This window comes from Quercus suber, unplaced genomic scaffold (genome assembly GCF_002906115.3).
Source record: "Quercus suber isolate HL8 unplaced genomic scaffold, Cork oak 2.0 scaffold_797, whole genome shotgun sequence".
Classification (NCBI taxonomy): Eukaryota; Viridiplantae; Streptophyta; class Magnoliopsida; order Fagales; family Fagaceae; genus Quercus; species Quercus suber.
The window spans coordinates 126,501-198,589 of NW_027070232.1; the positions used below are offsets into that span (position 1 = coordinate 126,501).

Consider the following 72,089-nt stretch of genomic DNA (forward strand, 5'->3'; position numbering starts at 1 on the left):
CATTGAAGGAGGGAGCTCAAGCTGTATCTCAGAGGCCTTACAGGTATCCCTATTATCAAAAAAATGAAATTGAGAATATTGTTAAGGAGTTGTTGGCAGTGGGGTTTATTAGAAATAGTAACAGTCCCTTTGCTTCACCTGTTCTTCTGGTGAGGAAGGCTGATGGCTCTTGGAGGATGTGTATTGATTATAGAGCCTTGAATCAGGAGACCATTAAAGATAAGTATCCCATACCTGTCATTGATGAATTATTAGATGAACTATTTGGTGCCACTGTGTTTTCTAAGCTGGATTTGAGATCCGGGTACCACTAGATTAGGATGAAGGAAGAAGATATTCCAAAGACAGCCTTTAGAACTCATGAGGGTCACTATGAATTTCTAGTAATGCCATTTGGGTTAACCAATGCACCTTCAACTTTTCAGTCACTTATGAATTCAGTTTTCAAACCTTACTTAAGGAAATTTGTCTTGGTATTTTTTGATGACATACTTGTGTATAGTAAGGATTTGGCTGCTCATGTTGGTCATCTTCAAGTGGTGCTGGAAACCTTGCTGCATCATCAATTGTATGCCAAACAATCAAAGTGTGTGTTTGCTTGTAAGGAGGTAGAATATTTGGGACACTTAATTTCTGGTGAAGGGGTGAAAACTGACCCAAGGAAAACTGCTGCTATGCAGCAGTGGCCCATTCCTCAAGATGTGAAAGCCTTGAGAGGGTTTTTGGGGTTGACTGGATACTATAGGAAGTTTGTCAAAGGGTATGGTTTAATTGCAGCCCCTTTGACTGCCCTATTAAGGAAAGATTCATTTATATGGACTCCTGCAGCCTCACATGCATTTCAATTGCTCAAAGACACTATGTCCAGTCCACCTGTGCTAGCTTTACCTGACTTCAGCAAACCATTTGTTGTGGAATGCGATGCTTTTAGGTTAGGAGTTGGTGCTGTCTTGATGCAAAACCAAAGGCCCATTGCTTTTCACAGTCAAGCTTTGAAGGGCAAGGCACTTGCTCTTTCCACTTATGAAAAGGAGTTGTTAGCTTTAGTAGTAGCTGTGAAGAAGTGGAGGCCTTACCTGCTGGGAAGTCCTTTTGTAATCAAAACAGACCATCAAAGTTTGAAGTACTTGCTGGAACAGAAGATTGGTACCCCTGCTCAGCAAAAGTGGATTACCAAATTACTTGGGTATGCCTTTATAGTAGAGTATAAGCATGGTAAAGAAAACTTAGTTGCTGATGCCCTTTCCAGAATAGACTCTACTGAGAATAGTGATACTGATTGCAGTGGAGTTGGAACTTTATGCATCATCTCCTTCCCTACTCCTAGTTGGCTGGATGATCTCAAAGCTAGTTATGTCACTGATCCTGTCATTCAGTCAACAATTCAGGCCATCAAATCAGGGCAGAATGTTCCAGTGGGATTCACCCTTTGTAATGATTTGCTGTTTTATAAGGGTAGACTATACTTGGGGAGTTCAAACCAGTCCTTGAAGACTCTTGTCTTGCAGCAGGTACATAATAGTCCTTTAGGAGGTCATTTTGGATATTTGAAGTCTTTCCATAGACTTAAAAAGGACTTCTACTGGTCTGGAATGGGAAAAGAGTTGAAAACTTTGGTTAGGGAATGTGATGTATGTCAGAGATTGAAGAGTGAGACCTGTTTTCCTGCTGGATTGTTACAGCCCTTGGTCATTCCAGATAGGCCTTGGCTTGACATTAGTATGGATTTCGTAGAGGGGCTGCCTAAATCTCAACAGAAGTTAGTGGTATTGGTGGTTGTGGACAGATTCACCAAATATGTTCACTTTATTCCATTGTCTCACTCTTATACTGCTGCTAAGGTGGCTCAGTTGTTCATGCAATTCATTTTCAAGCTACATGGACTGCCCTCCACCATTGTAAGTGACAGGGACCCAGTATTTACCTCTAAGTTCTGGTCTGAATTAATGAAATTGCAAGGTATTAGTTTAGCTATGTCCTCTTCTTACCACCCTCAAACAGATGGCCAAACTGAAGTTGTGAACAAAAGCTTGGAACATTACTTGAGGGCCTTTGCTGCTGACAGACCTCAAGCTTGGGTGGATTGGCTTCCCTTGGCAGAGTTCTGGTTCAACACTAATTTTCATTCCTCTCTTAAGCTGACTCCATTTGAAGCTTTGTATGGATATCCTCCTCCTAAGTTTGTAGACTATGTTCCAGGAACTACAAGAGTTGCTGCTGTTGATTCAATATTGCAGGATAGGCAGCAACTGTTTTCATTACTCAAGCACAATCTGGTGGCTGCACAAGAAAGAATGAAGTGGTTTGCTGATAAGAAGAGGGTGGATAGGTCCTTTGCTGTGGGAGATTGGGTGTATCTTAGACTGCAACCTTACAAGCAGTCCTCAATTCAGTCCAAGAAGTTTGGCAAGTTAGCTCCTCGATTTTATGGTCCCTACCAGGTTGTGCAGAAAGTAGGAGAAGTTTCCTATAAGCTTGATTTGCCTGATGGTTCTCAAATCCATCCAGTGTTCCATGTCTCCAATCTCAAAGCTAAATTGGGTGCTTTGGTGGTTCCTAGGCCTACTTTACCTGCTGTGAATATGGATCAGGTTCCTACTCCTGAGCCAGTGGCTGTTTTGGCATCCAGGTCACATCAGCTGAGGAGTAGACTCATCACTCAGGTGCTAGTGCAGTGGCAAGATGAAAGCAAGGATGATGCTATTTGGGAGAATCTTTTTGGGTTACAACAGAAATTTCCTCACCTTGTGGGCAAGGTGTTTTGAAGGGGAGGAGATTGTTAGAATGTGTATCCATGCTAGTGTGTATCACTACTAGTAGGAGTATACCAATAAAGGATTGTGTGGGGTATTGGTAGTTATGTGTACATGACTATATGAGATGCTGCATGGGAAGGCTGGTGAGATGCTAATGAAGCACGCAGGATGAGCTAATGAGCTGGGCAGAGCTGATGAGCTGGGCAGCAGGAGGTGCAGGCATCAAGTAGTGTTGAGTGTTATTGCTTAGTTGGTACAAATGCTGAGCTAGCACTAGTAATGGTACCAAATAAGAAGTTAGTTACTTACGGTTAGTTGGTTAGAGTAGTGACAGCTGATTGACAGCTGGATGGCCGTTAGGCAGTTAGAAGCAGGACTTGGAGAGTGTATTAAAAGGGCTAGGCAGAGAGGAGTTCCATAGACTTGATTCATAATTACAATTCTTACATTCTCTTTGCAAATTCTCTCTAATTCTTCTCTAAATTCATAATCCATTCTCTTTCTCTGTTTCTTGAAATTGATTTCCCTTGAAATCAACTATCCAGCAATTCTGTTCCTAACATCTTCCCTTCCAATCTTGGATCGGTTACAATGAGGTGGTTCAACAGCCTGAAAGCGAACTCTATCAATTCCTTCAAAGAGCTCACTTAAGCATTTGGTTCACTTTTTGTCACATGCCGAAGAGTGGCCAGGCCCTTGTCTTCTCTGCTATCCTTAAGCATGCAGGAGGGTGAGACCCTGAAGGCGTATTCAGATAGGTACTGGGAGATGTTTAATGATATGGAGGGCAACTTTGATGCAATGGCCCTCGACACGTTCAAGCTCGACCTCCCTACTGACCATGGTTTAAGGACGTCCTTATCTGGTAAACTCGTTACTAACATGCGTCAACTTATGGACCATATTGAAAAATATAAAAGAGTTAAAGAAGATCAACAACAAGGGAATGGTAAAGACAAGGTTATCCCCCAGGAGAGGAGGGATTTCAGGTCGGACCGTTACAATAACAACAAACCACGGAGAGATTTCGCTGGGCAATCAGGATCAACAAATCTTCAAGCAGTTAACACTGTATTCAAAGAACCAATGCACCAGGTTTTGGAAAACGTTAAGAATGAACCATTCTTCAAGTGGCCAAACAAGATGGTTGGGAATCCTGAAAGGTGTAACCATAATCTCTATTGCCAATACCACCAAGATTATGGGCATACCACAGAAGATTGCAGAAGTCTGTGGGATCATTTGGACCAACTGGTCTGCGAAGGTAAATTGAGACACCTCTTGCATCACTCCAGCGGTCGAGGAGGTCAGATGAATTCTAAGCCCTAGAGGAATGATTCTTCGAAGCCTCCATTGGGAACTATCAACGTCATCTTCGCCGCACCGAGAAGAACAGGAGCCTGGCCGTCCAAGGTTATGTCAGTAGCCCGGTTACCAGCAAGGGACTTTGGCCAAGATCCAAAGAGAGCTAGACCGGATATCCAACTGGTTTTAGGCTTTTCGGACGAAGACAACATTGGAACCATCCAACCCCATGATGACGCTCTGGTAGTTACCCTCAAAATTGGAGGATATAATGTGAAGAGGGTAATGGTGGACCAGGGGGCTGAACCTAAAACCTGATGACTTAACACCATACAGTTCTCCCCTAGTTAGCTTCGAGGGAAGAATCATCACCCCGAAGGGCCAAATACGGTTACCTATACAGACTGGCTCGGAAGTAGTGGAGGTAGATTTTATTGTTGTAGATGTGTATTCCCCTTATACGGCAATTATAGCCAGACCTTAGCTACATATGCTAGGGGCTGTTTCCTCTACTTTGCATCAAAAAGTTAAATATCCATCCGAATGGCAAGTTTGTGAAATCTGGAGAGATCAATCCTTGGCCAGACAATGCTTGGTGGCTACCATCCAACACAAGCCCAAAATTGAGTCCTCAGCCAGGGCCGAGAGAGATTTATAGTAGTTAAAAAGTCGGGTATCGCCCGACAAAGATCTAGATGAAAGCGTTAGATGTGAGGATATAATAAAAGTTCTAATTTGAGACAATCCCAAAAAGTTCTTTCAAGTCGAATCTCAGATGCCTCTACCAAAAAAAGGAAGAGCTAATAGAGTTCCTTAAGAGAAATCTTTACGTATTTGCCTGGAATGCTTACGAAGCCCTAGGAGTGGATCCGGAATTCATTTGCCATCATCTGAAAGTCAATCCACTGATTATCCCTAAGAAGCAGCCTCCTCGGCACCCATCTAAGGAACATGCAGATGCAGTGAAAGAAGAGGTAATGAAGCTCAAACAAGATGGAGCTATTAAAGAAGTTTTTTATCTCGAGTGGTTAGCAAATATTGTGGTGGTGAAGAAGAAGAGCAGGAGGTGGCGAGTTTGTGTAGATTTCACCGACTTAAATAAGGCTTGTCCTAAGGGTATTCCCTATGCCGAAAATTGATCAATTAGTAGATGCCACTGTTGACCATCCTTGGATGAGTTTCTTGGATGCTTTCCAAGGCTACCACCAAATACCGTTAACCCCAAATGATCAGGAGAAGACTGTTTTTGTTACCCCTATTAGTAACTACCATTATAAAGTGATGTCATTTGGTCTGAAAAATGCAGGCTCTACTTACCAAAGAATGATGATGAGGATGTTTGAGTCACAGCTGGGTAAAAGTATCAAAGTTTATATATATGATATGGTGGTGAAAAGCAAAGTCATTTCCGAGCATGTGAAGGACCTTGACAACACTTTTGAAGTCCTAAGAAGGCACAAGCTACGTCTGAACGCTTCCAAATGCTCATTCGGTGTAGGGTCAGGCAAGTTCTTGGGGTACATGGTGACACACAGGGGAATTGAGGTTAACCCCAATCAGATAAAGGCTATCCAAAATCTACAGTCTCCTCGGAAGTTGCCTCATTACTTCCAAGCACATGCGGTCGTTGTGCTTATGCAACTCCCGCTTAAAACCATACTTCGAAGTGCCGACTACACGGGAATAATAGCCAAGTGGGGAATTATCCTGGGGGCTTTCGATATCAAATACATGCCTCGCACTTCAGTCAAGGGCCAGATCCTTGCAGATCTAGTGGCCGAGTTCATGGAACCTAGTTTAGAAGAAGTAACAGCAGAGAAGGACATGGATGAAAAATCGGTTGGCATGATTTCTCAACAAGGCCCCTCCCATTGGGAAGTGTATGTGGATGGCGTAGCGAACCAGAAAGGTTCTGGAGTGGGGCTAGTGCTGATATCCCCCGAAAGAATCATCATTGAAAAGTCGTTAAGGCTGGATTTCTCGGTAACAAATAACGAGGCGGAGTATGAAGCCCTACTGATGGGAATGGCTATGGTCCAAAGAATGGGAGGAAAGGCAATGGAGTTGTTCTCAGACTCAAGGTTAGTCGTGCGTCAAGTACAAGGTGAGTTTGAGGTGAAGGATGAGAGAATGCAGGGATACTTGAGTCGAGTTAAATGTCTACAATCGGAGTTTGAATTTTTCAGTTTGCTGCACATCCCTAGAAGTGGTAACGCACATGTTGACTCTCTGGCCACACTCGCTACCTCTTCGGCACAAAATTTTCTGAGAGTTATCCTCGTCGAGGACTTGCATAGGCCTACCAAGGCAAGAAGAGATGTAGTCCAAGTTCACCAAGTCAGGACCGGGCTCTGCTAGATGGATCCTATAATTAAATTCTTGAAAGAAGATATTTTACCTGAAGAAAAGGGGGAAGTTGACAAAATTCGGAGGAAGGCAACCAGATTCTGGCTATCCGAGGACCAGAAACTATACAAATGCTCCTATTCAGGACTGCACCTGTTATGCATGCATCCTGAAGCGGCTGAGTCGCTACTAGAGGAATTGCATGAAGGAATCTGTGGGAGCCACATTAGAGATAGGTCTTTAGCTCACTGAGCCGTTACTCAAGGTTATTGGTGGTCGAACTTGCAAAAAGAAGCCCATGAATATGTTAAGAAGTGCGATCAATGTCAACGATTCATGCCGAACATACACTAACCAGGTGGAGTCCTCAACCCACTATCTAGTCCATGGCCATTTGCTCAATAGGGCTTAGATATAGTGGGTCCATTCCCAAAAGCCACAGGAAACAAGAAGTACCTTCTAGTTGGCACAGACTATTTCACCAAATGAGTTGAAGCTGAACCTCTAGCCAACATCCGAGACGTAGATGTGCATAAATTTGTCTGGAAGAATATTATCACTCGTTTTGAAGTTCCTCATACTCTTATCTCGGACAATGGCCTACAGTTTGACAGCAAAGCATTCCGGAATTATTATAGCGAACTGGGGATCACAGATAGATACTCCATCCCCGCCTATCCCCAAGGGAATGGGCAAGCAGAAGCGGTTAACAAAATCATAGTTAATGGATTAAAGAAAAGACTAGACGATACGAAGGGCAAGTGGGTGGAAGAATTGCCACACATACTTTGAGCTTATAGAACTACACCTCGCAGATCTACTGGAGAGAACCTCTTCTCGATGACCTATAGGGCTGAAGCTGTCATCCCTCTGGAGACTAGGTTCCCAACTCTGAAAACCAGCTCGTTCAGTCCGACTGGCAACAATGAGCTGCTAGAAAAGAGTTTGGATTTGATTGAGGAAAGAAGAGAAAATGCAATGGTTTGATTAGCACATTACCAACAAAAGCTCAGGCAAGGTTATGATGCTAACGTAAAGCTAAGGCCTCTAGAGTCTGGTGATTTGGTACTCAAGAAAGTTGTAGGCACTGCAAAAAACCCAACTTGGGGGAAGTTAGGACCTAATTGGGAATTGCCATATCGTATCACTTTAGGGGCTGGCATTGGGACGTATTTCCTAGAAGACCTAGATAGTCATGTGATAACACGCCCTTGGAATGTAAATAACCTCAAAAGGTACTATTATTAATTGAATCTTCTCTTCAATCACCATGCCAATTCATCATCTAAACGGTTCTATAAGTGTTTAAACTTAAATCCAATCATTCCTGTAGTCCTCGGACCAGATGATTTGGGTTAGTTAACACTCATTTACGGTTCTCTAAGTGTTTAAACTTAAATCCAATCATGCCTGTAGTCCTCGGACCAGATGATTTGGGTTAGTTAACACTCCTTCACAGTTCTCTAAGTGTTTAAACTTAAATCCAATCATGCCTGTAATTCTCGGACCAGGTGATTTGGGTTAGTTAACACTCATTTACAGTTCTCTAAGTATTTAAACTTAAATCCAATCATGCCTGTAGTCCTCGGACCAGATGATTTGGGTTAGTTAACACTCCTTCACAGTTCTCTAAGTGTTTAAACTTAAATCCAATCATGCCTGTAATCCTCGGACCAGATGATTTGGGTTAGTTAACACTCCTTCACGATTCTCTAAGGGTTTAAACTTAAATCCAATCATGCCTATAGTCCTCAGACCAGATGATTTGGGTTAGTTGACACTCCTTTGCATGCCTATAGTCCTCAGACCAGATAATATGGGTTAGTCAGCACCTCCGTATAGTTATTATTATTAAAGTTTAACTCTGAAATGAGTCACACCTGAAATTCTCGAATGTATTTAAATTAACTCTAACTTATGATAGGCCTTCTTAGTAATTTTTTATTCAAAACCAAGGAGTAATAACATTCTCTGTGCATGTTTGAAAAGACCTGTGAAGCTTTCATATCACTCGTTGGATTCATTGCTTATTAGTAGTTCTTATAAAAACTGTTCTTTTCAGTACCAATTTTGGTTGTGTACATCGTCAGCATGATATGGTGGTTAAGCCTACCTACATTACCATAATTACAAAGTACAGTTTTTTGCAGCAATAATAAGTCATAAGATATAAAACGAAGACACCAGAAATAAAAGGGAAACTGTTTCATTGATCAAAAGAAAATAGTTTACAATCCCTTACATAAAAGAAAAACTAATACAAGTACAAAACAGAAAACACCTAAATATCTAAGTCTTCGTTTGAGGGACTAAAGGGTCGGCAGCCTGATTGGACTGAGTTGCAGCAGCTTCTGGGGCTTGGTCCTTAGATTTTGAAGAGGTTTTCTTTTTTCCCAAGCCCTCGCCCTTATCCTTGGGTGCCTCAGCTGGCTTGCTCTGATCACTAGGCTGACTAGACTCCTTGGAAGCCTCGAGGTTGATTGGAGGAACTTGGCTGACCAAGGATTGCTCTGAAGCCTCTTGGAATTGTGTTGGAGGAGGGGGATCAGACCCTGGGAGCTCTCGGATATTAGGATCGTAATATATGCTCTTAGGCAGTCTTAGGTTTGAATTCGCAGGGACCCTAGCAGCGTCTAGTGCCTTTCCTCACGTTATATCACAGTAGTCTCGGCCGACCGAGGCAAACTGCTCAGTGAGGCTTTTTTAGGTCTCTTCCACCCCCAGCTAATATGTTGCTTTTCTTTCAGTCTCGATTGCCTCCTTAGCCAGCTGAGCATTCTTCTGAGCTAGCTTGGCAGTCTCCCTGGCTTTTTGAAGTTCAGCTTGAAGTTCCTCCACAAGTGCTTTCTCAGTTGCCAAATTGATCTCAGTCATATTCAGCAGCTTGTGTTGGTCTTCAGCCTGCTTCTCAGCATTCTGCAGGCCCGCATTAAGACTATTCCGCTGATTAGTCACCTCTTTGAGCTGCTCAGACAGTTGAAAATAGTCTTCCTTCAAACTACCCAAAGACTTCTTTGCCTCGGATCGAGAATGGGCCTCTGCTTGAGCTTCAATATATGTCTTTTTGTTCCACTCTTCAACCACAAAAACTTGCTGGGTAATCTGCATAGTAGAGTGAAAGAGTCAGCATAAAACAAACAAAAAATCAACATCAAAGAGTCAGCATAAAACAAACAAAAAATCAACATCCCAAACTGAAGAGCTGGATTAACTCACTTACCATAGCCAAATCCCTTTTTAGGGACAAGAAGAGTTCATATTGGCTGAAGCACCTATATGAATCCATATCTCGGGGGAGGAGCAATGGTTGCTCCAAGGCATCAGCAACGACTCCTGCTCTCCCCCAATCATAGTTTCTGAGGGAAGTATCCCAAGGAATAGGAGCACCGTCCAATTCCAACTTAGGAGACCATGTGCGTGGCCCTCGGCACACATCAGCAACATGAGGGTCATCTCGACTCTCAGTAGATGAGGCCCTCTTGCTCCGGTGGTCTTTCGCCACCTTCTGTTGCTTGGTCCCTTTTGGTGGCACCACCTCATTTTCTTCAGTTTTAAGGAGGGGCCTCTTCTTCTTCAAATCTGGCAAGGGCTTTAAGCCGGGATCAGGAACTTGAGGTGGTGGTGGAGGCAAACTCACCACGGGTTGGGAAGTGCCAGTCCCTTTTGGCTCGGCCTTCTTGCCTCTGTTCTTCATTAGAGCCTTCAAGTTTAACATGTCTTCTTCTTCCGAAGAGTCTTCTAGAAGAGTAGTTATCAAAATGGGAGGATGGACACTGGATTGCCTATCAACTTCCTCCTCGGAGTCTGAGGCTGGTATCACTTGAACCCCTCCTAAAGCTTCTCCTTCGAATTTAAATTTGTCTATTTGTTCCTCTAGTGAAGAGGACGAGGAGCCAACCCTTTCGCCTATAACCACCAGTTCAAGGGGAACTTGCTGAACTGGCTGAACAAGCAATGGCACACCCTGTGGATTCGGGTGTGGTACAGGTTCAAGGTCGTACGACACTAAGAAACCACGCTGAGCAACGTCTATTCGCCAATGCCAATAGTCACCTTGTGTGATGGCATTATCGACCGGCTGAATATCGGTTGATTTTGGTGTGTAACCGAGGATGAAAGGAACGGACCGAAGCTGTCCGTCTTCACTCACAAAAATCTCCGAGCATAGTAAATAATTAAGCGCGGTTGTGTTGGTGAGGCTAAGCCGGGGAGAAATGTGATCCTTATCTGTTAACATCGCCAAAAAAAAAAAAAAAAAAAAAAAAAAAAAAAAAAAAAAAAAAAAAAAAAAAAAAAAAAAAAAAAAAAAAAAAAAAAAAAAAAAAAAAAAAAAACCTTCGTCCGAAAACTGGAAAATAATGATATAAAAGAGAAGACATATTATAAAGAATGAAGATCCTAAATCTACTGTTAGAGATCCTAAGTCTAGAAAGTCACACCTGGCTCTCCTGGCTGGGTCAGGCAGTGAAGACCGTCATGTCACGCGCCCGAGATGATCAAATAGTCCTCTTTCATCACTTTATTTGACTTGGAAAGGCAAGAGAGGAGTCTAACAGTGTCAGACCGAGATTTAAGGTAATATCCCGCTCCCTTCTGGCTATGACACTCGTACATATGTACCACATCAAGCCAGGTCAGTCCTAATCCTAGTAAAGGTTTAGGGCATCAATGGCTCCTAGGATCCTAAAGGTATTGGGCGCGCACTGCTCGGGGGAAAGTCTATGATTGCGAAGCTAGTTCATGATGATAGAACCCATTGGAAGAGTCATTCCCCCTTTAATAAAGGCTATCATGGGGATTATGACTTCCCCCTCTCTTCAGTCAGTTAATATCCGTTCTAGAGGGAAATACCTCAGATTTACCCCCTGCGGTATACCATAGGTCTGCTTAAATTCTTCTATCAAGGCAGGACTATCGACGAGGTATTGAAATCTACCCATTTTTAAGAAAGACTCAAAGCAATAACTGGGAGATAAGGTTTTGAAGGCAGAGAACACTGGCAGAGAAGAGAGTGATGAATTTAAAGATGTCAAAACTTACACAGACTAAACTGAAGGATGGTCTCTAAATTCGCAGAAGGACTTTTTGTGGACTATGGAAAGTACTAAGACAGATGATTGGAGGAGACTGGAAGATTTGAGTGCTTGAGTTCGCTGGATAGTTTGAGGGTTCGTAAGGTAAAGAGGAAATAACCTCCTCTGAGGGTTTATATACGGGGACAGGTGAAAGGGTATAATTCATCCCGCCCAAGTCCCGAGGAAGAACCACATCCATTAGATCAATAGCCCACTGTTGGATACAAAAGACAAAACACCGCCTGGAGTAATAAATACAGCGCTTTAGGAATACGGAAACAACAGCGGCAATGATGAAGCGCTTGCATCTATGCCTACACACGTGCAAGTTTAGATATTTGTGTGATTTTTTCAAGCTTTTACTGCGTGACAGGTCAAAATCCTATTTTTTCTCCTCGGATGCGAGGGAAAAATTAAAATTTTGAGGGGCTATTGTGGGGGGGAAAAGCCCAACTTTACGTAGTAGGCTTAGGGCCCTATTTGAAGGTTATTGTGTGTCCGAAGAGAAGGAACCGGTTAAGATGGAGTCCGTCTGGAAGAAAGGTACCTGGAAATGAAGGAGGAGTACAATCCGAAGAGGTCACCAATGGTCCGAAGAGGTCTTACTCCTCGGATACGAATAGACTTGATTAATTAAACGTGTGGAAGGTCCGAATGATCTTCCTAGCAACCCCAATTATAAAGATAAGCTCTGGGTATGTTTGGAGACGATAAGAATGAAGAAATATCTAAAGGAAAAGCTGCTAACACCGTATTAAATGCACTGCAGCAACTTTTATGGCCGTATTTATGTGGAGAAGACCCCTGAATAGTGTAACCTCAGCTACCACCACTCACAAAGAGCTAAAGAAGATACATGATGTGACATATACTCAAGTAGGTACACAGATGAAGAATAAGTGGACGATGGGGATGATGGGGAAGGATGCTATATAAAGGAGAAAAAAGGAAGATAGAGAAGGGAAGAAAGGCTTGAATATAGCTCTAAGAACTATAATCACTATTCGATTTATCATAAGCTTCTTCGGACCTCAATTCATTTCGTCTTTGCTTATATATTTATGCTGGTTTATACTTGGAGGTTGTAATCAATCGTTGTTAATTCCATAATCAACCTAGCCCTATCATCCACGCTTTACAAATCTATTATTTTGGGCTTGGGCCACAAATCCTAACCCCACACCTACATTTTGGGCTATTTTTTCTATTTTGCTCTCTACTTTTTTGGAATCATATGTTGGTCCCTGAAAATTTAAAATTGCTATCATTTTGGTCCATACCGTCCTCTTAATAATGGAAAAATCCTATGTGACAAATAAAATGTTCAACAGGCACATTAGATGCTCATGTGACCAATAAAGTAATAATAAAAAATTTATTTTTCATTTAAAAAAAAAAAAAAAGCTACGTCAGTATTTAAACTAAGAGAAATGCTATGTCCATAACAATTTTACAACATTTTCACAACATTGCTTACCTGTTACTACCAAGTCACAAAACACAATTTAAATAATCTGACTAGGAAAAGTAAACAAAAAGAATAAAATGAGAATTGAAAACAAAATAAAAAGATTAAGAAAACAAAACAAACAATCAAATGAAATTCAAAACAACAGCATATTTCGGTAAGGAGGGAAAGAAGGGGTTTTGTAGAAGGAAGAATCTTGCTCTCACACACTGTAGGCAGAGGTGGAGGCGGAGACGGAGATGAAGGTAGAGGGTAGAGGTAGAGGCAGAGACGCTCACTTCTTCTCCCCGTCGTTGCACAGCGTCGCTTCTCTATCTTCCTCAAAATGGTGAGACTCACATATCTTTACCTTTCTCATATTTTGTTTCTTATTGGAAATACTGAGTTGTGATTGTAATTTTGTTGTTTCTTGCTCTGTAACATTTCATTCTCGTTGAAAGAAAGCTGGACTTCTCTACATTCACAACAAAAAATAATAATAAGTGGACTTCTCTATTTATTTATTTTCCACATAAAAATGTCATTAAAATTTTTTGCTCTATAAATGATGCTCGCAAAGTGTTTGATACAATGTCTGAAATGTTAGGACATATGTGGTTCACTTGTTAAGAACATATGTCATTCATGTAATTGACTAATCCTTTGACAAAATGCACATTAGTTATAATTGGGTAGTTCTAGGTGTTTTTAATACTTCAAAAAACAAGGTTTTAAGATCAAGTGTTGAAGTCATCAAGTCTGTCTAAGAAACAAGCTGAGAAGTACAAAATCATTAAAGCTCGACAGCTGTATCTATCGAGCTTAAGAGAGCTGTTCAGCCTCGTGTGCTCAACACCTACTCAACAGCTGCTCGACACCTCCTATCTATCGAGGTTTAAGAAAAACAGATTTTTCTGTTCTGTTTTCTTGGGATTTGTGTTTCTGTGTTTGGGCCTTCTTTTCTCATAACTCTAGACATATAAAAGGATTGTTTTAAGGGCCGTCAAAGAGCACACAAGTTGCACAAGCATTGAGCAAAGTCTGTTCAAGCAAATTGTGACCAGAGACCAAATTTCGGCCTAGTTTATTATTCTTGAAAAAGTTACTATGTATGTGCACCTTTGGGTTTTGTGACCAAGCATCTTCTTGATTTTCATCGTTGGGATGAACTGAAGAATTTTGCAGCCAACAATCTTCTCTAGTTGGTGATTGAAGTCGCGTACTGGGATATGCGCATTGGTTAGTCACGTACTTGGGAGCCGTGCATCAAAAAGGGAAATTGTCACTATAGAACAAGTCCAATTGGGTATTGGGGTAAGGGTTCAACTGTAGTTTGGTATAAGGTATTAAAATTCCTTTACTTGTAACCACTTGTTGTGATAATAGTGGAATTTCGGGAGTGGTGACCTGAAAATCACCCGGTGGGGTTTTTGCCGTTAGGTCTTCCCCATTCGTAAACAAATCACCGTGTTATTTATTTTCCGCTGCATAATTAGTTTATTGGTGATTTTTTTGTACTATCACACTTTTGCATGTTAATTAACTTAAGTAATTTACGTTGCTAAATTAATTGGTTAATTTATCATAAGGGGTCAATTCGTTTTTGGCCTATCAAGTAGTATCAGAGCAGGCACACTCTGATTAGATTTAATCTTTGCTGTATTGATCCATTGACCCCTGTTGTCATGGCTGTAATCGGCTTGAGGAGATCTTTGTTTTCAAATACATCTTGTTTTTCTAATCTCTATTTGTTTGAGTGTTTTAGAAAATACAAGTCTAAAAGTTATTGGAATTCTCTTATAATGACTATTGGAAAAGATCTTAGTTTGACCAAGAAGAAATTAGACTGTCTCAAAATGAAAATGTGTAAAGGAGTTAGTCTGAGAAGAGTAAAAATTAAAGGCTTAGCTTGTAAAAGGCAGATGAGAGAGAGTACCGTTCCCAATGATCTGTCATCTAAGCACGAAGTATGTTTTATGATGAAGTCTGGATTTAAAGTTATGGACACATGTTTGTGATACCTTAACAGCGGTTGCTCAAGACATATAACTGGAGACCGATCTCTCTTCAAGGTTTTCGAGTCTAAGAAAGGTGGCAATGTCACTTTTGGTGATGGGAGCAAGTCACAAATTAAAAGGAAATGAATCATCTCTCTACTTGGACTGCCGGACATTGCAAATGCTCTTTATGTAAAAGGTCTAAAGGTGAACCTATTGAGCATAAGTCAGATATGCGATCAAGACTTCATGGTATTATTCTCAAAGGGAAGGTACCTTGTCATGGATGAGTCTAGAAAGAAACTCATTAGTGGTGTTCGCACTTTAGACAACTGTTATGGATTGGTTCCTGATGCTGATATTGTGTGCAATAGCATTCGTTTGCCAAATGATGATCTATGGCATCAACGAATGGGACATGCTAGTTACAAATATCTTTCTATTGTATCTAAGCATGAATCAATCTTAGGGATACCAAAGTTTAGTAGAATGAGCAATGTGGTGTGTGGACCATGTCAGCTTGGGAAACAAACAAAAGCTAAGCATCCAGGCACTCAGACATCAGCTACATCTAGGCCATTGGAGCTTTTGCATTTGCATCTTATGGGTCCAACTAGAACTGAGTCTCTTGGTGGTAAGAGATACATCATGGTTGTGGTAGACGACTTTACTAGGTACACTTGGGTCATTCTCCTACGATCCAAGTTTGATGCTCCTAAGCACATTGAGGGTTTATGCACAAGACTGCAGAATGAAAAGAGCTTAAAGATTGATCGAATTCGAAGTGACCATGGTAAAGAATTTGAGAACTCATAAATGGAGTCCTTTTGCACAAGATCAGGTATATCTCAACAATTCTCTGCTCCTATTACTCCTCAGTAGAATGGTGTGGTAGAAAGAAAGAATAGGGTTATTCAAGAGATGGCCTAAGCCATGTTGCATAAGAAAGATGTGGATAGAAATTTGTGGGGAGAAGTCGTTAACACTGCATGTCATACGGTTAATAGGGTGTACTTCAGACCCGGCACCAAAAAGACTCCTTATGAGTTATGGAAAGGAAGGAAGCCGAATGTGAAGTATTTTAGAAATTTTGGAAGTACTTCTTTCATCCTTAAGGATAGAGAGAATATGGAAAAGTTTGACTCCCGGAGAGATGAAGGTATATTTCTAGGTTACTCCTCCATAAGCAAGACTTATTGGGTATATAACAAAAGAACTATGAAGGTAATGGAGACAGTAAATGTTGCTATTAATGAATCTTCAGATTCCAATTCTGAGAAAGGCATTGAGGAACTCCCCAAAGGAATTCTTCCTCTTGAGCCTAAGGAAGTTCAAGACATTGTTGAACAAGAACCTGCATCTCCAAGTACTCCCAGTACTCCCAGTGTTGTGGAAGACTCTGTAGATATACCCACTTCACTAGATTCTGAATCTTATGAAGAGAAAGGACCTTTCTCCAGGATTAAATTAAATCATCCTCTAGAAGTTATTGTGGGAAACATGAATGAACTCACATTAAAGAAATGTACAGTTGATAAATGTGTTGCTAACTTTGTGTCTTCTTCTTGTTATTTGTCACAGGTTGAACCCACAAAAGTTGAGGAAGCACTACAAGATGAAAGTTGGGTCAAAGCAATGCATGATGAACTTCTCCAGTTTCAAAGAAATGATGTCTGGACTCTAGTACCTAGACCGGAGAGTGAGCACATCATCGATACAAAGTGGATATTCCACAATAAGACTGATGAAGAAGGCAATGTGATCTGCAACAAGGCTCGGCTTGTAGCTCAAGGATACTCACAAATGGAAGGAGTAGACTATGATGAAACATTTGCCCCAGTTGCCCATATGGAGTCCATTAGAATTCTCCTTGCCCTAGCATGTCATCTGAAGTTCAAACTTTATCAGATGGATGTGAAGACTGCTTTCTTGAATGGGCTGCTTAAAGAGGATGTTTATCAATTTTTAAATATTAATAAAACTAAAATTATTTCCACCCTATAAAACTAAAATTATTTCTAACCTATCTCCACCGTAAATCCTACTTCTTTTAAATTTAATTCCACTAGCCCACATCTTCTAAATTTATTTCTAACTTAAAGCCTAAACCCAAGCCTTCTAAACTAAAAACCCTTTGAAAATCACAATTACAACCTCTAGATTTCCTTCCCTTTTGTTTCTCATGCGTTCTTTCCCCTTCCCAACCTTCTAACGACAGATTTCTCACACAAACTGTGCGACCTCCCCTTCCCAACATTTTAACCGCAAACTCCTTGCGCAAAATGTGCTTTCCCTTCCCCCCCCCCCCACCCCTCCCTTCTAATGGCAACCTCTCTGTCTTCCGTACCTTTCCTCACAGTATATGAATACTAACAAAAGTTGGATGCTTCAGTTCAGGTATCTCTAAATCTTAATCTGTTTTTTGCTCTATTCTTTTTGCATGATTGCTTGATGTTGTTTATTCCCTTCATACATTTTGTTACTACCTACTACCTCTTGAGTGTTGTGATGCGACTCAGATTAGTTCATGTAGTCTATGCAAAATAAGGCAATTTTCTATCTATTTATTACAATTCCAAATATTTATGTTAGTGTAGATTAATACCCAAGGTCATTCGATTAAAGTTTTCAATATTGTGGCAAATCTCCTCTATGTATGTATTTCAATTTAAACAAATTGTATCAAATATCAGTGTCATTGTTGATTGGTACCGAAGGTAATTCGATTGGAGTTTTGAATATTGTAGCAGCTTTGCTTTGTGGTTGTGGGATGAGAAATCTATGTACCCAAGGTCATTTGATTAAAGTTTTCAATATTGTAGCAGATCTCCTTTGTGATAGTGTGATGAGAAATCTATGTATGTTTTCCAATTTTTAAAAATTGTATAAAATATCTATGTTATTGTCGATTGATACCGAAGGTAATTCAACTGGAGTTTTGCATATTGTAGTAGCTTTCCTTTGTTGTGGGATGAGAAATCTATGTACCCAAGGTCATTTGATTAAAGTTTTCAATATTGTAGCAGATCTCCTTTGTGATAGTGTGATGAGAAATCTATGTATGTTTTCCAATTTTTAAAAATTGTATAAAATATCTATGTTATTGTCGATTGATACCGAAGGTAATTCAACTGGAGTTTTGCATATTGTAGTAGCTTTCCTTTGTGATTGTGAGATTAGAGTTTTGACTTTGTTGTTTGTCTCCACTTCTATCAAGTGTTCTGTGTTAGTGTAGATTGTTACCTACAGTAATTGGATTAAATTTTTTTACTTTGTTGTTTGACTCCACTTCTATCAAATGTTCTATCAGCCCTATGTAGCTATATGTCTCCAGCGAAGTCCCTCAAACGCTGCCTTGAGCAGTAAACTGTCTATTTTAGTCATTTTTAGCCTTGAGATGTATCCCAAATTATTTATTAAGCTGTTTGGAAAATTCTTTGGATCTTTTGTGATATTTGTTTCTAATGGAAACGTCTTAAACTACTGTAGATGCGATATTTTCCTCAAATTGAGAAGTTGTAATTAGTTGTAGACTTTTTTTAAATCTATGCCTCTTATGTCATGTGACTACTATTTAAGCACAATGAGCTACGGGGGAAAAAAATCAACTTTGAGATCAGTATCTAGCACATTTTTTAGCAACCGTATCGATGCCTTAGAACATGGTTAATTAATTATTTCCTGAATGTAGCCTTATATATCTCATTAAGTTTAGTAATTTAGTTGATTCTCAAAAAAAAAGTTCAGTAATTTAGTCTTCTTGTGAGGTCCATTCTATGAAAAAAATGCTACCAAAGGCCAAGCTTCAAAACATGGTTATATACATAATACATTTCAAATTACAAAAAAATACATTTCAAATTACAAAAAAAACAAAACTGGTATTGCTTTGGGTTTTTTGTCTATTGATCTCAATCAAAGGGATGGTGTTAACTGCAATTATAGCAATTGGAAAATCAATTGTGGAGCAATAAGAATAGATCTTTTTTGTTCATATTTATTATTATTTATTTAAAAAGACTTGCAATGACTTAATTAGAGTCCTCTAAAGTTTTTAGCATGACTCTAACTTGAAATTTATTAAATCCTATCTATCTATTTTGAAGAACATTAAATTTTAGTAGGTTTGGAAGACGGTTAATCAGCTCTGGAATGATTACAAGGCCAAGTAAGGCAACTAAGTAAGGGCTATGGTTAAGAGCCTGCCGAATTATAATGAATAAATTATAGTTATATCCTTTGTACTCCAATGACTACTTTTAATAACATTATGTAATAAACAAATTTGCAAGTACATATGCAAGATATAAATCTATATTTAGGCTCATTTCTTACCTTATATTAAGTAGTAAAAAAAATCTAGCCTTAAATAGTATGGTGTAATTTAGGATTCCGGTATTTACAGCTTAAGGCATCATTGCCGGAACTTTCCGCATCTAATTCCAAGACCAAAACCTCCTATCATCATGAATCCTACAATATATTGATCATACATATATAATGCAGCTTCAGTAGTAATACATTGAAAAATATTCAAAATAATAACACTATCATAAAAAATAAATAAATAAAAGAAAAAAATTATTACACGCAACACACGAGCCAGCGACTAATTATACTAAATATAAAGCCACTCCATTAAGGTAAATCAATCTATAATAAGATTATAAAGAATGATAAATATTCATACTCATATCCAACTTATAATGAATGCCAAATACATAGGAAGAACGAATTAAAAAATTAAAATTAAAAATTAAAAATAAATAAAAATAAAAGAAGAAGAGCGAAATGCATCTTACCTGCTCATCACTGATCACTTGCTTGTTCCTTAGTACCTACACTGTTGGCTTTGTCGGGTAAAACTATACTTTCTACATAAGAATCAACAAAAGTTTATTGATATCACCAAATGCCAAGATCCTTAGAGAGCATGAGAGAAAATAAAATGCAGTCAACGTAACAATACATTTAAGCATACCTACATTATTAGGATAAAAATGTTCAAGTTATGCTAAGGAAAGATAACAAAAAAAGTTCAAGAAGAGGATTATAGACAAGTCATTTTCAGTTATTACAAAAAATTATTAAAAATCCAAGGAGAACATGAACAATATTTAGTATGCACGTGAAAACATGAAGTTAAAAGGGGTCATCAGTATGTTACCAAGAAAGAAAGAGTCGAGTACGTATTTATTTTTTTATAAGTAAAAAGCTCTCTTTTCACTTTCACAAATTCTTTGACTCATCAACTTCGCTAGCTGCCTAGGGTTTTATAGACGATCCAACATGCTGGGTCCACTTGCTCAATTAACTTAATATTAGGATCATACAACATCCCAAAAAAATTAGGAAAGATTAATGATTTTGATACTTTTTCAGGTAACTTTTTTTTTTTATAAGTAATAAAGATTCATTGATATCAAAAAGAGAAAAACACCCAAGTACACAGGTAGTATACAGGGGAGATTAAATCAAAAACGAACATTACAAAAATCAAGAAAATCCAAAATAAAAGAAAAAGGATGGTTTCTCCACACAGAGAACCAATCAAGTAAGGTTCTAAAAAAAAGAAGCTTGAGGTCAGGCATGGAACGCTCCTTGTCTTCAAAACACCTACTATTTCTCTCCTTCCAAATACACTATATCAAACAATGAGGAACAACCATCCATAAATCTCCATTACGATGGTGACCAAAACGACCTTGCCAGTAAGCCCAAAGCCCAACAACAGAGAATGGCATAACCCAACAAACTCCAAATAACCCAAAAACCATATCCCATAACTCCAAAGCAACCGGGCAATGAAGGAAAAGATGGTCAATAGTTTCACTATTACACTTGCACATGTAACACCAATCCAAAATGCAAACCTTTCTTTTCCTTAAGTTGTCAATTGTCAGGCAATTCCCCAATGCTACGGTCCAAACAAAGAAAGCCACTCTAGAGGGAATCTTCTGCTTCCAAATGCTTTTCCAAGGGAAAAACTACTCACTATGGCCAACTAGAAAATGGTAGTAAGTACTAACCGTGAACCCCTTACTCTTACAAGGCAGCCAACATCTCTTGTCCTCCCCGTTCCCTCTTACAGGAGTGCAATAAATGGAATTGATGAAGCTCCTGAAAGCTTCCAATTCACGGTTATGCACCTCCCTACAAAATTGGAAATCCCAATGGAGGACTCCATTGGTGAACCTCATTAGATCCGCCACACTTGCCTCTTTGGTACGACAAATCCTATATAAATCAGGATAGTGGTCTGCGAGGGGAGAAGATCCACACCAACGATCTAGCCAAAACTGCACTTTTGAACCATCTCCAATTTCATACATAATAAACCGAGATAAAGAGTGCCACCCTCTTCTAATATTTTTCCACAAACTAACTCCATAAAGACCAGAGAAAGAGCTAGAACACCAACCACCCCAATCACAGCCATACTTCACCTCTATCACTTGACGCCAAAGAGCATCCCTTTCTTACCCAAATCTCCATAACCACTACCCTAATAAAGCTACATTGAAGGTTCTCAAGTTCCTAATCCCCAACCCACCTGAAGAAAGCGGAGTACACACAGAAGACCAATTAACCAGATGAAATTTGGGCTCGTCTCTTAGGCCACCCCACAGAAAGTCCCGCTGAAGTCTAGCAATTCGATTGGCCACAGAAGCAGGAATAGGGAATAAAGAAAGAAAATAAGTAGGAAGATTAGAGAGAGTGCTTTTAATTAAAGTGACTCTACCTCCCTTGGATAAATATAATTTTTTCCAACCTACTAATTTTCTTTCCATCTTCTCTAGAATTGGATTCCAAATAGACTTGTCCTTAAATTTTGCCCCCAAAGGAAGACCCAAATACTTCATTGGAAGGGACCCTTGCTTGCAGCCTAAGACAGCCACCAAAAGATCCATGTTATGAACTACCCCCACAACTACTAGTTCAGACTTACCCAAATTTACCTTCAGACCAGACACAGCCTCAAACCAAATGAACACCAAACGAAGAATCAGAATTTGATCAATATTAGCATCACAAAAAATCAAAGTATCATCAGCGAAAAGAAGACAGGAAATCATCAAAGATCTCCAAAGGAGGCACCTACACAAAAACCTGACAAACAACCTTCATGGACAGCCTTATCCAACATTCTACCGGCGGCTTTCATAACCAACACAAATAACAAGGGGGACAAAGGATCACCTTGCCGTAACCCCCTAGAACTTCCAAAAAACCCATGGGGAGTACCATTAATAAGGATAGAAAAACGAACCGTTGATATACAAAAAGAAATCCATTGCCTCCACTTATTAGAAAAACCACAACGCTCAAGCAAGTTAGAAAGAAAACCCCAGTTCACATGATCAAAGGCTTTTTCAATATCCAATTTACATAACAACCCTGGCTGACCAGACTTCAATCTACTATCAAGACATTCATTAGCAATAAGAACAGAGACAAGAATCTGCCTATTTAGAACAAAGGCGTTCTGGGGAGCTGAGATAATCTCTCCTAAAACCATGCGAAGACGAGTAGCCAAAACTTTAGCAAGAATTTTAGAAACTCCCCTAACAAGGCTGATAGGCCGAAAGTCTTTTACCTCCACAACAGTAGCATTTTTGGAATGAGAGCAATGAAGGTTGCATTCAAGCTTTTTTCAAACTGACCTGTAACATGGAAATAGTAGAACACGGCCATGATGTCTGATTTGAGAATCCCCCAACAGGTTTGAAAGAAAGCCATCGAAAAACCGTCAGGCCCAGGAGATTTGTCCCTATTAAACTCCTTGATGACTTCAAAAATCTTAGTTTCCTCAAAAGGTCTCTCTAACCAATCCATATTATCCTCTAAAATCCTTGGAAAATCCAATATATCCTAGAAAGGATGCTGCTCTTGCTGCTCAGAGTAAAGGTTCATATAGAATTGAACAATATGGTCAGAAATCCTATCCTGGTTAGAAGACAAAGCCCCATCAATCATAAGGTTTTCAATACAATTATTTTTTCAAGTAACTTATCGATGCTATTAGTAGCTTCCTAAAACCTTCACAGAGAGGGAGAGAGAGAGAGAGAGAGAGAGAGAGAGGGTTTAAGGTAGACATGGCAAACAAGCAAGTCGGGTCGGGTCAATAGGGTTGTAGGTCAAAAACTTGTCATTTAAGCGGGATAAAAACAAGTTTGGGTTAATCGGGTTGCAAATCGAGTTTAGTTGACCAGTATTTTTCACATGATTTTTTTTGTTTTTAACATGTATTTGCCATTAAAATCGTGCAACAAATCACTTGATGTAAAATGCCTTACTTTGAATTCACCACTTATATCAAGAATGAACTCAGTTAAACTTATTAATACTTGTTCAATAATTTTAAAATTATACAAATCTCAACATTGCTAACTAAAATAAAATAACACAAAGATAAGTAAAACAAATACACAAGTTTTATTTATACACAATATCAACATTCCAAAATATAAAAACAAAATTACAAATAACTTATTGGATAACTCATTTAAAAAAGAATAAAAAAATATAAAAAATTTACAATCTTGAAATTTAATTTTATAATTAATTATCAAGTGTGGTTGGTACTCTATTTCTGTAAGGTCCGTTTTTGTAGCCCAAAAGATATGGGTTCCTAGGCCCAACGAACCCAGAACAATGAATTTGTAAAGAGTGGATCGAAGGTTTAGGCGCTCGCCGGCCTTCACCAAGCAAGAACTACTTTTCTTTCATTGAAAGATACTAAGACCAATTTACAACTGTGGGATGCTCCTCGGCCCGTGGCCGAGGGGATTTTTCCTTCTTTTTTTCTCCCCCTTTACACTTTGTTTCCCTTCCTTATATATCTCTCACTCTCTCCCTCACTTCTTCCTTCTGTTGATCATCTATTGGCTTCCTCCCTGACCGCCTGTCCCATCAAATGTCATATCCATGCTCAAGTGGTTCACCCTGATCGATGTTGCCCTGTCAAGGGGTTACATCCCCATTAATGCGGCCAGGAGGGTCAGGTGAGCGTATTCAATGCAGAGGTGACAGTCCACCCAGGGCTTGCTCCTTCGCCGTGCTTCTGCTGCCGACGCGTGGCACCGGGCCCTTCTCCTCCTCGAATATTCAAGGAGTCCTGTGGTGGGGCGGTCCTCGTGTTTTTCCGTAGTCTCGGACGACCGAGGATAGGGTCATCCTCGGACCCATCATGCGTCCTCGACGTGGGCCATTTGGGCCTGGTTTGAAGTGGGCCAAGGCTACCCAATTTCCTGGCCCCACAATTTCAATTTGAGAATATACATTAAAATTTGATTGTTTACTTATTTATATATGGTTTCTTTTATGAGTATCATATCATTGTTAAACAAATTATGGCTGGCACTCTATTTCAATTTGAGAATATACATTAAAGTTTGATTGTTTACTTATTTATACATGGTTTCTATTATGAGTATCATATCATTGTTAAGCAACACACACTGTAGAAAATATTATAATTTATTTTGAAAATCCATTTATTTTTGACATAAATTGTTAAAAAATAAGTCTAAGTATTCATAATTTATGCTAATTTGATACTTTAGCCTTACTATTTTCACACTTATAAATGTTTCTCACATATGTCTACAATTTTAAATCTACGTTTTTAATTCTACTATAATCAGATTATCTTGGCATGTACTTTACTATTTGATATCTAAAAATCTTTACTTATTACAAAATACTCAATCATTCATCTTTCAATTCATTTGCATGCAATTATGTAAATGTCTCAATTGTTTCCTTAAAACTTAAAACCATTCATCCTCAAATGCAATATGCAATCCCTCCATATCATCTTAAATGTAAATATCCAAAGATTAAAACACATATTTATATATAGTTTCCATAGCTACCATAATACCAATTACATATATATAACTGCTATCTAGTTCACCAAGAAAGACGAGATTCAACACACACACTCTAACATACATAGTTTAGTGCCTAGTCATTTTTGTAGTCACACTGAAACTAAACTGTAAATCATCCAGAAATACTAACATAAGAGTGGTCAGTGGTGTACTGGTCTAGTCCAAATGAGTTTAACAAAATAAGCTCCTTAACCTAATAATAACTACAATTCATTTTGGCATAATAAACAAATGCCAATACTAAGCAAGTAAGCACCAACAAAAAAACTTTGTTGAATCTTTTCTGTCACTGAGTTAAACTACTTAAGAACGGCATCAGAAACATTTGTCGGAAAAGTTCCATCGCGAAGTCCTGCAAGAATTTAAAGACTGTAAGTGCATGCTTGTTTGTGATTTAATACCATAATAAAATTAAATAATACTAATCAATTTAGTAGCCTTATAGAAAACACCTAAACCGAAATTTGTCATTTTTCAAAATGTAAAAAATAAGAAATACTCAAAATCTTTACCACATGAACATGTGCACCAAGGGGAATGGGGTAAATGATCTAAGCAAATTCCCATGCCAACAATTATTTAATAAGATATCTTGCTACTTAACAAAGCACAATTGTAAAGAGAAGATTGTGTTCCAAACGAAAATAAGGGAACAAATATTGCAAAATTCATGGTAAAAGAAAGATCAAATATACAATATGAAATCAACTGTAAATTAAAACCAAAACAAATTATTTCAAAGTAAAGTCAAAGCTGACTAGGCAACCACAAAACACTATTTTGAATGAAGGGTTGTCTCATCCATCATGTGCTCTTTAGTAAAACATCCCTTGCCAAGCAACAATCACAAATTATCACAAATCTCTTTGCTTTTTTTCAATAAGTATCACAGGTCTCATTGCTATAGTTAGAAATCACTCTTATACCAAGGATTGATTTTAACCCTCCTCTAAAAGATATATTCACCTAAAGAAGAAACTAAGAACATTCGCACATTATAAGATGAAATAAATTTCAGCAGAATAATTAACAAAGAAAAGGTGCCAACTTAGCTTCGTGGAAGAGGGCTGCCTATGTTAAAATGCTTCCTATGCCTGCAACCTATTTTGCCTCTGAACTATGAAAACCTAATTTTTTTTCTTTTTTTTCTTTTTTTGGTTTTTTTTTTTTAGGGGGGGGGGGGGTGGTTTGAAATGCAAAAGTCAGCATCCTCCATAACAAGAAAAATATATGCAAAAATCAGAAACTAAACAAAAATTTCTGGCCAAGCAACAACAGTAAGGATTGATTTGTCCACCAACAAGGATAGCTAACCATCAATGTACTTCCATTATTTTCCTCTCCAAATAGGGGAATAATATTCACAAGTGAGCTACATCAAGGGAAAAACCAATTATCAAACACATTGAGTGCTTAAAGGAAGAACAAACTCTAACACGACACAATACGGACATGGCTACATGACAATTCTTGAAAAACTAGGACACATCATGGCTGTGATTCAACAATTTATTTATACCATTATCTATTAATAAATAATAAGTAATCATCTTAACCAAAGGTCCAAAACTGATACAATTAAAAAATAAAATTCAAAACTCAAAATCATTGTCATCAGAGTATTGTAGACAGGTCTAGAAAGCTGAAAGAAAGAATAGAGAAAGGCACCATATCAGGGGCAGGCGAGAGTCATACAATTAAAAAAAATAAAAATAAAAAGATTAAAAGAATATAGAATCAGATCTGATGTGAGGGTGTGATGCAGATATTTCTAAAAGAAAAAATAAAAGTACTGAAGAAAAGCAAGTTAAGAGTCAGCAAGTGATAGAGCTGCCTGATCAGCGGAGAGGTGCAATGTGTTTGACAGCTGATGGCTGACGCAACAGCACCACCACCAGCTGATGGCTGATGTGATTGACGACTTAGTCACAAAAGATGTGGAGAGGGAAAAGGACAACAATGGAATGAAATCAAGTCAGCAAAACAATACATCTAAGCATAACTATTTTTTTTTGGAATAAAAATATTCAAATTATGCAAAGGAAGGACGGAAAGATAACACAAACAATTCAAGAAGAGGATTATAAACAAGTCATTTTCAATTCTTAAAGCAAAGGAATAAAGACTGGTGAGCTGCATTCTCAGTGAGCATGGCTCTATAGGAATGTTTTTGGTAAGTTGATAGGCAGCAATTAAAGATTACTTTTTTTTTATTGTAAGTAACTACTTTTTTTTTTATAGGTAGGCAGAAATTAAAGATTTAAAATGTACAAGCAATATCTTTAGCATAAATAGATCATAATTGACAGATTAAGAAAAAGTTTAATAATCCAAGGAGAACATGAAGAAGATTTAGTACAAGTGTGAAAAGATAAAGTTAAAAGAGCCCACACCATAGCATAATCAAGAAAGAAAAAGTTTACATCTATCCATATTATGCAAATTATAAGTGGAAGGAAACATGAAATTCACAGTCCATTTATCTTCAACCAAATTTATAACCAATACAAACCACCTGGTTTTCTAATCATTGAGTATATATGCTCTTTACTAAACTATCTCAATATAAATGACCACAACCACAACCTTGATGAGCTATCTATCCTAACTATAGAGCCACACAATTAAGGTAATCAATCATAGACCTCTAAATAAAATCAGACACTATCTACGGATGAACTTCTATATTTTTCCCTTCCAAAAAATGCAATATACTTATCACTAAGCTACAATGGTTGCAAAAGCTCTCTAATGGTTGCGTAAAAGAAGAATTATCAAACTCAGTCAGTGATTATGCACACATATGGATGCATCAGTAACCCCAAATACTTAACATCCATTCACTGTTGAAATGAGAAAAGGGGGGCACCAAAACCATACATAGCTAAAAACCAATCCCCCTTTTTTTTTATATAAGTAATGGAAATTTTATTTAAATCATAAAAAAGATTCACCTAAGCATACACAATGTATACAGCTGCAGACCATAACAATCAAGTACATAAGTTACAAACATCCATCAAAATAACACCAATCCCTTTTCTAATATATTAAATTGAGAATGTAAGAAGTAAGCACTCCCTCGTCAACAACTAGAAAACTAAAATATTTCATGTAACAAAGGCATAAGGCATAATTTCTCAAGGCATGACAGATGGCACCTCAATAGATAAATATTGCAAACTTATGGTCCTCGAGTGCAATTTGAACAGATGATTCAACAACACCTCAGCAGGAAAAGATTTCTAAATCAGACAAGGTGTACCAGAGAAGTAATTCTGGATTAGATAAATGCTTTTAGAAAAAAGAGAAGGGAGGTAACTAAACACAACCATAAACACAGTGATTTGGAAACCTGAAAAGTCGCCGCCGGGGGCGGGGGGGAGTGGTGTTCAATTACAAGAAACATGGAATGCAATTAGACTCAGATTGCCTACGGTGAATTGGTATGAGACCTTGTATTGTGTGCCTAATCTGTCACCAAGTACTGCAATACGTTCTATAGCTTGGCTGGCTATTAGGAACAAGCTCCTCACTAGAGATAAATAAATAAAATCAGGGCATCAACCATCAAGATAATGTTTTTTTCTACAAACTAAGAATTAAATTTAGGAATCAGTGCCTTTTGATTGTGATATCTCCAATGATTTATGGAGCAAGATTTGAGTTGGAGTTTTAAGTGTTAGACCACCCAGTGATATGAGAAAAACAAAACAAAAAAAAAAACAAAAAACAAAAAACAAAAAACAAAACAAAAAAACAAAGGTAAGAGTTTAATAAGATTGTTATTAGAATTAGAATGGCTTGAGCAAATGTAATAGTTAATAAATTATGCTCAGACAGAAAGGAATAGAAGGCTTCCTGAAAATAGTTAGGAAAAAGAACAATCAAATAGAATGGAGTCAACAAAATAACTCATCTTAAGTGTAACTGCTTTATTGTGAATAAAGAAAAGGACTCAAATTTTGCTACGGAAGTATAGATAATAATAGTTCATGAAGAGCCTTATAAACACGTTTCAGTTCCTAACCACAAAAAGCACGCAATACCCACTAATGAGCCACTTTCTCAATAAACATTGGCTCTATTGGAAGGTTTTACAGTAAGAAAGAGGTCAAATATAATTTTCAAGGAAATAAAAAAGAGCTAAACTCATCTATTTACACATTTTAAATTATAACTGATAGGAAACACGAAGTTCACACTCTTCAAAAACTTGATAAATAGGCTTGCTTAAAGTTAACATCCAAGAAAAATGACAACCTCGATAAGCTAATTATCCTATCTAACTTATAATAAGGGGAAAAAAAAAAGGGTCAATAATCATGCTCATATCTAACTTATAATGAATGCAAAGTATACAGGAAGAACAAAATAGAAAACCATAAAAATAAGAGTGAAATACATCTTACCTTTTCATCCCATTCTTGAGCCTTAGTAATTGCACTGTTGGCTTCATCGAGGAAAGCTAGACCTTCTACATAAGAATGAACAAAAGTAAATGTCAAGATCCATAGAGATTGTGATAGAAAATAGTAACTCATTCACAAAAAATGAAGAGAGGGAAAAGAAAAACAATGGAATGGAATTAATTCACTAAACAATAGATCCAAGCATAACAACATTGTTGGGATAAAAATGTTCAAATTATGATAAGGAAGGAAAGATAACAAAAATACTTCAAGAAGAGGATTATAAACAAGTAATTTTAAATTCTTAACCACCCAATGCAAGCAATAACCACTGGTGGGCTACTTTCTCAATGAATATGGCTCTCCTTGGGGAATGTTTTCAGTAAGAAGATAGGCATCTAAAGCAATAGAACATTTAAAGTGTACAATAATTTTACAGATTAACAAAATTTTTTAAGAAAAGAGTTCAATAAATAGCTTAAAGTGGATCTATCTTTAGTTATATACGTCATAATTGACAGATTAAAAATTTTAAAATTCCAAGGAATAGATGAACAAAGTTTAGCACGCGTGTGAAAACATGGAGTTAAAAGAGGTCACCATTACATTATTAAGAAAGAAAAAGTTAAGTACATCTTCTATATACATATTGCATATTACAAGTGGCAGGAAAAATGAACTTCACAGTGTCCATTTATCTCAAATACTTGATAAAAAGATTGCTCAAAGTTGATAACCAACATAAACCAATTTGTTTTTTGATAGTTAAGTATACATGCTATCTACTCAACAATAATCTATCTATCGCGAATATAAAGCCACTTAACTAAGGTAATCAATGGCCAGTCATATCAAGAACAAAATGGAAAAAGCACAAAAACAAAATGTATCTTGCCTGTTGTTTTTGCTCTTTGGTTGGGATTGTCGAGTAAAGCTAGACTCTCAACATAAGAACCAACAAAAGTAAACCCATATCCAGAAATCCCAAGATCTTTAATCTCTTGGGTCTTAAGGTCTCGTGAAATGAGCTGGCCGTCACCCATTTCTACAATAACCTCACCACTCTTCCTAAAACCTCTTGCCTTAGATTTGCTTGCTCCCACACCTAACGGCCTCGGTATGCCCATTCGGACACCTTGATCAGCCAAACTTAGAATCTTGGTCCAAGAAGACGCATTTGCATATTCCTTCATCACCCATAAATTAGAATGTTGAATCAAGGCAAGCGAGTTCCCATATGCCCAAATAGAATCACTCAGCGCACACTCATCAAGATTTGGCAGTGCTATCTCGCGGAAGACCTCGTCCCCCAAATCAAACACCATCACAAAGTTGATAAGTTTTTTCTTAGACCACCTCAGAGCAACCCAATGCAGCGCCCCATTGACAAAGGCCTCTTGGTTATCCACAAAAGCCTGGTCGCGATAAGGTACGCAACCTTTGGGAGGCGAGGCCTTTAGAATCCTCCATTCACCAGTGGCAAGTGAGTAGACCTCGACCTCCGGCGGAAACTTACCAAATGAGCCTTTATTTTGAAGACTCACAAACCTCACCACCTTGTAGTCATTGGATTCGGAGTCGAATCCAAACCCAACAGACGCATCATAGCCACCGTGCGTTGAGAAACGCATGTGGGGTCTAGGAAGTTGGACGAACTTTCGAATGCACGGGTTCCAGATGATGAAATTGTAGCAGTACCTATACAAATCATCGGCGAGGCAGACCAGGCCATTACAGGTGCCCACGACGCGGAACACTCCATTGATGCTTTGGCCGTGGAAGGGGAAGTCGAACCTGGCGTGCTCACTGAAATCTTTGTTGTCGTCCCAATGCAGAGCGTACACTTCTTTTTCGACTTCGTCCCGTCTCAGGCTCTCCACCGCTTTCGCGAGGTTCTCGGGGCAGAGCCTGAAGAGGAGGAGGGGGTGGTCGTCTTTGGTGGCGGAGTGGCGGAGATAGTCGGAAATGAAGGTGGGGCTTTGGATGAGTGATTTCCATGTCTTGCAGACGGAGGTGCACTTGATGATGGCTTTTGTGGGCAGTCGAATGAGAATTTCGGGTAGGATTTCGGGAGGCAGAGAGTCGAAAACCGATACTTCTTCGTTGTGTAAAAAATCTTCAGTGAAGGTCTTGGTGAGTTCAGGTAAGTTGTCTGACATTGCTAGTTCCTTCAAGAATCAAAGAAAGAGAGAAAAAGGGTTTTGGGGTTTAAGAAATTAAACTTTTAACAGAGTGACACTATAAAGAAATAGTGTATGTGCCAAAATGTTACTGAATCGGTAAATACCAAACAACCCAGATTTTCTTTTTCTTTTTTTCTTTTTTTCTTTTTTAAATGTTTTTAGCTGGATAGTGTGAGAGAAAAAAAAAATGAGACAAAGACTAAGAGAGAGAGAGAGAGAGAGAGACTGACTTTGAGATTGGAGAGGGGAGAGCGAGTGGACCCGGAGAGCTGGATCGGAGGTAAAACCCTAGCGGCTAGCGAAGCTGATGATGAGTCGTGGGAATCAGAAATGCGTGAATGTGAGAGTGAGAAAACAGAGCTCTTTTCAATTTTTACTACAGTACAAAATTTCTTGCTGCCAAAGTACTTGACAGCTGTTTTCCTACTACTGTCCGTTCTTTTTTTTTTATCCACTGCTGTTATTCAGTAATTTAAAGGTGAAAAAGTAAAGCCGAACTCATTTACTCATTTAATCTCATTTGTTTTAATTGAATCCAAATTTACTTAATTATTAGTTGGATTAAATTGAAATTAACTCAATTAAATCAAGTGATTATTGAGTTTTAACTAAAAATTTATTGATTCTTATTTAACTCAAAAACAATATACCCAATTAAACTCAGTTTTCTTCTATTTTACAATAAAAATCTACTTTTTTTAATTTTATTTTACACAATCAATTTTTAAAAATACTCATATCAAATTATTTATAAATTATAATACATCATCTTTTATTAAAATAATATTTTGTCACATTTTTTTATTATTTTCCTTACCCATATTCGGCCCCACCACCTTACCTCACTTATTTGAAACACTCTTTCTCTTAACATTTCATGATCACATGATTTAAGACACGTTTAGAAAGTTATAAACCAAATTTAAGCACAATTTTAGAAACTAACTAGTCGCTAACCTGTGCAATACACAGTATTATTTAACATAAATTTGTCAAATTTATATTGATTTAGATGTCAAAGTAAAAAATAAAATTATTATTTTCTCAATAACCCAAATGATATTTCATTCCTAAATAACATCAATTTACCTCGATAGAGAGGCAAAAACTCTAGAAGTTGAAGTTCACCAAGCTCTCTTGTAGTCTTGCGCTATTTTTGTACCTCCTTACTGTGTTTTTCCCATTCTTTGTTGATTAACCACTAATTAGGTGAAACTTTTAAACTAACAAAGAATTGGTTGGAGTTTGTTATGGCCATTGGCTAAATCAAACATTTCAATTAGATGTTGGGACCAACAAAAATATAAATTGAAAGGAAATAAAGAGACCCAAATATCAAAACAAAAGACAATCAAGATAATTCAATCATTCTAAAAAATACACAATTTAATATAATGTCTAGTAGTAATAATTAGAATTAGTTTAAAACATCCAATATAGTACAAATAATAACTGATTCAATGATTATTCATAAAAGCAAACACCAATAAGTTGATTATAAATATGGTGACAATATTGGAATTTAGTATCACCTCCTTGATTTGTCAAAACATGATTAGAATTTGAAATTGATATAAGGAGAGGATAATGAAAAGATATTGTAAACTTAATTAAGATTAATTCAATCTTTCAAACACACCTATTGAATTCTACAAAATGGAATAAAATATTTTAAATTCAAATGCTAAATGTGTTCACTTTTAATCATGATTGCCTACCGCATAATGAACATGTTGGAGCATTTTAATATTAATTAATTAAAATGAATAAATATTGCAACATAAATGTAAAGATGTGAGAGTGAATATGAAATATGAGGAATTAGTGAAAATATTTAATCCCACATTAAAAAGAAGAGAGACTATTTTATTCATTTTAATTGTGGTGATTAATGGGCTAATATGAATTGAATCAGATATTGTGCTACATACATGCGCAAGGGGGACGTGAAGGGTGGAGGAGTCAAAAATTAAAAAGTTCTACAATAAAAAGATCAAGTGTGAAATTTGTATTGGATAAAATACAATAAATCAACATACTCAACTTGATGTTTAGGCTCTACTGAATAAAAGGTGAATATGAGTAGTCACAACGCTGCTCTTTAACTTAGTTTGCTCTCTCTCTCTTTGCTGATTATCGTCAATCTAAAAACCACCAAAAAAAAAAAAAAAACCTTATATAGCAAAACTCCTGCATATGCAATTCTCATCTAAAAAGAAAAGAAAAGAAAAGCAATCTATATATATATATATATATATATATATCAATTCCAAGAAATACTAAACAAATAATTCCAAGAAACAAAGAGGGAGTGGAAAATCAACCTTCATCGAGGAGTGGGACGCAAAGATACTAATGAGGTTTAATATTTGTGTTGGTGCTATAAAAGGAGGTTTGTGTGCAAGAAAGAAAAAAAGAAAATCAGGGTTTATATTTGTGTTGGTGCCGTACAAGGTTCTTATGCAAGAAAGGAAGAAACCCTAAAGGTTTTTAAAAATAAAACTTTTTAAAAATATTAATGAGGTGTAAATTTGTTGAAATTTTTGTTATAGAATTTTCAAGCTCTTGAAACATATATCTAATAGAGTTTTACTTAAACTAATCTATTGTAACACTTGATAAGATAATTACACGTTAATGAGAAATATAAGATATAAACCTAAAATAAAAAGAAAAAGAAAATAGTGATGACGTAGAAAATTGTGGGAGCTTCAGAGGTTTCGATTATATATATATATATATATATTGATTATGTATTAAATTTTTTATTTTATAAATTCTTTTTGTAAAACTACTCTTTTTGCTTTTTAAGATACAAAATTGCTAATATAGTTTTTGTATTTAGATTTTATTAATATCACTTTTATAAATTGTTAAGAAAATTGATTGTCAATGATTATTCAACACATTAATTACAAAATCCTAACAATTTTTTTAAAGAAAAAAATTTAGGTTTTTAATTGTGTTAGATTTCTATTGGTCCAATATGTTGGGGCTTTCTTGAAGATGGGAAAAGAATGCAAAACGCACAAATAGTTTTCTTTAAAAAAAAAAAATTAGTTATCATTCTACAATTTTTTTCCTCAATTTGGAAGCCTTTTGTTACATTAATGGAAGTCTTAAAACTTTTTAAAAAAATTGGGACAAATAAAAGGCCTAAGAGCATTCACATCAGTGGATGGAAACTCATGTATAATAGAAAAAACTACCATTTTTACACATTTTGTCTCAAAATTGCTCCACATCAGTGCTTCTTGTATAATCATGTATATTTATCCATATATACACGGTTACTATAACTCATGTATTTATTATTTTATTAATATTAGTTCGCACCAATTTTTCTCTCTCTTCTCTCCATGCACAACTACCTCAACTCCTCATCTTCTTCTCCTCAGATGCACACAAACACAAACACACCCACACACAAACACATCCACATAGACAAATCAATACACAAACACACCCACATACAAACAAATCCACACAGACAAACCCACGCTACAGTTGCTTGATCGACGCTTGCGCTACAGTTGCTTGATCGGTGCTTGACCGAGAGGGAGTGGGTCTTGCTGGAGATCGGTGCTTGACCAAGAAGGAGAGGGTCTTGCTAGAGATCGGTGCTTATTGGAGATCGGTGCTCGGAGATCTGACCGGTGCTTGCTGGAGATCTAACCGTGTATAGAGTTGGGTTTTGTTTGGAGATTGGGTCTTGTTTGAGAAGTGAAGCTGTCTATGGAGATCTGACCGGTATAGAGATGGAGATAAAGAGAGAGATGACCAATCGGTGCTTACTGGAGATTTGACCGATCGGTGCTTTAGGAGTGAAGCTGATCGGTGCTTGGAGATCTGATCGGTGCTTGTTTGGGTCTTGTTGTTGAGGAGTGAAGCTGTGGAGATCTGACCAGTTTTGTTTGGAGATTGGGTCTTGTTGTTTAAGAAGTGAAGCTGTGGAGATCTGAGATGGGGATAAAGAGAGAGATGAGTAGAGAGAGATAGCAATAGATCAGAAAAATGGGTAGAGAGAGAGAGAGAGAGAGAGAGAATGCGTATGTAAATAGGTAGTTGAGAGAAATAATAAAAAAATTGGGAAGAATGAATATTTTATTAAAAAATCTTGTAAAATAAATGAATTGATGTGAGTGTTTTGTAAAAGTGAATGTGTAAAATAGAAAAAGTAGATTTTTAGTGTAAAAATGGATGTGTAAAATACACATACTGATGTAAATGCTCTAAGTTGCCTAGGTCTTGAAGCGGCACTGCCATCAACCACCCTTCGTCACACTCCATCTTTGCCAATATGACTAGATCAGTGCAGGAGAGAGAAAAAAGAAATAATATTTGGAAAGGAGAGAGAGAGGGTAGAGAATAAAAGAAGATTTTTTATTTATTTTTATTTTATTGATGAACAATCGGAATGTTAAACTATTTACGCCAATATATGATTTTTTTGGAGATGTTTTTATTGGTAGTGTTTACTTCCCACCCTTCACGTACAAAAATGTTTCATTGATAATTTGGTACAAATTCACAGCACAATGCCTACAAAGTGACCAACCTTCTTTTTTTTTGGGGGGGGGGGGGGGGGGTGGTGTTAAAATACCGATAGTTATTTATTGTGAGTTTGACATATTTTATTTATTTTAGGTACCGTGTAAATGCAATATTGGGAGTTAGGTTAGGGGCAGGTGACGCGTATGAAGTCCCTAGTTGCTTCTTTTTATTAGTCAGCTGGTGAATTTGCTTAATTATTGGTCACGAGGCCTGTATTTGGGTCTGTACCAGTTTTAACTCTCTTGATCCTCTAATGCCAAGGTCCATGCTGATCTCAAATTTTGATGGATAAGCTTAATTGGTTAAGCTCAGTTGGGTTAGGCACATTTAACACATGCTATTGTAAATTCCAGCTCTTTCAGCACATGCGCAATTAGCCTACAAACAGGAATTAAGCATGGCAATGTAATAAACCCTCGTCTTGCTAGTGATGGAGCTCATAATAAGAAAACTGATGCAATTTCATATTTTTCCCTCACTCCTTAGTTTCTCTCTTTTTCTCTTGAAGGTACTTGTGAGTTGTGACTCCCCAAGAGCAGTCACTTCTTATCATCACTTGTTTCCATCAACCACTCATTCCACATCCTATCAGTCTTTTTGTTCCTAAACTTTGCATTATCAGCAAGCTTTCAAGCTACGTCTTGCACTGAACACGCGACCTGTTTTGCGTAGTTTGTAACCAGATCTATTACGTTTTTCGGTCTCCCTTCTCAACCACACTTATCTTGACAAAAATTGAGAATTAAGTTTTCTAAATTTTTTATATTGAGAAAACAAATTCCTTGTCCAATACCAAAAAACTGCCGTGTAAATATAAATGTCTTTCTGAAACAGAAAAACCCAACTTCCATATCCTACAAAAGAACCAGCCCTCACATGTACAGTGATCTATATTTAAAAAAAGGAGGGGGGGGGGGTGTTCCTTTATGTAGATTTTAGAAACCACCTTCCCAGAAAATTATTAGATACCTTAAAAATGAAATTGACAAACTTGTAAGGACACTTTTAAATGAATAACTATTGCCTAACAAGCTGAGCAGTTGATATTTAGGTATTTTGATCATTCTAAAAACTTTAAAATTATGATCCAACTTGGAGTTACAGCACATATATGCATTATACAGGCGTTACATTGTCAACATGAAAACATGGACAATGAAAAATTACCAATCAAACCTCATCTAATCAGAAGACCAATTTTTCTTTTTTTGTGGATTTTTTTTTTGGAAGGACAAATGTAGTCCACAAAATATTATGAAATTCAGTTTTAAGAATGGCATAAATTGATCGAGTCATCTATTCTTAGATTCTTGTTCCAAAGTTCTGAAGTTAGACAAACTGACACAAATAACAAGACTCTACCATAGTGCCATGACTGATTTATACAGTGAGCACCATTCACACAAGTTATTATATTAGATCAAGATGCACACGAAGTAGAATAAACAGACCTGTTGGCAAAGCCCACCGACACAATTGCAGAGCTGTTTCAAGGGCTTTTCTGAGCCAAGCAAGCTCTAACTTCCACTTTCTAACAGAGAAATATTCCTCATCAGAACTTTATCTGCCGAGCACAAGATCACTGCCCATCTTCATCTCAACCTTAGACCACGATTTTGATTTATTCACAACAAGACTTACTAGATATGCTTCATGGATTGGTCAGCCATTTCTAGAGAGAGAGAGAGTTTGTGTTTGAGGGGGTGACTGGAAAGAACCCCAAAATATTATGTTACATCAACCATAAAAGGTGTAGGCAGTTCAGCCTAAATCCCCCATATTAGTTCAGGAACATAGCCAGCTAGCTCCAGCTGCGCGTCTAATTAAGCCACCAACAATTAAATATTACTAGGAGCTGGGTGAGATTTATCAGATGCAGCAAACTGATGAATCTTCCTTTCCATTTCAATCCAACTGGGATCCAGGGCAATTCTTTTCTACTCCTAGATTCTTCATGGCTGCCTGGATTTTTGCAACCTCAACCCATCTATTTACTTCAGCATACATGTTAATCAGAAGGTTGTAATGGCTACTGTTGTTTGGCTCCAAAACCAATAGTTCGTTAGTAGCAACTTGGGCATCTCCAAGTTTCTATGGAGCTTACACCCACCTACCAAGGCTCCCCATATAATGGAGTTTTGTTCAATTTTCATGCTTCTTATTAACTCTAGTGATCTTTAATTAAGCCCGCTTTGCTCTGTAGATCAACCATGCATCCTTAGTGTCCAACTTCAGGAGAGATGGAATAATCATTGGTCATGCTCAGAAACATCATACGGCCTTCTTCAACAAGTCCTGCATGAGTGCAGGCGTTTAGAACACTAATAAAAGTAATTCCATTGGGTTTGCTCTTCTCCCTCTCCATTCTGCTAAACATCTTTAGTGCTTCATCTGCATACCTTTGAGCTACAAGCCCATCAATAACTGAATTCCAACGAAACAAATTTTTCTCTATCAACTTGAAGAACACTGAAAGTGACTTATCTAAGCTTCCACACTTGGCATACATATCAATCAGTGTAGACCCAATATAAACATTAAGATCAAATCCATTCTGCAATATATAAAGATGTATTTCCCTTCCTAAGTCAAGAGCTCCTAGATGAGCACAAGCTGATATAATAGCTGCCATGGTCACTTCATCAGGATGAATCCCATCACATGGGTTGGGTTGGGTCGAGTTGAACCCATAGGTTGGACAATTTTTTTTATTACTATTATTATTAAATTGAGCAGAAAAAAAATATATCACACTTGCCACTTGAGTTAATAAACAAAATATACATTAATATATAAACTAATATCCCAACTTAGTTGTAAACAAAATATGTTTAAGTATCCAACTAAGTTGATAAACAAAATATAAATAAAATAGTATCCTAATTCACTTATAAACAAAATATACATGAGTTTCTAACTTAGTTATAAACAAAGTATATCTAAAATTTTTAATTTTTTATTATTAATTATATAATATATTTAAATATATATTAAAAGAACTAATAGGATTTTATATTATATATAATAGTAGGAACTGAGGAAGTGCTCCACAGTTTTTTTTTAAAAAATTTATTAAATATATCATATATTTTAAACATATATTAAAATATGGGTGGGTCGGGTCGGGTTTGGCGGGTTTGTAATTTTACATATATTTTAAACATATATTAAAATATGGGTGGGTCGGGTCGGGTTTGGCGGGTTTGTAATTTTATGACCTAAACCCAACTCGATCTACTATAAAAAAAAATTTTGTAACCCAATCCAACCCACCAAGCCCTAAAAACCGATCCAACCCAACGAGTTGGGTTGAGTTGGGTCAAGTCAGGTTTGACAGCTTGACGGGTTTTCTGCACACCCCTAATCTTAATGGACATCCATTGTGTCATTAGTAGGCTATTAAAGATAGATGAGTAACTGTCCAACACATTCAATAACGATCATCAAAGGCCTTAAACCCTCTCATCAAGATAAAAAATGTTACAATTAAGGTAATAATTACCCTTATTTATGTCCAACAACTACCTAAGTCATTTATAAAAGGGACAATTTGTCCATTTGCTAAGGTACAACAAAAATTATTACAAAATACCATCTATATACAAAAGATATGGGTTGATACTAACTTAAGCATCGGAGGCTCCCCCCATCGGCCACAATTCGATGGTCTTTTCGATGAACTCTCTTTATCTCGCAAGTCCTACAAGATCATCAAGAGCTCCAGATAAAACGAGTGATCCAACTGACAATTTAGGCATCACCAATACTGCCAATGCTTCTCTAAATTTCTGGTGCTGAGATCATATGATCATATCCTTTGCAGGCATCTGATCGAACAACAATTCCGCAGAATCAAAATTCCTCATTCTTGCATATCCATCGACCATAGTGTTCCATGTAGCAGTATTCCTATCAAGCATCTCCTCAAACTATCTCCTAGCAGAACTCAAATCCCCAACACAAATATGAGCAGAAACTATTGTAGACCATGCAAAACATCTCTTTCAGGCATTCATCAAACACCATTCTTGATCTACAAAGTTTGCCTAAATTCGAATCAATCAAAGTAGTTTGAAGAAACACATGAATCAAACCTATAATATATGCGCAAAAAGTTGGAGCAGGCACTGAAAAATTGGTTGACCCAAAACAATCTTGGTTTGCATTGATTTGATCATAAAAGCAAACACATCATCCTAGGTTGTTTAGGCTGGTACATGTCTTTAATAATTGAAGTAATGCTAGGTAGACATTTGTGTCACGGCTCGTCCATCTCGACAATAAGATCAATTATAGTTTGAAACTTCCTTAGCACGAATTCTCTCAGCAGTACTTCTAGTTTCTTGTTATTGTGGGACAGCTCGGTGGTTTGAGAGTAATTCTTACATGCCCTAGTGAAACTTATTCTTCATGTGAGAGAAAGGAGCATTGCTCTCAGAACGCTTAAGAATTTCTTGATTTTCTTCTGGTTCGATAATAATTATGAACTTTTTTTTTTCCAAGGTGGTGGGGCCCATTGAAGATTAAACTTAAACATAAAAACAGTTGAACCCATTTTCTCATCCTTTCCGATTTCTTTTCAACCGAAGCTTTCAAACCCATCAATCTCTCCAAATCATGATTATTAACCGAAGCTTAGCGATGTGGGATTCTCCACCTCCTGAAATCCTAACCTTTGTTCTCATACGGTTACCAATAAAATCTATCATAACTTGCACCTCCGTTTCCAAAACATGGAAATCCATCATCCAAAACCCTTCCTTCATCTCCATCCATCTCCACCACTCCAAAAACAAGCATCCCCTCCTTCTATTCAGGTTCCCTCCAAGTGAACACAGGGTTAGTGATAAAGAACTCTACGCATTGTATTGTGACAACAACAACAACCCAGATTTATATGAACACACCAGGTTTGACTTCCCTCTCAGCGGGACGTTCCGTGTGGTGGGTACTTGTAACGGCCTGGTCTGCTTTGCCGTGAAATTCACTGACAGGTTCTTTTTCTGGAACCCTCTTGTTAGAAAGCTTGTGGATCTTCCTACACCCAGTGTTGGCCTCCGAACACTTCGTTTTTACAACCCCTCTATTGGGTTTGGATTTGATTCCAAAACTAATGACTATAAGGTGGTGAGGATTGTGAGTGCTAGCGAGAGTGAACCCAAGGTTGAGGTTTACTCACTCGCCACTGATCAGTGGAGAGTGGTTACTGCAGTGCCTCCCACAGGTACTGTATTTGCAAACAAATGTGATCCACATGCTTTTGTCAATGGGGCTTTGCATTGTGTTGCCAGTAAAAACAATATTGACAATGAAATTCTGAATTTTATATTGGTGTTCGATTTGGGGGACGAGGTATTCCGCGAGATAGCAATGCCAAAACCTTTGGATAATCCTGAGAATTTGGTGGGTGTGTCTGTTTCAGCTTATAGGAATTCCCTTGCCTTAATTCAATGGGGGGTTTCTATTCGTTGTGTCGATATATGGGTGATGAAATGGTACGCCGTTGCATCCTCTTGGACCAAAGTGTTTTCAACTTTGGCTGATCAAGGAGGCTTCTTACCAAGGCCAATAGGTTTTAAGAAGACTGGTGAGGTTTTATTGGAAATGCATAGAGGACAGTTCGTCTCACGAGACCTTGAGACCCAACAGATTAAAGATCTTAGGACCATTGAAGATAAATTTACTTTTGTTGACTCTTATGTTGAGAGTCTAGTTTTGCTCAACAAACCCAACTGGGCATTTGCATTCTGAGTAAAAAGAAAGAGAAACAACAGGCAAGATGCATTTCATGCTTATTTTTATCGTTTTCCATCTTGTTATTCATATATACTTGGCATTGATTATAAGTTAGATATGAATATACATGGTACAGTTCTATATATTCCTGCAGTTGCTGTTCAACTTATTTGGAAACATCCTAAAAAATGAAAATGAGAATCACTGTTGTATTTGGGGATAAATGCGTGCAGTAGCTATTCAACTTATAGTAATTCCAAAAAATTTGGGATTGTATATACTGAACTCGAGATTTATATATGATTAGGAACTTCTTGTAGTTTGAGGGTGAAATTTGTTAAAAAAGGTTTTCAATTGCTGATGGTAGCTTCTTTTCTACAATTACATATCTGATGTTTCTTTTACTCTTCATTTTATTTTTCCTAACCTTCTTTTATTTTTTTATCGAAAAATCGGAGAAATGAAATGTGAACTGTGTTTCAGAGTTTTATATGTTGTTGCCACCGTTTTATGGAAGTCACTCTCTAATGTCTGTTACTTTGCTATCATTATAAGTTCTTTTTTTGTTCTTTCTTTGAAGAGCACTAATATAATTTTCAGCTTCCTTTCCTTTAGTTTCCATTTTGAGTGCATTGGCTGATGCATGGAGTTACCATTTTGTTCCTACGTATTCTGTTGATCTTTTTTTTTGGTTAGCCTTTATTCAAACTTTATGTTCTGTCCATAATTATTCTTTTTGGAGCTTTTTTCTAATGTATGTATCGAGCAAGAGAATTCTATTTCTACTTTGCTGTCATTGTGTATCTTACATTTTCCCCCTATTTTTAGCTGTTGGCCTTACTTAAAGTTCTGTCTCTTCTATCATCATTACTCAACTTTGGTTTCTTTCACTGTTCACTATATTATTTTTACACATAAACTAGGAATGGACTTGACTTATAACGAGGTTTTGTTGCTTAGAGGAATCAGCTCTAGATCTTGAAAGAAATTGTTGCAGTTATTCTAATATCCTTCATAAAGTTAGTAAGACTAAGCATTACATATAGGATCTCATACTAATAATCACAGGAAGCATGTGTCTATTTGCATTTAATGTTTCTGAAAGTTGTAGACACATTTAGTTGAACATTACATATTTGAATCAGAGTCACAGTTAAGCTCCAAATCACAATGTTACCTAATCTTGTGGCTGGCCAAGACCAATCCTTGAATGATGCAAAAGCCTTTACATGTCGAGGTATTGAAAGATCACATTCCCCTCTAACTTTGCAATCATGCCTTCCATAGTTTTTCCCTTTCTCATTTTTTGTTACATGGAATATTCTAGTTGTTGATGAGGCAGTACTTACAACTTATATTCTCAATTGAATATAACTAGAAATGGGATTGGTTCTGATCTATGTGTCAATCTGAGCGCCGCCACCCCCTCCCCCCCACCCCCCCCCCTCAAAAAAACCCCCCTCAAAAAAAAAAAAAAAAAAAAAGAAAGAAAAATAATAGATGTAAGTGTTCGCTTTTGTGTGTGTATGTCTTCAACTTACAACAATTGGTTACTAATGTTTCTATATATCATGCCTTCCATTGTTTTTCCCCTTTCTCATTCTTTGTTATATGGATTATTTTAGTTTTATGTTGTTAGAAATGGGATTGTTCTTGATCTATGCTTCATTTTGGTTCCCACCGCCCACCCAACCAAAAAAAAAAAGGTAATAATGGATTTAAGTGTTTGTATTTGTTTTTGACTAACAACATCTGGTTACTAACATTTCTATAAATATGTATAAGCACTCAATGAGTTGATAATTCTTATTCTATGCAAGCATACAAGAGGTTTTGCCTCATTCTTTGGAGGGTAAATTATTGAAGTTCATAGGTAGTTAGCATCTTTTTAGCCTTGTATTTTTTCATAAATGAAAAATGTGGATGGACAGCACAATCCTAGGTTCATTAGAGTGACTTCTCATTGCAGCAATAAGATTTGTTACAATTTCTGAATATTGCCTGTCGTGTATTTTTCTTGTTTTGGAGGCTAGTAAATTTTGCATCTAGTTTCTTTTAGGTTGCTTCTCTACTGTATCACTTTCTTAGCATGGGAAGCCTTTCCTCATTCCTCTCATCCCACTGGTTAAGGTGGAACTCAAAATAGAATCCCAATACAACTCCTAAATTATTTTATAAGCCTGAACATAATTTCATCCTATAATGTGCTAATGTTCTTAGTTTGTTCTTTAGGTCAAAGTTATCATTTAGAGGAAGGTTAAAGATTTCTCTTAAACAATTTAAGAAAGCCTTAATGTTATGAATGAAAAAAATACACAATTGATCAATAATTGTTGAGCAAGGAATAATGCCCTCCACATTAGACACTTTGAACACTCACTGATGTACTTTTTTTTTTTTTTTCCTTTTCCAGATATCCTTAAATAAGAGCTAGAGATGTATTCTAGAGAGTATGTAGAGGGATGATACAAACCTTGACTCAATAATAGAATTGTTGGTTGGCTTTGGCTTTACATTGAAATTGTTTTGGTTGTAAATAACGGTTGATTTCATAGTGTATTTGTGTTCTTTATTTTACCTTGAATTATGTGATATTCTACTTTTATTTTCTTTTGGAATGCTGTATTTTCTCTTTACAATTGCCCTTTGTTAATTAGCAAGATATTTTCTTATTATATTATTGCTGGCATGGGAATCTGCTTGCTCATTTCTCACTCCCCCATCCCCCCAGTGCACATGTTCATGTGGTAAATGCTTGGAGTATTTCTTATTCTGTACATTCTGAAAAACCTCAAATATTGTTGTAGGTTTTTTCTATATAGTGATGACAATAATTAATGTTATTTTGTCTACTTCTAGTATTAAATCACAAACAAAAAAAGCTTTACAGTTTTCAAAACTTTTTTGCAGAACCTTTGTGCAATCATGGTGGTGATGAGCAAATAATGGACTTAACTCATCAAGAGAAAGATTCAACAAGCCTTTTTTATGGTATTTAGTTTGCATTAGTTTATCATGTCAAAAGGGATTGTAGTTGTTATAATGTATTTATGCTTAATGAAGTATGTTAAACTCCTTTCTTATTTTAGTATTTGTAGGTGATTTGCAGTTTGGTTTCATTGTCTTTATATGAACTTTTATGTGAACTTTGCGTTTTACTCTAAATTTAATTATTATTACCATTTTACGTGAACTTTTCAAAAGTTTTACTCTAAATCTTGATCTTTCTCCATCTACCATGCATTTCCCTAGTAGGCCACCGTGTGTAGTGGCTTTGATTTGAGCTTCTGGAGTGTTGGTGGTTACTTTGCGGCTCCTCTCTGTTGGGTCACTGACACACTGTAGCAATGGCGTTTTGGGCTATTGTTATTTTCTTTTGTGCAAATGGAGCCACCATTGTCGTGTATGGTTTGGCAAGGTGTGGGCCGCTGTGTATGGTTACGTTGGATTGGTGGTTTGGACCATTGGTCCTAGGCTCCTAGCGATTCGGCTTTGGGGGTGGGCTTTGTGAGTGAACTTCAATGGGTTTGGAACAATGATGGTCGTGTGTGACTCATTTGGGCTTCAGGTTGTCATGAATTGTCATGTGTGTTGATGTTCCAGCCCACTTGAGAAAAGAAAAAATTATATAGATAAAGAAATTAAAAAAAGGGGGAGAAAAAAAAAAATTTGGATGTGGAATCCATATAGTTTAAATCAAAGAGGAGAGAATCCATAATTTTGGAATTCTCATTGTGACTCCAAAAATAGAGAAATATAAAATACATTTCACGAAATTGAATAGAAAATTGCCAAGCACACAAGAAATTTGCACTAATACACTTCATTATCCAAAAAGCTATGAAATGTAGACATTTTAAGATACCTGAATATCAGTGATAAGGTCATAGACAGTGCGAGTATAACATCCAGGCCGCATAACACTGGAATTTTTTACAGACTTCCAAATCATTTCTTTCTAGAAGCATTCTGTTCCTTGCAAGCAGTGCAGCATTATAAATTAAGAAACCACTACTTAATAAGAACTTCGGAATGATATTAAACTTAAAAGAGTCTAATGTTAATAATTTTTTTTCTTTCTAAAGTTTATGTGAACACTTTTTTAAAAGTTTAAATTTTTAGAGATTTTTGAATTTGATATCCAGAACAAATCCTTTTCCGGCACCAACAACAAATCTAAAAATATGTAACTTGTGCAATGCACGAGAATAGTCTACATGTTTTTTTTTTTTTTTATCCATCTACCATGCATTTCCCTAGTAGGCCACCGTGTGTAGTGGCTTTGATTTGAGCTTCTGGAGTGTTGGTGGTTACTTTGCGGCTCCTCTCTGTTGGGTCACTGACACACTGTAGCAATGGCGTTTTGGGCTATTGTTATTTTCTTTTGTGCAAATGGAGCCACCATTGTCGTGTATGGTTTGGCAAGGTGTGGGCCGCTGTGTATGGTTACGTTGGATTGGTGGTTTGGACCATTGGTCCTAGGCTCCTAGCGATTCGGCTTTGGGGGTGGGCTTTGTGAGTGAACTTCAATGGGTTTGGAACAATGATGGTCGTGTGTGACTCATTTGGGCTTCAGGTTGTCATGAATTGTCATGTGTGTTGATGTTCCAGCCCACTTGAGAAAAGAAAAAATTATATAGATAAAGAAATTAAAAAAAGGGGGAGAAAAAAAAAAATTTGGATGTGGAATCCATATAGTTTAAATCAAAGAGGAGAGAATCCATAATTTTGGAATTCTCATTGTGACTCCAAAAATAGAGAAATATAAAATACATTTCACGAAATTGAATAGAAAATTGCCAAGCACACAAGAAATTTGCACTAATACACTTCATTATCCAAAAAGCTATGAAATGTAGACATTTTAAGATACCTGAATATCAGTGATAAGGTCATAGACAGTGCGAGTATAACATCCAGGCTGCATCACACTGGAATTTTTTACAGACTTCCAAATCATTTCTTTCTAGAAGCATTCTGTTCCTTGCAAGCAGTGCAGCATTATAAATTAAGAAACCACTACTTAATAAGAACTTCGGAATGATATTAAACTTAAAAGAGTCTAATGTTAATAATTTTTTTTCTTTCTAAAGTTTATGTGAACACTTTTTTAAAAGTTTAAATTTTTAGAGATTTTTGAATTTGATATCCAGAACAAATCCTTTTCCGGCACCAACAACAAATCTAAAAATATGTAACTTGTGCAATGCACGAGAATAGTCTTTTTTTTTTTTTTTTTTTTTGAAAAAATATTTGAGTCGTGTATTGAGTTTTTAGGGACTATTTCTTATTCTATTAGCAATAGTAACGTGTTATGATTTAAAATGGAGTAGAAATTTAGTGTTTTAGAGATCTTTGGCACCTAAAAGGGGTAAGAGAGGAAGAGACAAAAGGTGTTTGTGTTTTTGATGGAAAGATTGACAACCTTTGTAGATAAGCATGAGGAAGGTCAAAAAAAAAAAATAAAAAAATAAAATCCCTTTAGAGATCAACAAGTATGAGAGAGAAAGAGAATTTGGAGGTTTCTAGGGATTGTGGATCAAAGTTATGGATAATCTCTTCAGATTTTGAACCTAACAACTCACTAAAAAAAAAATGAACGTTAACACATGGTTCAAAATTGAGAATCTAATTGAATTTTCTCAGTTTTGACATTTTATATATATAGTAATTAGATTTCCTAAGCAAAAGTCATACCTATTACAAATTTTACTAAAATGGTAAGGCCTGACTTGTGTCAAGCATACATTTTTTTTTAATAGTCTTTAAAATGTGTAAGTTGTTTTGAGTTTTTTCTCAAGATATTTTTTGATGGTCTAAGCAATCTCTAGATTGTTATTTCCGGAAATTGAACAACATAAAATAAGGATCGATTCAAGTTAAATTCAAATAAAGTACTAAAGTTGAATTCAAACAATATCATGTAGCTAATTAGGGGATTAGGATTGCATTTCATTTCAAGTCCTATTTAAATTTAAACAGGATTTTGATTTCTATTTGTTAAGATTAGATTATGTCGAAGTGTGGATTCTAGTTAAGCTCAACTGGTAAAGTTTCTAATAGTTGAACAAGAAATCTAGTATTTATTTTTTTGATAAACACACTGACAACTATTAATAACAACATCAAAAACCAATTACATCTTGGTTAAGAGCTTGCTGAATACAGCAAGGAATTTCTTCAATCCAAATTAAATCATTGACAAAGCTTAGAGATTGTCTTGCTAGAATATGGGCTGGCTTATTGCTTGATCTACGCACATGAGAAAAGATTACAACATCAATTTCAGAGCGTAAAACATGAAGGCCTTCCACAATAGCTTCAACAGAGGTGGGCGGTACTGAAATTCCTTTGAGAGCATTAGAAATAGTCAATGAGTCTTCCTCCAACACCCCATCTCGCGGCCCCAGGTGTCTAGCCAACAACATACCTACTTCATAAGATTTAGCTTCAACTTCAAGCACTTGCAATGGGGCTTTAATTTTTCTGCATAACGCTACCATTAATCTTCCTTGCAAGTCTCTTATAACTACACCAATGCCAGCCACCTTCTTTGTGGGATAAAGAGCACCATCCACATTTATTTTAAAAGAACCCGATAATGGAGGCTGCCAAGCCGAGTGCATCTGTGTTTCAGCTAAGTGCAAAAACCGAGCATCTATGTCAGCTAAGTGCAGAAACCAATCAGAAGTAGCACCACTGTGTGAATCCATTGCTGACCAATACTCCTAGAGATAATTTGCTGCCCAAAGTGCCACAGCCCAACCTGTTTTACCTTCACCCCCATGATAGATTTCATTCCTATTACTCTATAATGCCCAAGCAATCATAACCAATCTTGAACACTTCTCCTCCCCAGTTGCATTAGTCATCATTTCAAACCATAACAGATACTAAAAAGAATCAATATGGACATCCAAAGGTAGCAAATGTAATTTCGAAGATGCCCAAGCATCTTGTGCCTTCAGACAGCCCCAAAAAATATGACCATTCGTCTCAACCTTTTCCTTATAGCACATACTCATGTCTTCATCAATTACATTATGCCTCCTTAATTTAACTTTGGTCGGTAAAGTGTCACGACAAGCACGCCAACAAAAATGACGCACCTTATAAGGAATGGGCAAAGACCAAAGTTTCTTCCAAAACTTTCTTAACAAACTACCATCAGAAGTAGTTCCATAGTTTGTAGATTTAAACAAAGTTGTTGCTAATTTATAAGCACTTTTCACAGTGAAATTTCCATTTGTAGTTGTTAGGTTCTAAAGATTTAGGAATTTATGTATTTAGAACTCTAATTTGTATTGTTGGCAAACCATGATCAAAACAGGTTGTTTAGTCTTGTCTAGGCTTGCTCAAAGTATGTTTATTTGTAAAACTGGAATCGAGTGAGTGCAGATTTATTGGACTAAATCTGTAAGGCTCGATCGATCNAATGCATATCTTTCTCTATTGCTTGCTCGTTTACATTGGACATTGGTTATCACGGTTCAATATATTATTTTGTGCCACATTCTTTACTAGAATTCTCTAAAAAAGTATTGTTGAACCTGGATCCTTGAAGAGTTAACTCTAGAGAGTGAAGGATGATTTTTTTATTTTAACTGTTTGTTTAAAGTCTAATAAAAGGAATTGAAACTTTAGATTGATTGTACTCTCTACAGCCACAAGATATTATAATCTAAAGCAAATCCAAGAACTAGCAGGTTATCTCAAAGAAGATGATTGAACATCATACTTTCAATCCTTGGGTAAGTGTCTAACGAATCAAAATTTCTTACAGCATCATACTTGTAGACAAGTAGATCATTGACTTGAGTGATCCTTGACATTTAACAAGTTGCTCTTGTCCAGCTTTCACCATTTGATTGTGCTGTCTTATTGTGTGCTCGAGATTATTGGGGCAGAAGTCAGGATATAGTCATTAGGAACTGTCCATGTTGACATTGGTGGGTAAGTCAAGCATACTTTTAAATTCTCAGGCTATAACAACCTAAGGAAAAGCGCTAGTTACATTTGCGCTATACCTCAAAAGGACTAGTCACAATCGAGGCTCATTACAGTTGTTAATAAAGCCCAAGACTAGTCATAATTGAGGCTCCTTGCAGTTGTTAATAAAACTCAGATCTACCCAGTAAATACTCGATGTGGGACTCATCACACACCTACATATATCACACAATTAATCAAATTGGGGGCATCACAATCTCTCCCACTTAAATCTCTAACGTCCTCGTTAGGGCCCATTTTGTGGGGTAGTGTCTCTGAGCCCACATGGGATTACCAGGCCGGCTCTGATACTATATGTAACGAGCCAAGGAAAAGCACTAGCCACATTTGCGCTATACCTCAAAAGGACTAGTCACAATTGAGGCTCCTTGCAGTTGTTAATAAAGCCCAGATCTACCTAATAGATACTCAATGTGAGACTCATCACACACCCACATATATCACACAATCAATCAAATTGGAGGCATCACACGGGCAAACTCATAAAATATATTTGATTAAGTTGAACAAAAGAAGCTTTTGTAGTCATTTACTTTGGGATAATGTAGTAAATATGGTCCCAATGTTCGAGATATATGGTAAGCTGCTGGAATTTAAATTTGCTTGTTCAATATATTTCAAGAATTTTCCTAGATAAAATATTATCGAAATGCATGCTTGATGACTTCTTAAGACTACGACACATTATTGGCAGTTTTGTTGGAGATATACCAAATGATGCAAAATTTGTAAATGGTGTAACCCTTTATAACTTAAGAAATTGTCTTTTCAAGAGAAAGTGATCAAAATTGCAGATCCAAGTCTGCTTTGTGATGAGGAATGCAATGCTAGGGTAAATTTGGCAGGGATGGGACCCCCTGATGCAAGATTTTCTGAGTTCTGACTTCAATTCACAGTTCTAATTTGTTTGACCCAATTGCCTAGTGAGTAATGTATAAAAAAACACCACGAATTGAATGAAAGAAAGTTAAAGTTAAAATGTTGAAATGAATTTTAGATCAACTTAGAGGGTGCAATTTGTAATTGAACTTTATTGTCGATTTTTTAGATGATATATACAAAAGCCCACTTTAATCGACGAGTAGCATGGTGGTTCCACAAATATGGTATGTATACGAAAGCCCAATTTTTTTAGCTTAATAAATTTCTATTTCCTTAGGCTCCAATTGTTTCAACATAAAAAATATTCTAGATATTTGGAGGGACTGAATATGGTAGTAACAAAATTACATTGAAAATGGTCAACAGAAATTAGCATAAGCCTTTTTTTCTTTTAATGGAAAAAAGCTTTTGGTTTCATCCTTACCACCTTTGCCCTTTTCAACTTCTTTACTTCGTCCCTACCATTATTTAGCCATTCCCCATTCGCCAACGGCCACTACTACCCACCCACCCATCCTCGTCAATCTGACCTCCACTAAATATCAATCACTTGTGAAGCACCTAATGATGGCTGTCCTAGCCACAAATTGGTGGCCACCAACATTGACTTGTTGCCTTGCCTTTGTCACCTATTATTGGCCACCAATTGCCAACCATTAACTGCCAACCACTGGTTCTGAAGACACACGCAAGTGACAATGAATAAAAATGACAAGAGATGGCGGTTAATATAAGAAAGTTGGACTTAAACTTATAGACTTAAGTCCTTTTGGATTAAGTGGTGTCCCTATATTAACTACTCAATTAAAGGCTTCTTGAGGTATTTTCTCCCCCAACAAGAAGTATTAGAGCTCAAGATAGTGTGTGACAAAGGTGGCGAGGTGTTCAAGGTCCCTTTCCTAGCAGAGACAAAACATATCCTAAAGGGCCCACGTAAAATTTATTTTAGAAAAAGGCCCGGCAAAGGATTATTGACAATGGTGCTAGATTGCGGTGAAGCACACAGTTCCAATGAACATGTATGTGCGAGTCAATTCCCATGGATGAGCATGTACGGTTGACATGTGTTTCCCATACACACGAAAGGACTATAAATGACATTTAGGTGAAGGAAAAGGCCCATAAGGTAAAGGGGGAGCTAGTAAGACTTGATCAAAACCCACAAAGAAGTAAAGTCCTACACATGAGGGGGAGATTATAAGAAATACACATGTAAATGACGTTTCACATTCTTAAGTCTAAACTCATAGGCTTAAATCTTTTGAGTTAAGTAGTATACCTGTACGTTATATTAACTACTTAATTAGAGGTTCCTCAGTGTATTCTTTTCCTAACACTACCATTACTATCAACAACCGTTAACAATAACATGCCACTGCCACTGCCACTGCCACCACCACAACCACTTTTCGTCCTTAGTTACCGCAATTATAAGGAATTTTTTATACAACCAAATGTTAAAAAATAATTTTTTTGGCCCTAACAAAACAACGGAAATTAATTATCTACCCAAATTTCACCATAAAATTTTCAATAGAAAACATTCTACTTCAAAACAACAGAACCTTATTCTTTGACACTAAAGGGAATGCAAATTTGTTCCACCCTTGGTGTTCCCCGTTTATACTCCAATAATTACAATTTGTCACGTGTGCTTTTTTGTTTCCTTACAGAGTGTGAGAGTGCCTTTTTTCTTTAGCACTATGGCCCAAGGATCCTGGGCCGTGTAAGATGTTCTTGGTGGACTGGGATCGATTCTCCGCAGCTAAAGGGCTGTTTTAAGAATTGATTGGTGCACAGAACAAACTTCCTACAATACAAACAGCTAAGAAAAAAGAATATTCGTATTGAATGACATTTTAACAGTAAAGGAAGTGCATAATAAGTGAAATATAATGTAAAGAAAACGTTAGGGATCCTCTAATTAGTGAGGTGTGTTTCATTAGTTTCTTTTAATTGTGATTACAATGCTCACTAAGACATGATGCAAGGTTCAACTGAGTTCAAAAATTACAGACTTTGATAGTCATTCAAGCTTCAAAGACTTGCAAGGTTTGAATTCGTTGAATCCAAGCGTGTACTGTAGCGGCTGCCTCTGGGATATCGGGAACAAATTCCTCTGTTTTCCCTTCAGTTTTACAGAGTCTTTTCTACAATTTTTGTGAGACTTCGGAGAAATGATTTTAAATGCCTTAACGAATGATCTAAGCGTCCAGAATTGAATGCCTTATCCCTTTTCCTTCCCCCCTTTTATAGCATAGCTTCGGGCTCCTGGGGTACTAACGATTTCTCCTTTTTGCCCCTTGAAGTCTGTCCCGTGCCTGGTTGCTTCAGGATCGTGTCGTTTCCTTTTTCTTCATAGTTTCTTTCTTTTTGTTGCGACCGAATGAAAGTCTCCCAGCTAGCTTCCCATTTCTAGATTTTCCCCCGTTGGCTGACCTGAGGCTTTTTGGCTTTTGCTCTAGCTTTCCCAGTTGTACTTTTCCTTGTCTCTTTCTTCAAATGGTTGGAACCAAAGCTCCTGCGTTTTGCTTTGTACTTCCACTGTGTGCCTGGGTCATAAGGTCCGCGTGCCTTTTGTCTCTTTTCTCTTCAAATCTGCTTTAGTTTCACTTCGTGTGTCCAGGGATCCTCTGCCTCTGGTGCTGCTTCTGGGCGTCCCGACCCAATTCTTCTTTCTGGGCTTCCTTTGCTTGCTATTTTTTTATCTATTTTTCTTGGGCCCTTTTTTTTTGTGGACTTCTGGATCAGATCCTCTGGGCTTCTTCCCCTTTCTTTCTTTTCTTCTTCCTTTTCTTTATTGTGAGAACCCACCCTTTATTATTTCTTTTTTTTTTCTTTTTTTTTGTGAAATGGGCCCAAAGTCTTTTCCATCTCTTTTGGGCCTATTTGTGGCTATTTAATTATTTTGAACCTCAACATTTAGCCCCCCGAGCTCACGGGTTGCCTGCAACCCATGCGTGAGTTTTTTTTTTTGTAGGATCTTCTCTTGTTTTGATCCTTCTACGGGGATCATGATCTTCCATTTCTTCGGTGTCCTGGCTCCTTCGCTTCTTCCCTCCCTTTTTTTTTGTGACTCCTCCCTTTCTCGTGGGACGTGGCAGTTGGGTTGAAATAAAACTCCCACCACCTACTTTTACGTTTCCCATAACACTCATTAATAACTGCCGCTAACTTCTTCTCTTTTAAATTTAATTCTTGGCAACTGGCGCGTCTTTCCACACATCATCTTCTCTAACTGCTCTTATTTCTTCATTCTAGTATTTTCTCATTTACTCTTTTTTTTTTCTTGTCTACCTGAGTCTTCTGTTCCCAACTCTTTTCTTTTCTTTCGATCAGTCTCGTCTTCATCTTCTTTTCTTCTTTCCAGATACCCATTACTTCAATGGCTTCTTCTTCTTCTCGAAAAAAAAAGGAGCGTACTCCTAGTCCCTTTGAAGGTGAGGGCTTCTCTAGTTCTGCGCAAGATGAGCCTGTCATTGGGCGCCCTGCTTTTCCTTTGCGAGACCCCTAGTATATTCCTAGCTTATTCTTTCCTCAAATGTCTCATGGCGAAACCCCTCCATCCCCTCACGTCTGGGTATTTTCCGGTCAAGCGAGTTTTGTTGGTTCCGCACAAGTTCCAGACCCTAGGGAGATTTTTGATCTTCAAATTAGGCGAGGACTTCGGGAGGCGGTCCCCATCTTCTTTGATTTTGTCGCTGGAAAGATCCAAGCCTGGCCCATTTGGGTGGATAATGAGCTTTCTGACGAGGAGTTTGTGGGTCGCTTGGATCGTGCCGGCGTCCTGAAGGCAGTGGCTATTTCCAGGAATCTCGAGGGTTTCAGAGATGCCAAAGGCCNAAGCATTCTAGAGAGTATTTCTTTGCCTAAAATGAACAAATATGATGAGAATGGGTCACCTTGCCTTAGACCTCTGCTAGGTTTGAAGCTTTCTGATTTACCCTTGTTAACTAGGACTTCAAAGGAGACCGAGGCAATGCAAGAGTAGATCCAGTTGGCAAAACCTTCATTAAAGCCAGGTGGAGGAGTATTGTATGGATGAAACCCCAGTTGACACTATCATATGCTTTTGGAGATCCAGCTTGATTGCCATGAGTCTAGGATTGGTTTTGCGGATCTTGAAGCTGTGGAGGATCTCTTGAACGATGACTTGGTTTTTAGCGATCCACCTGTTAGGAATGAAAGCTAATTGGGCCGAAGAAATGATTCTGTCAAGATGTGGTATGAGTTTTGCTACCAGCAGCTTGGAAATAATTTTGTACACGATGTTATAGAGGCTGATTGGTCTGAAATGTTGAGCAGAAGTAGGATTAAACATTTTAGGAATGAGCACAATTAAAGAGCAATTTACCTCCCTGGGCATTGACCCAACATGGAAAAAGAAGTAACGGCTTTGATGACATTGTCTCTAATAGTAGGCCAGAGCTGTTTGCAAAAGGTGACTAGAAATCCATCAGGTTCGGGTGCTTTAAGATCATGCATACAGAATAGTGTGGTTTTGATCTCTTTAAGGGATGGGATGTGGCTAAGTTCAGAGTTTTCAGCTTCAGTGATGGAGGGAACCTTGGCTGTAGTCTTGAATATGTGGCCATGGTAGTGGTATTGTCGCAAAGGTGATGTGTTTCTCTCTTTCTTTTGATTTCTTTTATTGCTTATTTAGGTTTATTTAATTTCTTGTTATGATTAATTTTGATATTTGAGATTTGGATAGGAAGATTTCATCCATCTTCTTTTTTCAAGTATTGTTGATTTTTTCCCCTAACAAAGAAAGAAAAGAAAAGAAAAGAAAGAAAGAGGAAACCCCAAAGTCTTATTTAATAACAACATAAACAAACATAAAGTATTGATACCCATTTTTTTTGAAAATCATACAAGCCCAATGCAAGCCAAGCCCAACTCATTCTTAGGCCCAATTCATGTATTTAATCTCATTTTAATCTCTTTTGATGGCCCAAGCCTATGCTCCTGAGGGAGATTTGAGGGAGTGTAGATTGCTTGATACGAGTAGACTTCGTACTTTTTGCATAAGTTGAGAACATATGTCTTGCCATGCAAGCACGAGATTCTTACACAATCTAGTGCTTATGGAGAAGGAAAAGTGTTTAAAATTTTCACCCAAATAAAGACCTGTAGCTCCTGTTGTATGTGACTGAAGCTAACATACGCTGCCATTTTAGGTCCTCAAAACATGCTTACTTTTTGGCCGACTTCGGCTGCTTGTTCTAGCAAGGGTAGCTTCTCAAGAGGTTAAAATTGACTAGGGAAGGGCAACTAATCACCCTTAGTCAAAGCTTTCTCTTAATGATGCTAAAAGCAAGCCAATCTTTTATTCAAACAGAAGCAAATTGAACCAAAACATCAGTTTAACACCTTCTAGGTCCATCGCCTCATATATTAGCCAAAAACCAGTCATTAAGGACACCCAAGACTAGTATAAAACTCTCTTCAAATTTAAACAAGCTAATCATGTTTTACTCACAAAAACTCCAACTATAGAGTAAAAGCCCATACAATAGCAGTATAGGAGCCACATTTTGAGGTCCTAGGATGAAACTTAAGGCACAAATGAGTTTTTCCTCTCTCCTTCACTGCCTCTCTTAAATTTCCATTCCTGTTGTACATAGGAAAAGTTCAAGATTTAATGTACTATGCTATTTCTCCATCCTTTTATTGTTTTGCACTATAGGCTATTTTTCTTTATTTCAGCCTTCAAAAAATCGTCAGCATCATTTTGGTGACTCCACTAGGGAATCATGTAGCTGAAACAAGAGATATCATGCCTCCAAAGGTGCGAAATCAATACAAGGGTGGTGTTACCAATACTAACTTCTTGTTCGATTATGGGTCTTGTGATGCCTTGTCTCAACAAGAAGAGCATCATTAAACGGAGCAAGAAATGGTCATCCTTAGCTTATTAAGCTACTATAGATGTTCTAACATGTGCAGCGTAATCACTCCAATATTGTGAAGTGATCCAAAAAAATAAAGGACTTCAAGGAAGGAGGAAAAACCTAAGTACTTATTCAAGGGAAGGCCGCCCTAACATTCATTCATATTTTTCTTTCATGTTATGCTTCTATATGAATTATCCTATATCTCATGCTTTTACATTATGTTCATAAACATGGTTGGTTGTAGCTTGAAGATTGAACTATGGTGAGCCTCATGTCCACCAGAAGGCTAGATGCTACCAACAAATGGCAAAGTAAAGTTGCAAATGCTTATTTCAACCTAAGAACTCCATGCGAAAGTAGCTACAAAGCTCATACTCAACATCTCCTCAACCAATTCCTCCTTTGTTGTAGAGCTTGTGCTAGTGTTGGGTTATCACTGAGCATATCGAGGTTGCTATGGGTGATCGAGTTGTTATGGAGCAAGTATAAGTGCCGCAGTATGCACTCGCTTGCAGCTGAATAATTTGCTTCATTGATAAAGGCCATAGCTAAATGGTCTACCGCGAGTCGCTTGATTTCATATGCATGCAAGTCTTGAAGTTATGCTAGTATTACACTAGCGCGAAAAGCACGCTTAAGCTAAGACTCTCAAACATCATCTTTGCTAATTAATTTTCTTGTATAATTTGAAACACTTCAATCTTCAAAATTTATTACTAATGTTTCACTATAAATCTTTGTGCTACTTTGCATAGCCATGACTACTGTTTATATGAATCATATTTTCATAAGGGGCACAAAATGGTAGATTTCTGAGAGCACTCGACAATGATGGAGATCCGAACTCAATCCCCTCTCAACAAAGCCATGGTTCACTCGTGCACACCAAGTTTTGACATGCTCATGCACTTCAAGCCATGACAAGCGAACGCATCCAAAGTCGTAGTCTATTTGTGCACACCAAGCCATGACACGCTCATGCACTTAGTGGTGGCTCCACATTTAAGTCAGGGCGTTAGCACCTTGACTTGCAAAAAAAAAAGTATAAATACTTGAAAATACACACACACAACTAACCTATTTTGACCACCCAAAAAAAGGTATTGAGCACCTTGACTTAAAAATCACAAGAATTTGGGTTCAACAAATATAAGGGTAATGTTAAGTCTACAACATTTATATAATAATTTCATAACAAATCTTAGGTAGTATGTTGTTATTGATTTTAACTTGCCCCTAATAGTGACTTCATCTTTTTAACCGCCAATTACAACTTGTCACATAAGGTTTATTGTGAAAATGTAACATTACTTCAAAAATAATTTTGGCTTGCAAAACTTAATCTTTAACCCCTTTAACAACAAACAAAAAAAAAAGAAAAAAAAAAAAAGAAGAAGCACAAATAACAACAATAAAAATTAAATAACATAGTAAAAATGACCAAAAAAAGAAAAAGAAAAGAAGACTAGGCCCAACAGAAGCAAGTGAACAAATTATTTAACAAAAAGCCTATTAAAAAACAAAAAATTAAAATTCCTAATCATTCAAATCTATAATTCGATCAACTCATTACATAAAACTAATCTCTATTTTCATTTTTTCCCTAAAAAAAGTACCAAGAAAATACTGCGGTTGTGAGTATTTTGACTCTATAGTCACATCAACTTTGTTCTTAGCAACTCGACTTGCAGCTGTAGCAAGTATCGTCCGTTGCTCTCTTCCCCTCTCCCCCCCATTTTTTACTTCTCTATCATCATTTCAAACTCTCTTTTATTTTATACTCCCATCTCAACATTCTCAGTTACCACTTTATCTCTTGTGAGACATTTTTTTCTTTTTCTTTTTGTTAGCAGAATGACATTGTAATACTTTATGTATTTGCGTGTTTTTTTGTGACTTCGATATATTCAATTTTATCTTTATTAGATTTTGTATTATTTAAGTTTCTTAATGAACACCCTAAAAAATATTTTTAGAATTGCCATTGCATGCTTTCCAAGCCATGACAAGTTCACACGTCTAAAGTCATGGTCTAGCCGCACACACCAAATGTAGCATGCTCTTTATCAGATATTACACGTTGGTTGCTAAAAAGCTATACCGAAGACTTCTGAGCAGAATCTTGGCATTATATTTAAGCTTGGAAGTAGTGTAGAGGTTAATCGAAAGGCACAAGAGAACCTGCAGTGTTGGGAACTTTACATCAACACCTCTAGTATTTAGGTTATTATTGTCCCGAAAATAGAAGCCAAGCAAGCGAAGTACGAAAATGCTGTATGCAGTACTATCATGTTTTCGTGGAAGAGGACCCCATTTTGGGAGTTCATTTTGGAAGGGATTTACCAATCGATAGAAAAGAAGTTTATTGCCTCAAGAAACTCTTCGGATGTTACCTTTTAGCCCAATTTCAAGGGATGATATGCCACATATCATGGATGAAGTCCCCGGAGAAGCTGCAAAGGTAGCATTGACGAGGCGAGTTGCTTGATTTGGGTAATGAGATTCGATGTGTCTTTCCGCTTAGTTTCATTGAACCCATCCATTTTCCCCTGAATGAGTACATTTGAATCCTTGTCGCCACCAAATACTTCATTAAGTAAGTGTAAGCAACACCACTCAAGAAAGCATTGGGAATGGCTATAGCCAAATTCATCAAGAAGAATATCATTTGTTACTTTGGCATCTTAAAGCATCCGCATCAGTAGATGCATAATTTCTGTCCATTTTGCAAGAAAAAACATGTTTTTTTTTTTTTTTTACACGCCAATTTTTACAAAACACCTACATAAGTTTGTCTATTTTACACATTTATTCAATGAAATATTTATTCTTGACTCAATACCCAGCCACCATCAACAATTGGAGTAGCGGCGATCATCAAGCTAGCCTCCATCATCAACCCACACAACCCCATCATCAAGCTAGCCTTCATCATCAACCCACCCATCAAAATCCCAAAACCACTAATCAAAATCATCAAAACCCACTAATGAAAACCTACTGATCAAAATCATCAAAACCCATTAATCAAAATTATCAAACCCACTAATAAAAACCATCAAAATCCACGAATCAAAATCCCAAAACCATCAAACAAAGAAAAAAGATAGCAACGACGATCAGCGTGAGCAGCAGCATCAGCGAGAGATCAGGCATGGCGAGAGATTAGTGAAGGTTTAATGGTGATGATTTGCTGGTCTGATGATTTGATTAGGCGATCGGCGAGAGATCAGGGCGGTGGCGATAGATGATTTGATCAGTGGTGGTGGTGAGAGATGATTTGATCTGTGGTAGTGGTTTGATGATTTGATCAAATGAGAAAAAGAGAGAGTGAGGTGAAAGTGAGAGTAACTAGAGACAAGGAGAGAGAAAAAATTACTAACATATTAAATGCAAGTGCTACAATAACCATGTATATATGCACGGAACTATAGCACTCGTGCATTTATGTACAATTTTACACCCACTAATGTGAGTGTTTTTTTGGTCAAAATGTGTAAAATGAAGGGTTTTTTGTATTTTGCAAAACTTTGCATCCATTGATGTAGATGCTCTTACAAAAGATCATGAGCGACAACGTTGCTCCATGCATTAACAAAGATGTCCAAGGAGTGGAGTACTGCAAGGTCAAGCATCGACGGTCATATATCATCAAAGAAGCTTACAATAGCGGATATCACCAACTTAGCAATGTGTGTGAGTTTTTTCCAACAAACTTTTATCAAGGGCAAGTGGCTAAATCTCTACCATGCCTAGTCAAGAGAAACCTTGCCATTTTCTATCATCTCACTTTTCCACCCCTCCAACTAAATAGATCCTAAATGTTAAACAACTAGAGAAGAATAGAAAAATGAATTGAAGAAGAAGAAGAAGGGGCATGAATGCACATGGTTCGTTTTGATGACCCACAACATGAAAGCTTCCTACTGTGAGGGGTGAGTTCTTCTTTGTTCAACTTGGAAAGGAAAATATTATGTTTATATCAATACAAACTGAAATTCACCGAAACAACCAAACTCTAACTTCGTCCACCAAGACTTGAATTTGTGCTTTGTTGTTGTTCTCTCTCTCTCTCTCTCTCTCTCTCTATATATATATATATATATAATTTTTTTTTGGGTATAAATCATTTGGTTCCAAATCTGAAAAAAAATTCACAGTGCATTCCGACCGAATTTTTAATTTCGACTGGTATTATCTAAAATTCACCGGAACGGCCTAAACAAAAAGGAACTATGCGAATGGTAAAACCGGCCACAGTTCTTAGAATTGTATGGTCCGACTGTGATTCAAGTGGTTCCATACTTTTTTTTTGTTTGCATAGAGAGGTTCCTAGAGTTAAAAGAATTGTAATAATGAGAGGTTCATGGTTAACCAAGTTGGATCGTACAGTTCAGTGAAGGGGAAGATTTTACGAGTTGATTTTGTAGAGTCAAGCAATTCTTTCTATTCCACACACACTAGTGGTGGACTACATAGTGGTGGCTTCATTCCATTTGGAAGGTGACACTAAGATTTGGTATTAGCTTCAAAGAGACTAACGTCATGACATTGGAAATTTTTAAGGTCGGGTTACTAGCTTGATATGGGCCTATTCAATTCTAGAATTACTTCAGTGAGTTTACTAAGCTCCAACGGAATGGGTTAGTGAGAAATTACCAATCTTGGTTCGAGCATTTGTTTGCAAAGGTGGGTTATCTACCACTAGGATTGGGGTGAAAATTGCTGCAATTTTCGACTAATTCTACTCTCCTCTCCCTTAATCCAAATTAGTCTTTAAGAGAAATGAACAATTCTAGTTGAACAAGATCGTTTGTGTAAGTATTCTCATTTTATTCTAATTGCATAGTTGTGAGTGTGGCCCACGTATTTTATGAAACTTTTTTATAAACTTCATGGTCTACCTAACTCTATAGTCATATAGTGTGTGATCGTGATGCAGTGTTCACAACTCACAAGTTCCTTTGGAAATAATTATTCCGCCTCAACGGAACAAGTTTCAACTTTATTTCTTCTTATCACCTACAAACAAATGGAAAAAGTAAGGGGTTAACAAAACTTTGGAGATGTATTTTTTTTATTGCGATGCCTAAACAGTAGGTGAAATGGCTATCATGGGCTGAGTCTTGCTACAACGGCTGCCTTTGCTAACCTTGCCTTCTTATCTGAACTAACGCACCATCAACATTACACAAGCTGACGTTCAGCTATCAAACACACTATGTTTGAAGTTGTATATAGCGGAGGGCGTCCTGCTCTGTTGTCTTATGCCAAGGGCACAACCAAGGTAAGCTGTGGAAGAAGAGCTAATTGGAGGTACCAAATGCTAGATGAGCTAAAAGGACATATAAAAGAAGCACTAGCACGAATGGAGAAGGATTATTATTTGCATCATCGGGATAGGTAATTTATTGGGTGTTTGTGTGGCTAAACCTATACCGACTGGCCTCAGATTCATTGCATCAAAGATTGTAAGTTGGTTCCATGGTACCACGGTCAGTTTCAGATCTTGCAACGCATTGGTAAGGTTAAGTTGGAATTGCCATCGGAGTCAGTCAGATATCCACCTTGTTTTCATGTTTCCTTGCTAGAGAAGAAACTCAGAGACAAGGTTTCTGTATAACCTCTGTTACCAGTCATCCTGACCTGTGAAGATGGCATAACAGTCTGCCCTTGAGGCTGTCCTCGACCAGAGGAAATGAAGGAAAAGGAAAAAGGTTCATATTCATTTGCAAGGTTTGTCGTCGTTAGAATCAACTTAGGAATATTTGCAGGACATGCAGCGCCAATTTCTAGGCCTTTCCCTTGTCCTGCACAAGGGGTGCATCCTAGTATTTTGGTTATTTTCTATATAAATTGAGAAGTAGTACCTATCGAAAAAAAAAAAAAAAAAATTGAAAAGTGGTGCATTTGAATAAAGCATTCAGAAAACACTTACCACCTAAACTCTTGGAGGTCTAGTGTTACCTCAAACTAATCCCATCTTTTTATTTTATCGTTATTCAACGTAGGTAAGGATACCATCCTCTAAATACCACGCTAGAGAGATTTGAAGTGAGGATATACTGAAAAAAATAAAGATGAGAAGAGAGAAAAAGAATGGTCCTATTGGCTTAGTATTTTTACAAAAATTTCACAATAAAGCATAATTAGCAAGATTTTACTAGTTTTTATTTGGGATCACAACTAACATCACTTTCTTTTAAAAAATTTATTTTTATCTACAATTAACAACTTGCTACCTAAATTTTGTTGTGAAAATATTGTATCCATAGCTTTATCGGAGAAGAAATATGAGAATGATAATGGAAAATGAAAATGTGAATTGTTTGAAATTTTTTTGTAGAGATGAAAGAGTTGCAAGCAGATATAGAGATACTACATGAGAGAGAGAGTAGTTGTGAAATGAGTAAAATGAGACAAATAATAAGACGATGGGTATTGTAGAAAATTTGTAAAATATATAGGGGCATTATGTAGATTTCAATCAAAATTTTATATAATTCCAAATAGAGGAATGAATGTTTCCTGCAACTTAAACTTAAACTTCCAAAAAATGGATATTTCCCCATTTCTTCATACTTCCAAATGATAGAATGAAATGAATATTCTCAAAAAATCTTTTCAATTCCACCATACCAAATGGGTTGCAATTTATTTTTAGAGGCTTCAAAGAACGTATTCTCATAATTTACTAAAGCGGAGTTATAAATTAGTCAAAGAAATATTCAAAATGTATTTTCATGCTTCAAATACTATAAAATGCATTTTTTTAAAAAATATATAATGTTAAAGCATTTGGATTCTCTTTAAAAAACTTGTCAAAGTTTTAAGTAAAAATCCACTTATTTATTTATTTATTAACTTATGAAAAACCAACTTTTCAAATACCTTACTTCACACTGTTCATTTTTTTACCCATTCCAGTAAAATATTCCTTACCAAACTTATAAAAAAAAAAAAAAAAAAAAAATCTTCCTCCTCTCAAAGGTCAAAACACCAACTCAGATCAACCAACTCACACCTAGGACAGGACAACCATCAATGATGAGCACATCAGCCACTATTGAGGGCAGATCAACCATCCATGCTTGGACATCGATAATGAGGTGCAAAACAGTATGATAGATCGACCAACCCACTACCTAAATCACCCAACCTTGGATCTCTTTTGCTTCTCATATTGTTCTCACTTTGCTTCCATTCAATTCTATGTTTACAACAAGAATACAAAGTATTTAAAAAAGTGAACAAAGAATTTACAATGACTTGTCTACACTAAACAATCGTTGTAACATTTTTTTTATAACAAAAAAAAAAAAAAATATATATATATATATATATATATATATTTTTAACACTTAAAAGTTTGTTTTTTTTTCCCTTCCAATTTGAGATTTTTCATTTTGGTTCAACAAGTTTAAATCTGTTTTAAAATGATTATTCAATTCGTCTTCATGATAATCACTCTTAATAGATAGAGAAATGTAGTTTTATTGGAATTTAATGGCCAAGTAAATTACGAAAATGGACAGCTGAGCCATTTTGAAACTAGAATCAAATGAATAAAATGAAAAATCATAAACTTAAGAGATCGAAATGAAAATAACTCAAACTCTAAATGCAAAAAGTGTAATTTAGTAAAAAAAAAAGAAAAAAAGANTTCAAATACTATAAAATGCATTTTTTTAAAAAATATATAATGTTAAAGCATTTGGATTCTCTTTAAAAAACTTGTCAAAGTTTTAAGTAAAAATCCACTTATTTATTTATTTATTAACTTATGAAAAACCAACTTTTCAAATACCTTACTTCACACTGTTCATTTTTTTACCCATTCCAGTAAAATATTCCTTACCAAACTTTAAAAAAAAAAAAAAAAAAAAAATCTTCCTCCTCTCAAAGGTCAAAACACCAACTCACCCCATGGACAAATTGACCACTAGATGCCCGCCACCAACTCACCCACCCCCACATCTAAGAGTATTAGCATTGGGGTGTAGAACCCCCTAGTTCCTATTTTAGTAACTGACCATCGAAAAAAGAGCTTTAATTAGGTATGTATACCTAAAATTTTTTAGCATCTGTGAACATTAAGCCCTTATATTTACAACTTATTGTTATGAATTTGTAAACTCAAATACTATATTTTGTTCACTCTCTCTCTTTGCACGTCTCCCTTCTCTCTTCTCCCTCCTTTCTTCTCCCTTAGTGCCTCTCACTCTCCTAATCTCTCTTCTCTCTGCACTTTATGGCTGTGGTTGTCGTTTGGGTGGGAGTTTGCGTGGTGTTTGGATTGGTTGTTTGGGTCGGAGTTTGGGTGGTATTTGGGTCAGCATTTAGATGGCAATTAGGTTGGCTTCTAGTGGCTTTTGGGTTAGCATTTGGGTAAAAGTTTGAGTTAGTGGGTGTCTTGGTGAAAAAAGAAAAAAAAAAAGAACAAAGAAAGATATGTAGCTAATGAGAGTAGGTGATTTTTTGAGTTTTAATAACAAAAATTTGATAGGTTTTAGTTGGCTCAACTGGTAAATTTTTTGATGGTTGAATAAGAGACCTAGGGTTCAATCCATGCCTAGACTAAAAACTAATTAGTGTTTTGGTCTAATAATAAAAAACTATTATCAAAATCTGACATTATAAATTAAATTTCTCTCTAAAAAAATAATTAAAAAAAACAAAAAATTGACTATTAAAATATAGGTAGGACTGAATGTGACCGCACTCTTTCTTTCTTTTTGTTTTCTAATTTTTTAATTTGTTACTTTTTCGGCTTAATCATTGCACTTGTTATTAAAACGTGTAAATTTGCAAGAGAGACCAGAAGACATTGAACAACGTAACTTGATTAGAAATATATTTTTGAACCATTAGAATCCCTGCTATTTGAAGGTAAGGTTTGGTTACAAACTAATTTGTAGCCAATAACTATAATTTTGTTCAATATTTTTTTATTAGATGTGAATTTTGACAAATCCACTATTAAATTATATTTTTTTTCTTATATTCTCTATGATTGCAAAATTTTTAAAAGATCAAAGATCATAACTATGTCATCAATCAAATATTTAAATTTCAAGTTTTTGTAGTTTAAAGTTATGTATAAAAATAAGTTTATGGATTGAATAGTAAATAATTTCTGATTAACACAAAATTTGATATGCATAATAAGAATATAAAGAATCGTTAAAATTTCAAAATATGTAGTCATGTTAATTTTTTTTTAATGGGAGTTACAGCTATTGACTATAACAAAGAATTGTAGCAAAACTTTGTTCTTTCCAGTATGTCTTTTCTGCGCTAAAAGCACAAGCATTGCAACCAAAAGCAAGGTACAAATATGACACATGCAAGAAGATGAACATATGAGACACACATAGTGGCGGCGCTCTCCGTTACAAGTCTGCAATGAAACTCTCAAAACGTTTAGTATGAGAGGTTCGTGAGATTTATTTATCAACAGAATGTTTTCTTAGAAATGAAAAAAGTACATGGGAAGAATGGAATTAAGTATTTAGTTTTTAGCTAAGGAAAATGCATAAATATACATTCATTGTGATTCACCCACCAGTAGATTTTTATTTTATATTTATTTTTACAGTAAATTTCAATGGTTGATGGCAATCAAATCCAAGACATTTAAAAGAATTGGCCAATTTGGTTCCTAAGACGAGAGAAAAATGATTAATTGGCCTTACAGTATTTAGGGACTTAGTTGACTTTAAAAACCAAATTGGTTAATTTGAAAATGTCTTAAACTCGGTTGGTATATTAGCCCAGACCGTAGTAAGTTAAGGGAATTTGCCCTTATTTTTATAATCCCCACTTGTAGTTAGCGCTCAAGGGTGTTTCTTTATTATCATGTATTAAAAAAGAGAGAGAATATTTAAAAGAATATTCCTGCAACTGCTCCAACAGCTACATCAGGGCATGATAACAATAAGAATTTCTATCTTTTTCGTTAAAAAAAAAAGAAAAAAGAAAAAGAAAAAAAGAATGTGGAGAACATACTTGCACAGAGTTTTTAAACTCATACTGCACTAGGTCAACGTTGCATCATCCCCAGCTGATGGGGCCCAACCAGGAGGCTTGATGTTTGGCCAATCACCACGGCATCCCAGCCTTACATACAGCCTTTTCTTACCTTCAATTCAAAACACAAAACAGGCTGGTCAGACAGCCCACCAAAAAAATAAAAAAAACTAAATGAGAAAGAGACTGGTCAATTGAGGAGAGGACTGACTAGACTTGTACCAGCCCACCTTCTAGAATTGCAAAATTTCACCATTGATTATTAGTAAATTTCAACTTGAGTGTTTCACTTGTCTATTTGTTCTTCTATAAGCAATATATATATATATATATTTACATTTTTGGGTATTATTTTCTATGTAAGCAAATTGTAGGTCAAATATGTTACAGGGCATCTATGGCGCAATCAATTTGAATAGCAGCAAAAAAAGGGTGCTTCATCAGTTGCTGTCAACATTGCCATCTTTCGAACTCTCTTATAACGACGCAAACCAAAGGGTATAGTAGGTTCCAGCTTGTTAAGTAGAAACTCAACCAATATAAAAGAAATGCCAGAATATCACAATCCCCAGTAATGAAACGTAACCCCTCATTTTTAAGTAGCACTTGGAGTGCCAATAATTCAGCCCAATATTAATTTTGACAAAAAGAAGTGAGATTGAACCAGGAGACACTACAAACAAAAGTATAACCATAAGTATAAATTCAAGTCATTTTTGGGAACTAATTACGTCCAATCTAAAGGTTCCAAAGACAATTGAAAAGAAAGACATAACTAACAAATTAACATGAACTTAAAAGCATGATTTTAACCACTTAACGTGTTTTTGCAATAGCCTCTATTAGGGGAAAAAAAAGAAAGAAAGAAAGAAAACCACGTTAAACAAAGCTTAACATAGATTTGAAAACATTATAGAGTATATGAGAAAATATGAAGAACAAAACAAAGAAGAGAAACAGAGAAAGAAATAGAAAGACAGAGAACACAGGAATTTAAAACCTTAGGCTTACAACCACAGCAAAAAAAACTCTTGATGGCTATATATCTATTATTAAGCTTTCTATTACAAATTACAGTGAACTCATTGATGGATATTTATAGTAAGCTAAATCCTAAAATAACAATACTTGAATTGATAATTAGCTGACTAATGAGTACAATTCAAATTCAAAGTCTGCTGAAGATAGGGCACCAGCTTTCACTCGCTTAATTCTTTCCCAACCATCTGTTACAAATCAATGATTTAATTTGTAACAGTTGTATATTACTTGAGTTTAGTTGATTTGCTATGATTGTAAATCCCTAAAGTTTAGCAACTGATTGGTTGTAATTGTAAATCCTTACAATTTAGGGAATTGTGTTTGTAATCATTTCTATATATACAAGACAGGACACACCTCACGATTGTGTGGTTCTACTTCTTGTTGGCAAGCCACTCGACCTTAGTATCGCATAGTAGTTCCAGTCTCCAATAAGCACAGGTCTCCTCACTTATCCCTCCCCCAACCAGATCTCCTTTATTATTGGTTCAAAGCCTATATGCTCGCTCTTGCCTATGCTCTTGATGACCAGTCCATACGCTTGTACTTATTTTACTGATTAAGTCACGTTTCGGCCTTGACTTCCTCCCTTTTGCCAGTTTCACTAATGAAAATGGAGATTGACAAATAACACTTTGACGACGTGGAAAGATACACGTTCAACAGAGAAAAGACTACTCATACAATACAAATAATTTTCCTATTTTGTATTCCTTTATGGTACCAGAGCATTCATCTAACGAGCATATACTCATTTTTTTTTCTTTTCTTCAGCTTAGCTGGTTTCAATGGAAGCCAACAACTCTTCAACTGGTGCCGTGGTACCCAGCCTTTCAGGGTTCATGTCAATTAAGCTTGATATAACCAATTATCCTCTTTGGCTTGCTCAAATTGTTACAATTTTGAAGAACAAGAATTCCTTGGGATTTTTAGATGGTACAGATCAATGTCCTTAAGAATTCAAGTGTGACAAAGATGGTGAATCATTCTCTCTCCACCGGTGCTATCCACAGTGGCTCGTTTTTCATTGCCTTATGCAACATGGACCTCACTAGAGAAGAGGTATGCTTCTCAATCCAAAAATTGTATTCTACAGTTATGAAATGATTTACTCAACAAAAAAGGAGAGGGTGATTGATGATTATTCTGCTTATTTATGTTAATGATATTTTAATCACTGGAAATAATTCATCTCATATTTTTGAGCTTATACCTGGGGAAATTGTTTTTCTTCGAAGGATTTAGGACCTCTGCATTTTTTTTCTTGGTCTTGAGGCAGTATACAGTTCTAACGGTTTGTTCTTAACTCAAACCAAATATACAATGGACTAGTTATATCACACCAAATTTTAGGATGTCAAGCCCATTTCTTCTCCTGCTCACACTAGATAGAAGTTGAGTCTTTATGATGGGGATCCTCTTCTTGATCATACTAAATACCTAAGTGTTGTTGGGGTGCTACATTATTTGATATGCCTAGATATCTCTTTTGTGGTAAACCAAGTGTGTTAATTCAAGCACAAACCTACAACGACTCATGGATTGATGTTAAATGAATATTACGTTATTTGAAGAGAACTCCTAATCATGGTCATTTTTACCAAACTGGTTCTATGCGTTTAGAAGCATATTCAGATGTTGATTATGTTGGGAGCCCCGATGATCATCACTCTATCAGAGGCTATTGTATTTGTCTTGGTCATAATCCCCATATCTTGAGTTCCAAGAAACATCGTACTGTATCTCGCTCGAGCATGAAGCAATATACCATCAATTGACAACTGCCACAATTGATGGTATTTTGTTCTATCATAATGGAAAGAAAAAAGTTTAGAATGCATGCCACAATTGCTTTGCTTCCAGTTCAAAAACTATCACTACATTCCACAGGTTTTACTTACCATATACATAAAATATGCAGATTATATGAAAATGAGGCTGTCTTTGTTGTAGTAACTATCAACTAGGGAGTAAAGATGGAATGCAAATATGATAATTGAGTACCTGGAAGGTTTTTGTCTGATAGAACTAACTGTTTAATGGCCCTCAAGGATGCCTGAGCCACACTTTTGGTCTGATCAGAGTCCCAACCTTGAAGCTTGACAACCACATCCGCTTTTGAGTAAGCTAATCTAGCATCTTGAATATGCCTCCTTGTCTCCTCCTTTGCAGAATCTTCATCTGCATTGAATACTATTAACAACCATCCTAACTGAAATTTAGGTGAAATTTATTATGTAAGAAAACCTAAACTAACAAGGCAGAGGATTATTAATTGGGCTTCAAACGTGAAATATGGGTTGAGAATTACAGCTGGACAGAAGGCAGATTCACAGTGGGCCACAATTCATCAAAATAAATGGCCCAATTACAATTGATTCAAAGGCAAAATCTGCAGAATTGGATAAATACATATATTTTAAAAGACTGCATCTACTGTTGAACTGACCTTACTGCAAGGATGTTATATTTATATATCCAATAAGGCCCATTGACCCTAGAGATCTCTTAAATGAGCCCTTTCATTGTCGGATTTAGTATGTAACTACCATGATCACCTACCAATTCATCACATGATGATTTGAGGTACATGCATAGGGAAGAGGACTGCAAGGCAAACTTCAATCAACATACTTCCCAGGAGTGCTGTTAAAGGGAAATCCTAAAATAAGCATATGAAGTTTCTTTAAAAACTACGTAATTCCGGGCATGTTTAAATCTTTTGATTACTTACTAAGTATCTTTGGTGATTGAAGTTTGCAATACACTAATAATACCCATCTTACTGAACTGAAATAAATTGAAATCAAGCTTTGAAGAGCATTACTAGTGCAGTAGTGCACTTATGCCATGAAGAAGTAACCTCAAGGGGTTGGGCTAGTGGTTTCTATGTAAAGCTTCATGAGATCCATGAAATCTTGGGTTTGAAGCCTCTAGCCAGCATTTTGAGGTCACTCCGAAGGGATTCCTTCTTGTAATTACATAGTGTGTGTGAAATGGGTGGTTATACACACTCACACGAATAGTTAGATGTTTGAAGAGCTCAGGACACTCTTGTTAGCCAAAAAAATAAATGTAAGGGTATGTTTGGTAGATTGTAATAGACACTATAATGTAATACTTATTCATATAATTTAGCTATTCTGTGGTTTGGTTATGCATTTATTACAAGAAATAGTCATTCCTTATGAATAACTATTCTTTAAATTGAGGAATAAATATTCATCTCTAAAATAATTCTAATAGCTGTATAATAACTTCTAAAAAATTAATATATTTCTAAATATACAAACTTTCTATATGCACATAACAATTATAGAAATAAAAAATCATCAAATATAACTTATCTTTACTAAATTAAAAAATATAAATATAATTGTACAAGTAACATATTTCCTAAATATAAATCTTAAGTTTTGTTCTAATGTTACACCTTACAACCAAATGTATGAATATGTTTATTTATTCTATTATAACACTTTTTATTTCCAGTAATAAAAATTACCATTCCTGTTATAATTCTCATTTAGGGTACCAAACATGCTCTAAGCTTTATGGACATTAAGGTTCACAAGATGGTATCTGAGAACATGATTTCAATGCTTTAGTCATAGTTAAAAGACTAAAAGAAATGTTAGAATAATGGCAAAATGTTTAAATTAATCATTTCCCAAAAGCGTAAGCTATTAGGAAATAATAAATTCAATCATTTAACCATCATTCTTGTTAGCTATTAGAAAATGGTGAATTTAATCATTTGACCATTATTCTAACAAGAAAAGAGTTGGAGGAGCTAAGGGAGAGAGAAATCAGAAAAGTTTATGCGGAATCAAAACAGTTAGGAGGTAATTAAATTAGCCCAAGGAGAACGGCCCAAATATTCTAAGAACATCAATTGAATTCCTCATTAGCAAAACACCTACCCTAAACATTAACATATGCAGCTTCAATTATCAAGTGAATAGACACAACTAGCATAACCTAAATATTCATAGACACAAAAATCATCACCGTTTATTGAGGCAGTCATATCTGAAGCCCAAGTGAGACACTTATGTTACATATTTTTTGGCAACCATAAATACTCTCTCAAAAGCTGAAAGAACTCAGTCCATCTAATGCCAATAGTTCCTTAAAATTTGTGGTCCAATCTATACAAATTGAGATCGTGTAAGATAAGCCAACTGAAGTTCTCCACTCCACTATAACTTCTACTTTACTGCATGATTTGTACAACCAATTTGATTGTCACATACATGTATAGCTTTTAATGGTAAACTTTAAAGTTTTGAGTCAGGTTCTTCACTTCAAGTGCATAAGCATTATTATTATAAAACATTTTGATCCCAACAGGAATGGAATGGGAGATTTGAATTAGTGATCTCCACTTCATGCCGCATGGTCCCAGGCCAATTGTGCAGGTTACATAAGCATGAAAATTACATCTGCTCCTTAGGGGGAAAAATAGTTGATTTTGACAAAATGATTTCCAAAAAGAAAAAATCATATAACCCGATCAATGA

The 72,089-nt window shown here is 36.6% G+C and overlaps 5 protein-coding genes and 1 pseudogene across 7 annotated transcripts in view; 2 read left to right on the forward strand and 4 right to left on the reverse strand.

The window, feature by feature from the left end:
• Positions 1-314, forward strand: part of LOC112032172 (uncharacterized) — a 2,037-nt gene extending 1,723 nt beyond the window's left edge. The window contains exon 1 of the mRNA XM_024064936.1: positions 1-314. This exon is cut by the window's left edge and continues 1,723 nt beyond it. Coding sequence (XP_023920704.1) covers positions 1-314 — 314 coding nt within the window.
• A 24,444-nt stretch (positions 315-24,758) lies between these two features.
• On the reverse strand, positions 24,759-31,823 carry LOC112016929 (F-box protein At3g07870). The gene is made up of 4 exons (XM_024049388.2): positions 31,648-31,823; positions 30,130-31,402; positions 29,235-29,299; positions 24,759-25,174 (listed from the first exon to the last, which is right to left on the reverse strand). Exons 2-4 carry the CDS (start codon positions 31,391-31,393, stop codon positions 25,109-25,111), a joined length of 1,395 nt encoding a protein of 464 aa, XP_023905156.1. The 5' UTR covers positions 31,394-31,402; positions 31,648-31,823; the 3' UTR covers positions 24,759-25,108.
• A 5,986-nt stretch (positions 31,824-37,809) lies between these two features.
• Positions 37,810-40,190, reverse strand: LOC112016918 (pentatricopeptide repeat-containing protein At1g06143-like; annotated as a pseudogene).
• A 228-nt stretch (positions 40,191-40,418) lies between these two features.
• Positions 40,419-44,900, forward strand: LOC112016928 (F-box protein CPR1). Its single transcript, XM_024049387.2, has 2 exons — positions 40,419-41,745; positions 44,618-44,900. The coding sequence occupies exon 1, from the start codon at positions 40,589-40,591 to the stop codon at positions 41,720-41,722; it is 1,134 nt and encodes a 377-aa protein (XP_023905155.1). The 5' UTR covers positions 40,419-40,588; the 3' UTR covers positions 41,723-41,745; positions 44,618-44,900.
• Positions 44,901-47,832: 2,932 nt separating this feature from the next.
• LOC112016917 (uncharacterized) lies at positions 47,833-48,420 on the reverse strand. The gene has a single exon (XM_024049375.2). It carries the CDS (start codon positions 48,418-48,420, stop codon positions 47,833-47,835), a length of 588 nt encoding a protein of 195 aa, XP_023905143.2.
• Positions 48,421-65,515: 17,095 nt separating this feature from the next.
• Positions 65,516-72,089, reverse strand: part of LOC112010542 (probable inactive shikimate kinase like 2, chloroplastic) — an 11,111-nt gene continuing 4,537 nt past the window's right edge. The window contains exons 7-9 of one of the 3 annotated variants that reach the window (XM_065767354.1): positions 69,571-69,747; positions 66,505-66,637; positions 65,516-65,896 (exon numbers count right to left, since the gene is read on the reverse strand). In XM_065767354.1, coding sequence (XP_065623426.1) covers positions 66,534-66,637; positions 69,571-69,747 — 281 coding nt within the window. In that variant the 3' untranslated portion in view covers positions 65,516-65,896; positions 66,505-66,533. Of the gene's footprint in view, positions 65,897-66,325; positions 66,638-67,545; positions 69,373-69,570; positions 69,748-72,089 lie in introns of those variants that run through there. The other 2 variants (XM_024042889.2, XM_024042888.2) reach the window with 2 other exon arrangements.

Coding starts and splice junctions, on each gene's coding strand:
- LOC112016929 (XM_024049388.2), bottom strand. CDS start 31,393: ATGTCAGACAACTTACCTGAACTCACCAAGACCTTCACTGAAGATTTT. Junction 29,300..30,129: donor CCAAAGAGCAAAAACAACAG/GCAAGATACATT, acceptor ATTCTTATGTAG/AAGGTCTAGCTTTCCTCGAT. Junction 25,175..29,234: donor CTCAAGAATGGGATGAAAAG/GTAAGATGTATT, acceptor AAATTCTTGCAG/GACTTCGCGATGGAACTTTT.
- LOC112016928 (XM_024049387.2), top strand. CDS start 40,589: ATGATTATTAACCGAAGCTTAGCGATGTGGGATTCTCCACCTCCTGAA.
- LOC112016917 (XM_024049375.2), bottom strand. CDS start 48,420: ATGGATTCACACAGTGGTGCTACTTCTGATTGGTTTCTGCACTTAGCT.